This window comes from Gossypium raimondii, chromosome 4 (assembly GCF_025698545.1).
Source record: "Gossypium raimondii isolate GPD5lz chromosome 4, ASM2569854v1, whole genome shotgun sequence".
Classification (NCBI taxonomy): domain Eukaryota; kingdom Viridiplantae; phylum Streptophyta; class Magnoliopsida; order Malvales; family Malvaceae; genus Gossypium; species Gossypium raimondii.
The window spans coordinates 15,460,601-15,532,689 of NC_068568.1; the positions used below are offsets into that span (position 1 = coordinate 15,460,601).

Genomic DNA, 72,089 nt, shown 5'->3' on the forward strand with positions numbered 1-72,089 from the left:
ATCATAGGGTTGGCTTGAAAAGGCTCAAACGATCCAAAGAAATAGTGCTTATATCATTTAAGATTTTTATGTCCCCTAGGATTTCGCTTCAAGAAAGTTACTAAGTCAATTCTAAAGATATAAACCTTTATGCATGTTTATTCTCAAAAGAACTAAGTTTTCATGGCAAACATTACTAAGGCTAAGATCATACAAGCATTTCATTCTTCATAACAACATACTTTCACTTAGATAAAATCATCATTCATACTTGCATGCAAACTATCTCAGTAATAAGAATATCTCTAAACATTCATTTATTAAAACATACTTATGAAAAAAATGATTAAAACATACTTGAAAATTTAAAAGTTTGAGCAATTTATTTGCCTTACCCCCTCTAAAAAGAAGCAATGTTCTCATTGCAAGAACAAAGTAATAAATGAAAACTTAACACCAGGTAGGGTTGTAAACAATGAGAGGTGAGTCATTAAGACTGCTTAAGTACCAAGTCTTTCCTAATAACCCAATCCTAGACATGTTCATTCCCATTACCACATCACTTAGTCTTATTCTTTCTAAAGAAGTGCTAAGTTTTTTCATGCTTGCTATGTTTTATTCTGCAGAAATTAAATCCTAATTATGAAAGAAATAAATTCCTAAAGACCTAAAAATAATTAAATAAATAACAGGACAAGAATCCCCCTTTTAGTTTTTTGACTTATTCCCCTTGTCTTCTTTAGCTCCATCTCTGCTTGCATCCTCAGTATCTTTCGTCCATGTCTCAAAGATACCATCTGGGAACTCAGGAACAAAAGTATTAGAGATATTCTTAAAAGTATTTTGAATTGAGTCATCTCTAATTTTTGCATATTTCCAGTAAGTTTGTTGTTGATTGTGCATGAACTTGCACATATCCATCAAAATTGAAAACTCCAATTTCCTTGAAGTACTTGGAGAAGTCAGCATGACAGTTGTATATTCAGGTTCAACACTTAGCTTGACTGGTTCTTCTTTTGGCTTAACCCTTGGTTTAGGAATGTTTGATTCCTTATCAGATTCTTCCTCTTTAGTGTTTGTGATTGAATTAGCTTTAGTTTCAGTTCCATTTGTTGACTCCTCTGTATTCGGCTCTTCTTGGTCGCCTTGATTCAATTCATGCATCCTCTCTACTAATCTTTCAAGATCATAATTTGTAATGCATCCTTGAACATATCGCCCTTTCAAATTTGCTTGTGTTTTAACACAGGCCTCTAAGCAAAGTGAAGTCATTAATGATGGGAAATAAACACTTCCTGTCTTCCTTTTAGCACAATCGTGAATCTCCTTGAGGATGATTTTCCAACATTAATGGAATTTTCTGTCAAAATTGCATATAACAAAAGCATTCGTTCCATCGCGATGGTGGAACTATGTGAGATAGTCATAAAACTGTAGCGAATGAAATAAAACATACCTTTGCTACTGGTTTTAAGTATTCTCTTTGACAAGAATGGCTCCCATACTTTTTTATAATCCATATGGATCCCGGATTTGTCACAACATCAAGCACTTGTTGAAGAAAATCCCCATTGATATTGTCCATCATAGTGTAGTACTCATCTTCTTCAACATCAGGTAAATTAAACAAATCATTGATGGACTTAGAAGTAAGAGGTACCTTTTTCTTTCGAACGATGACTTCAGTAGTATCTTGCGTAGTCAAACTAGCATAGAATTCTCGAACTAGTTCATCATCGAAAAGTGAACGAGCATCACAAAATCGTTCCCACTTGAGAGCATTGAATTTCTTTCTAATCGTTATAGGGACAACCATCAAATCATTACTCTTCAAGTCAAAACCTTTTTCCGCCATCATAGGTTGATGCTTGAAGATTGAATCAAATCTCTTTTTCACTCCTTCATCGATCAAAATTAGGTTTTCAAGAGTAGTCTTTGAAGATCTGGTTCTTTTACAACACATGGTATCTTTTCTCGAAAATTCAGCAAAGTTTTTGTACAAAAGAGAAAAGAGAAATCGTCAAAGTGGGTAGAACTTGCTACAGCAAAAATCTTGCGACAGCAAGGCTAGTGCGACGGGGATGACAATGTGCGACAGTAACAGCAGTGCTTCGGCAATCTCTTTATGGTGGCAATAGGGAATTTCGGCAAAAAGGGAAGAGAACTAGGGTTTCTTTTGAGATTTGAGGTTGACGACACAAAAGAGAGATTTAGGGATTTTTTTAGAGTGTAAGCAAATTGCTTTGAGGCTTATGAAAATTAGTAGAATGGAAAGGGGTTTATATAGGGGCAAATTAGGGCAACATGTAGCAAAAATTTACATATTAGGGTTACTTGGGCGGCAAGCAATAGGTGTGACGGTAAGGCATGAATTTTTTCCCTCCTTTTTGCTATATTGGGCCTCAAACTCAGACAGTATCTTACTAAAAAAAATTGATTAGTACTTGGGCAAATTTGACCCTCTTTATTAACATAAATATTTAAATAGAACAAATGAAATTAAAAAAATTTAAATATTTAAATAGAACAAATGAAATTAAAAAAATTTAAGTCTTAATTAGAAAATTTCTTCTTCAAAAATTACATTAAATTAATTCCCAGGAAAGGTTGGAGGGGTCACAGCGGTCCCGCTTAAGTTCCAATCTCCTTAGACATTATTAATTAAATATAAAAAGTTAAGAAAATATGCTCTAATTATTTATTTATTTACAAAATGAGTTCATGAAAAATTAAGGGTTTGCTAATTTGAGCAAGGATTCAATTCGCTCAACTTCACCATCCCAGTAGTGTTTGAGACGTTGACCATTAACTTTAAACGTACCTCTGTAATTGTCGTATAATTTAATAGGTCCATAAGGATAAACTCAGTAGATGGTATAAGGTCCTTTCCATCGGGATTTAAGCTTCCCAGGAAATATCTTCAACCTTGAATTAAACAACAAAACCTTCTGACCTTCTTTAAACTCGCAAGGTTGTATATGACTATCATGCCATCTCTTTGATCTTTCTTTACACATTTTGGCATTCTCATAGGAAAACAACCTCACCTCTTCCAACTCATCAAGTTGTAACATCCTTCTCTCACCGGCTTGCTTAAGATCAAAGTTCAACTACTTCAAAGCCTAGTGAGCTTTATTCTCCAACTCTAATGGCAAATGACATGCATTTCCAAAGACTAACCGATAAGAAGTCATTCCTAACGGAGTCTTAAATGTTGTTTGATAGGCCCGTAATGCATCATCGAGCCTTTGAGACCAATCTTTTCTGTTAGGGCGTACTACCTTTTTAATGATACTTTGATTTCGCGATTCACTCTTTCAACTTGCCCATTAGACTAGGGGTGATAGGCAGTAGCAATCTTCTGCTTCACATCATATTTATCAAGAAACCACTTAAGCCATTAGTTCACAAAATGAGAACCTTCATCACTAATAATAGATCTTGGTGTCCCAAATCGTGTAAACACATGCTTATGTAGAAATCGTATGACTACCTTAGCATCATTTGTAGGGTATGCTTCAACTTCAACCCACTTGGATACATAGTCCACAGCAACTAAGATGTATTTGTTACCATACGAAGAAGGAAATGAGCCAAATAAATCAATGCCCCATACGTCGAAAAATTCAATCTCCAAAATGTTTGTCAAGGGAATCTCATTTCTCCTTGATAAGGGCATCTCATTCCTCATTGGTATATTTCCAGTCCTTTGGCATTTATCACAGTTCTTCACATAAGCATAAGTATATTTAAATAGTGTAGGCCAAAAGAAACCTGCTTGCAAAATTTTTGCTACAATACGTGAACCACCAAAGTGTCGCCCACTTGGATATGAATGGCAATGATACAAATCTCAGCAATCTCACTTTCAGCTACACACTTTCAGATTATATTATCTGCACATTGTTTAAACAAAAACGGATCCTCCCAAAGATAATACCGACTATCATGAAGGAATTTTTTCTTTTGTTGGTATGTCATTTCTCGAGGAATTATTCCACATGCAAGATAATTGTCAAAATCAACAAACCAGGGTATTTCATGAATTTGATTTACCTCAAATAAGTGTTCATCTGGGAGATTCTCGCTGATAGACACACATGACTGAGTTACCTCATTTTGCTCCAACCTCGACAGATGATCAACTATTTAATTTTCGACACCTTTTCTGTCTTGGATCTCAAGGTCAAATTCTTGGAGAAAAAGTATCCAATGAATTAGCCTTGGTTTTGCATTTTTCTTCGTGAGTAAGTATTTAATGGACGCATGGTCAGTAAATACTGTAACTTTGGTACCTATAAGATATGAGCTGAATTTTTCAAAAGCAAAAACTATAGCTAAGAGTTCTTTTTCGATTACCATATAATTGCATTGGGCTCCCGTCAAAGTTCTATTTGCATAGTAGATAAGGTGAAACACTTTATTTCTTCTTTGACCCATCACAGCTCCAACGGCATAGTCACTTGCATCGCACATCAACTTAAAAGGTGTGTTCCAATCAGGTCTAACAATTATTGGGGTTGAGATTAACCGCTTCTTTAGCTCTTCAAAAGCTTCTAAACATGATTTGTTGAAATCAAACACTGTATCTTTCTCTATCAACAAACACAACGGTTTAGAAATTTTTGAGAAATCTTTGATAAACCTTCGATAAAAACCAGCATGGCCTAAGAAACTTCTGTCTCCTTTCACATTCATTGGGGGTAGTAATCTTTCAATTACGTCCACCTTTACTTTATCGACTTCAATTCCATTTTTTGAGATCTTATGACCTAAGACAATCCATTTCTTGACCATAAAATGGCATTTTTCCTAATTAAGGACAAGATTCATCTTTTCGCATCTCTTCAGTACCTTAGCTAAATTACTCAAACAGATATCATAACTGTTACCAAAAATAGAAAAATCATCCATGAAAAGCTCAACAAAATTTCCAAACATATAAATAAATATTGCCAACATGCATCGTTGAAAAGTTGCAGGTGCATTCCATAAACCAAAAGGCATTCGCCTAAAAGCAAACGTACTGTATAGACAAGTAAATGTTGTTTTATGTTGGTCCTCCGGGGCTACAAGTATTTGTTTATATCCCAAATAGACATCTAAAAAACTATAGAATTCATTACTAGCCAGTCGATCTAACATCTGATCATAAAAGGCAATGGAAAATGGTTCTTCCGAGTGGCTTTGTTCAACTTTCTTAATCAATACAGATTCTCCAACCGGTAACAGTTCTCGTTGGAATTAAGTCGTTACGCTCATTTTTAACATTCGTGATTCCACCTTTCTTCGGCACACACTACATCGGATTTACCCACGAACTATCTGAAATAAGATAGATGATTCCTGCATCTAACCATTTGATCACTTCCTTTCTCACAACTTCTTTCATAATAGGATTGACCCTCCTTTTCCCATCAATTCGAGCTTTTTCACCTTCTTCTAAAATGATTTTATGCATGCAAAAAGAAGGGCTTATACCTCGAATATCAGCTATGGTCCAACCAATTGCTTTCTTAAATTTCTTTAAAACAGCAATTAGTTGCTCCTCTTGATCTTTCATCAGTTCTGCTGAAATATTCACAAGCAAAGTAGAACAATCACCTAAATAAACGTATTTCAAATGGGAAAGAAGTACCTTTAGTTTGAGTTTAGGTGGTTCTTCAATTGACAAATTGGGTTGCACAAATTCTCTAACTTCCAACTCCAACGGTTCAAACTGTGTGGATTGAATAAAATTTCCCAGATTGGATTCCATGAAAGCCATGTTTTCTTCACCTTCTTCATCCTCCAAAGGGTCAAGATCTAAGGCTTTCTCCAATAGACCTTCTTCAAAATTGCTTTCCATAGAAACCAAGGTTTCTATCTCTTCCATAACTGAACAATTCTCCGCTGGATCAGGAAATTTCATCGCTTTAAGAATGTTAAAGGTTACTTGATCATTTTGAACTCGCATGGTGAGTTCTCCTTTCTACACATCAATTAACGTTCTTCCCGTGGCTAAGAAAGGTCTCCCAAGGATGATCAGCACTTCCTTGTCCACTTTAAAATCTAAGACAATGAAATCAGTAGGAAAAATAAATTTATCGACTCTTACCAAAACATCCTCGATCTTTCCTTTGGGATATGCTAAAGATCAATCCGCTAGCTGAAGCGTCACAGTTGTAGGTCTTACTTCACCTATCCCTAACATCTTGAAAATAGACTTAGGCATCAAGTTGATACTCACTCCTAAGTCACACAAAGCTTTACCATAGTAGGAGTCACCAATGTTACAGGGTATAGTAAAACTTCCTGGGTCTTTCAATTTCGGTGGCAGTTTGTTCTTGAGGAACGCACTGCACTACTTTGTCAAGGCAAAAGTCTCATACTCACTCAGTCATTTCTTCTTGGACAGTATATCCTTCATAAACTTTACATAATTCGACATTTATTCTAAATCCTCCACCAATGAAATATTGATGTGTAACTACTTCAGAACATCCAAAAATTCCTTGAATTGCACCTCATATTTCTGCTTGTTTTGCTACAATCTTTGTGGATATGGAGGTGATGGAACTTTCGGTTGAACCAGACAACTTTTTTGAGTAGGTAAATCTTCATCCAAAGAAGATGTTAAAATATTTGAATTCACTAAGTCAGGGTTTACCTTATTAGACTTTGCAGTTTTTGATTCCTTTGGTGTAGGAACTTCAACAGCTGGTTGATTCTTCTCAACGGACTTCTCTTCGACATCAATCAATCAGGGTTCTAGAATTTTACCACTTCGTAATGCCACTTCCTTGATATGTTCTTTACCCAAATTTCTTGGATTCTCAGTATTGCTCGGCAAGGTTCCTTACTGTCTATTACATAGATCCATAGCTAACTGTCCCATTTGGTTTTCCAAATTTTTCAGTGTTGCTGCTTGGCTTTAGATCAAAGTGTCATTCTTTGGCATGTAGACTTTCAACAAGTTCTCCAAACTGTTTGATGCCTCAGCTTGAGGTGGTTTTGAAGCTTGCTAATTAAACCTTTGAGATTGGTTGGGTCTTTGCTGCAATAAGTTGTTGTTCAGTCCATTTCCTTGGTTGCTCCAAGAAAAGTTAGGATGATTACGCCATGAAGGATTGTAGAAGTTGGACTCGGGATCTTGTCCACTCCTATTTTGATAATGGTTCCCTACATAGTACACTGACTTGGGATTTGATGGACAATTCTCAAAAGAATGACCTTCCCCACAGTACACAAAGGAAATTGTTTCAAACGTACTTGGTGACTGAGCTACAAAATTATTAGTACTATTAGCGGTTAACTGTTTTAACATAGAGGAAATAGACGATACCTGAGCTGATAACGAAGTGAAAGAGTCAATTTCATGAACTCCGGCTATGCGTCTTTCTGAAGCTATTCGATTTGTTGGCCATTGATTGTTATTACTCGCGATCCTCTCGATGATCTCATAAGCCTCATTATAAGACTTAGACAAAATTGCACCATTCGCGGAAGCATCTACCATCAATCTTTTATGTGCATTGAGACCATTATAGAATGTCTCAACTGGATACAGTGAGGAATCCCATGATGAGGACACTTACCAAGTAACTCCTTGAACCGCACTCAAGCCTCATACAAAGACTCATCATCCAATTGTTGGAAAGTTGTGATCTCGTTCCTCAACTTAGCGTTTTTGCTAGGTGGGAAATACTTAACAAAAAATCTCTCTGCTAATTCTTGTCATGTAGATATGGAACTTGGTGGCAATGAATTGAACCATGCTTGTGTTCGATCTCGCAACGAGTACATAAACAACTTCAACCTTAGTGCTTCTTCAGTCACACCGGCTATCTTGAATAAATCACTCACCTCCTTAAACAATCGAAGGTGGAGATGTGGATCTTTCGTGGGCATACCACTAAATAGGCCCACCGTTTGTAGCATTTGAAACATCACTAGTTTCAATTCAAACTGGGTTGCCTCAATATCTGGCCTTCTAATTCCTAGGTTTAACTCACTAAAAAGTGGCACAGTATATTGTTTGATGCATCGATCCCTATCATCAGCAATGAAGATAGGATTTCGTACATAAACGATTTCATTACCTTGGTCTTGATTCTGATTTCCAAGGTCCATCTCAACTTGTCTTTGAGTTGTTCGTTCACGTCTTCTTTGTCTGAAAGTTCGCTCAAATTCAAGATATATAGGGAGTAAATCGATAATTCAATCTATGCTCATAAACACCTGAAAAGAAAATCACAAGAATTAAAAAGAATAAGTTAATAATGTTAGAAATAAATCAATTTGAAATTAAATAATTTCACGAAAAAAATGACTATGGCAACAGTTGACATTCCCTGGCAATAGCGCCAAAAACTTGTAACGCTTAGGTTTGTGCAGGTGTACACAGTCGTTATCAAGTAATAAGTAAGTACCAAGTTATCGTCTCCATAGGGATTGTATTTATGCTAAGTCACTTAATTTGTAAAATTATATTAACAATTTGGTAAATAAAAACACAATATAGTTGAAAAGTGGTGATTAAAATATATTAAACTAAATGCAATGATCCCTAATGCAAATTAGCTGAAGTATGCAACTATATGAATGAAATAGATTTTAGTAAAATTAAACACATTTGCAACAATTATAACATAAATAAACTAGGACAATTACTTTAATTAAACTCAATTTATTATCAACATGCTTAATAACATTTGGAAAAGCATTCCATGGCAACTCGATCTTTCATGAGTTTGGCAACCACATTAGGTCCTTTCGGAATCCTTTACTTAGTAAGTACACATTTTACTGATCCTTATTTACTAAGGGTTTCTTAGCATTCGTGTGAGGTAACAGGGACGTGTTAGGTTTGAAACAATTTAATCACACAAATCTAAAAACTATGTAGATAATAGAGCTTGGTTAGAGTTATTACGCAACCTACAATTTAATCGTGTTAGGATCTAAATTGAGCATGCACATTTCAATTATGCGTCCATTAGCCGTCGTCTGGTTTGGATCGCTCAACTAATTTAGGTGCATTTCAATCATGTATTAACAACATACAGACTTGATTTTAATTGAAAACATGATCGATTGAGGCACAAACATTATAAGCATGAATCAAATAAATATTATTTAACCAAAGCAATCATCCTAGCTTAAATAAAATTAAGCACATTGTTGTAAACAAGAACAAATAACACATAGCAAACATTTTTATATTAAGTTAAAGAAAAGAAAGATTAAACCCAATTCAGAGTGGCTATCACCCAAGACTCTGACTGACGAGACTCCTTCATTCCTTTGCTTTGCTCCTTTGCTGATGGTTCTCCAAGGTGGTCGACTAAGGGTTCTTTAAGAGGCTTAATTGCTAAAATCTCTATGAAGAGATGATGCTAGGCGTGGGAATGGAAAAGGCTAAGACAAAAAGAGAGAATATGCTTGAGGGATGATGAATGAAGGAATGAGAGGGTCTTATTTATAGGTAAGGAGAGAGGGATAGTTTACTAAAAATAGGAGTTTTCATCTTTTGAAGAATCTTCCATGGGTGGCTGGCCATAATTTTAGTAAGTTGAGCTAATTTTTCCTTGATTTATGGTCAATTTGAGTGGCACAACAACTTAGAACTGAGACTCGATCAAGTGCAAATCTTCCGGTAAATCTCTAATTTCTTCAACTCTTTAAGGACCTTGTGCAATTAAACCAAAACTGGTTTATGGACAGCCACGTCCAGCCGAATTTGGGGTTGACTTGGTCTCCAATTTGGACGGTTTTGTAATCCAGCAAAGCTATCAGACCTGTCCAAAATAAATCAACAAGTTAGAGGACCAAAGAATTAAATTTATCCAATTTAATTAATTAATTAAAACCCAAATTATTAATGAAATATTTTAAAATGAATTATTAAATATAATTTTATATTTTATTATTTAATTTAATCATGCATGGCCCACTTTATGTCTTAAAAAATATATTATATTCAAATTAATATAAAAATAAGCCATTTATTGCATGAAAACTATATAATAAAGCATAAAATCACATTTTAATAATTTCTATGTCCTAATTTCATATTTTTCACATATTTCATTAATTTATTAAACAATTGCTTAATTTTAACAACGGATTTAAATAAAAAGGTGATAAGTTACATAGGAAAAATCTTATATATTTTTCCGTTTACACACGCACTGGACCGGACTTACCCATGAACTATCTGAGATGGGGTAAATTATACTCTCATCTAACCCCTTGATGATTTCTTTCTTGACTACGTCCTTCATGATAGGGTTCAATCTTTGTTGTCCATCAATCGTCCCTTTTTCGCCATCTTTTAAGATAATCTTGTGCATGCATACAAATGGACTAATTCCGTGAATATCGACTATGGTCCATCCGATAGCCTTCTTGAATTGTTTCAACACCAGGATGAGTTTCTCTTCTTGCTCAGTAGTTAATTCTGTTGAAACAATCACAGGCAGAGTAGAAGAGTTACCTAAATAAACATATTTCAAATGTGAATGAAGTACCTTCAGTTCTAATTTAGGTGGCTCCTCGATTGACGCTTTTGGTTGGGCATAATCCCTTTTCTCTAACTCCAAAGATTCAAAGCAGGATTGCAGATTAAATCCCCTTTGATTAGCTTCTAAAAGCTAAGTATTCATCCTACTCTTCATCATTAGAAGGATCTAATGTCAAAATTTGTTCGAATAGATCCTCAACATAATTGAGTTCCTTATCCACGATTAAATCCTCTAAATCGAACTCTGCAGAACAATCATCAATTCTATCAGGAAATCGCATGGACTTAAAAATGTTAAATGTTACCTAATCATCCTGAACACGCATAGTAAGCTTGCCCTTCTGCACATCAATAAAGGTCCTTCCGGTTGCTAAGAATGGTCTTCTTAAGATGATTGGCACCTCTTTGTTTGCTTCAAAGTCTAGAATCACAAAGTCAGTAGGAAAGATAAACTTGTCTACACGTACCAATACATCCTCAATTTTTCCTTCTGGCTGTGCTAAGGATCGATCTGCTAATTGAAGTGTAACCGTAGTAGGTCTAATTTCACCTATCCCCAACTTCCTAAATATTGACATGGGCATCAAGTTGATACTCGCACCCAAGTCACATAGTACCTTACCACAATATGTTGCTCCAATATTGTAAGGTATGGTAAAAAATCCAGGATCTTTTAATTTTGGGGGTAGTTTATCTTGAATATATGCATTGCATTCCTTTGTTAGGGCTACCGTCTCAAATTCTCCAAGCCTTCGTTTTTTAGACAGGATATCTTTCTTGAGTTTGACTTAGTTCGGCATTTGTTCAAGTGCTTCAACCAACGGGATGTTGATATGAAGTTGCTTGAGTACGTCTAGGAACTTCTTGAATTGAATTTTCTGCTTCTGCTATTGAAGTCTTTGAGGGTAGGGTGGTGGAGGTTTCTTTACTGGAACTGGTTGATTCATTTTCTATGGCAATTCTGCATCTAACGGAGTTATTAGTTGATCAGAATTAGCTGGTTCAAAAGTTACCTTGTCAAATTTTGCAGATTCAATTTCCAGTGAAACTGGAATTTCAACACTCGGTTGAACTTCCTTTGAGTCTTGAGCGTCAACTAGCTCCTTCTCAACTTCGACGGAATTGGGCTCTAAAGTCTTTCCACTCCTCAATGTTAACGCTTTACAATGCTCCTTCCCTGGATTCCTCAGATTCTCCGTATCACTAGGTAAAGCACATTGTGGTCAGTTTCTGAGTTTAGTTGCAAGTTGGCCCACTTGATTCTCCAAATTCTTTAAAGAGGCATCTTTTTTTTCCCATGTATACCTTCAATAGATTCTCTACGCTATTGGATGGTTCATCTTGGGCTAGTTTCTAAGCTTGTTGGGAAAAACTAGGTGGCTGGGTCGATCTAGGTTGGACATAATTGTTACTGGTTCCTGCCCCTTGGTTACTCTAGGAAAAATTTGGGTGGTTTTGCCATGATGGGTTATAGAAATTGGATTGCAGCCCTTACCTTCCTCGATTTTTGTTCTGGTTACCCATGTAATACACAAATTCTGGGTTCAATGGACATTCTTCGAACAAATGTCCTTCCCCACAATAACCATAGGCTACATTTTCAAATTGATTCAGTGGTTGTGCTGTAAAATTATTACACCATTAATAGTAAGATTTTTTAACGTTAAGGATATTGATGATACTTGAGATGCGAGTGAAGTAAGAGCGTCTACTTCATGTATTCTAGTGACTCGTCTTCCTGACGCTGCTCGATTGGTTGGCCATTGATAATTTTTGCTGGCAATTCTCTTAATGATTTTATAAGCCTCATTATAAGACTTAGAAAGGAGAGCACCATTAGCAGAAGCGTCCATTACCATCCTCGTGTGAGCATTGAGACCATTATAAAATGTCTCAAGTTGTATCCAATATGGGATTCCATGATGAAGGTACTTCCATAATAATTCTTTGTACCTTTCCCATGCCTCATACAATGACTCATCATCCCACTACAGCAAAACAGGTTTTTAGTGGCATTTTTAGCGATGTTTGGATAAAAAATGTTGCTATAGATCGAACATTAACGGCGCTTTCTGAAAAACGCCGCTATAGATTGAGCATTAGCAGCTCTTTTCGAAAAACGTCGCTATAGATCGAGCATTAGCTGCGCTTTTTGAAAAGCGCCGCTATAGGTCAACAATTAGTTGGCTTTTTGAAAAACGTCGCAAAAAATTAAGTACAATGTCGTCATTATATGTTGAGCTTTAGTGGCATTAGCGATGCTTTTTGAAAAACACCGCTATAAATCAAGCATTAGCTGCGCTTTTTGAAAAACGTCGCTATAGGTCGACCATTAACAGCGCTTTTTGAAAAATTCCACAAAAACTTAAGCACAATGCCTCGTTTTATGTTGAGCACTAGTGGCATTAGCGGTGCTTTTTGAAAAACGCCGTTATAGGTTGAGCATTAGTGGCGCTACTTGAAAAATGCCGCTATAGATCGAGAATTAGCGGCGCTCTTTGTAAAATGCCTCTATAGATCGAGCTTTAACGGCGTTTTATCAAAAATACCGCAAAAAAAATTTTATCTATCTATTTATTATTTAACTGGTTTATTTATATTAATTAAAATACAATTTATTTTTAATTGAATATTTAAATTCTTCAAAAAATATAATGATCGTCAAAAAAATTTGAAAGTAAAAACATAGAAAATATTTGTTAAAATTAAAAAATTAAAATACTATTATTTAACATAATTTTAAAGTTTTTGGGTACATGATTGATTGTTTTTAATTGATATATTAAATAATTTCTTATATAATCGTAAAAGAGATAATATTAATTTTAAAGTATTGAATTAATTATCATTATAGTTTAGGGTTTATGGTTTAGGGTATATAGTTTAGGGTTTAAGGTTTAAGGTTTAGGAGTTACTATTTTAAAGTTTATGGATTATGGGTTTAGGGATTATGGTTTATGGTTTATGGTTTATGGTTTATGGTTTAAGCGTTGGGGTTTAAAGTTTAAGGGTTAGAGATTTAGGGTTTATGGTTTATGGTTTATGGTTTATGGTTTATGTTTTATGATTCAGTGTTTAAAGGATAGGGTTTAAGGGTTTAGGTTTTAGATTAATTAGTATTTTTAATTTATATATTAAATAATTTCTTATATAATTGTAAAGAGATGATATTAATTTTAATATATTAAAATTATGATTATAGTTTACATTATTTAAGACATAATAGAGAAACTTTATATATATTAAATGGTTTAGGATTTATGGTTTACTTGAGATTTGTTAAATGATGAAATTTTATACAATCAATTAATGCTTTTATATTTAAAAATATTTAATTTAAACCATTTGATATATTTAAGTATTAGATTTTTAAAAATATTGATAAATAAATAAATAAAAAGTAAGAGATTGATATGGATAGGTAACTATCTATTTTGGATAGGACCAAATTACAACAAATAAAAATGAAGTACAAAATCTAAAATCATTCCACATCGAACATCTAGCAAAATAGTTATATTTTAGTTAGGAAGAAATATCTCTAATAAAATGGAGATTAGATCAGAAAAGAATAATATAAAATCATGATTAACGTCTCAATCTTAAATGTTAAAAATAAAAAAAATTAAAATACTATTATTTAAAATAATTTTAAAGTGTTTTGGGTATATGACTGATTAAGTTTTTAGCGGCGTTTGGACAAAAAACGCCGCAAAGGTTAATTAGGTTGAGCAATAGTGGCATTTTTGGCTCCAAACGCCGCAAAAAGTTGAACAATAGTGGCGTTTTTGGTCCAAACACCGCAAATATGTATTAAAAGATTACAAAACGTTGTCGTTTTTTATCTGCGTTTTTAGTGGCGTTTTTACTAAAACGCTACAAAAGGATATGCGTTAGTGGTGTTTTCACGAAAAACACCGCGAATATGTTTTAAGAGTTTGCAAAACATTGTCGTTTTTAGCTGCGTTAGTGGCGCTTTTGATAAGCGCCGCAAATTTTAATTAAACTAACTTAAACGACGTCGTTTATTTAGCCCTGAATTTCCTTAGTTTTCCCCAAGTCAGATTTCCCCGATTTCATTTACCCAATTTCCCAACTTCTTTTCCCCCAATTTCCCTCAAGTTATTGTTCCCCAAATTATTTTCCCCAATTTCCCCCAAGTTATCCTATTCCCAAATAAGTTTCTTATTTCCTAATAAAAAAAATCACTTTCTATTCCCAAATCAGTACCACCTCCACCTATCCAACGTCGTTGCCATCTCCACTTTGGCGGCCGCTCTGTTGCCCGCTTCCTCTATCGCCGGCGCCTATCACCATTGTGTCGTCTTGCTCGTTCTTCCATCAAGACACTGTGGAGTGTTGTCATTCCAGTCAAATGTCATTTTCACTGACTCCATTTTTTTTAGAGTCTAATTTCTATTCACGGACTCCATTTTCAGGATTTGAAGGTCAGTTTTGGTCATCTCTCGATTAATTTAGTAAAGTTTGTCTCTTTTTTTCTTCGATATTTATCTTTTTTAGTTTGCTATGTATAAATTTTTTATTGAAATTATCTGTTTCTTGAAATGGGTTTATTTTGAAGTTTTAGTCTTATTATTATTGTTGTTATTTTGGGGAGTATGTCAATGTTTCTGGAATGAATAAGCTGTGGCTAGTTCATTTTGTGAGAACTGAACTTGTTAAGTTAATTTCTTTTAGTAATCCAATAATTAGGGTTCTCTCCCTTAGTGAGTTCAAATTTTGGAATCATTTTTTTTAGAAATTATTAATTTTTAAGCATTACTTAGTTGCATTTGCAGTATCTTTTGTGGCATAATATTAAGTACTGAACTGTTATCAATTTTGATTATTTGTTCATAAAGTGTTTGATGTTTTGAGCGTACCAAATAATCAAAAACAAAAATCTGTTGTTCATAAACTGGTAAAAATTTGGTTAACTTGTGAACTGGTACAAAAACTAGTTCATAAATATTTGAACTCTTGTAATAAAAAAACTCTTTAGAAATTTTCCTTGAGCTATTAAATGTTTAGAATATTTAATATTTTTTATTTTTATTAGATTTTTAGAGTTAAACCAATTGTGCATTTAGCTGGTTTTTTATCACTATTGTAGTTATATTTTTACTTTTTTTACAATATTAATGATAGCAATAAGGGTCACACTTGTTTAAACTCATATCAAATAAGTAATTGACACAAGTTCTAACCAATACTCCGTACAAATCAAGATAACATAAAATTTTAACAATGAAAATGATTAGTGTCACTTCAATTGCCCATACTAGCTTAGACTCAAATTGTCCCATTTATTTCTTCTTATCTTAATAGTTTATTATAGAAAGTAGTTAACACTGTTTTTTTCTCTATAGGGGTTAAATTATTTAATTTATTTCAAGATAGATCAAATTATTGAGTACCACAGATCTCTTGAGTTTTGTGGAAGTTTACCTTTCGATCATTAATCACAAATATTATGATTTATCACATTATATGTACCAAATTATGGTACTTTAAAGATAACATAACATGATTTATCGTATAAGTTATATGATTTAAAGATAACATAATAACCATAATTTGGTTTAGGCATTAAATAAGCCTGATTACGATCGTCTATTCTCTAACGAGTGCCTAGTTTAGGGCAATACAAGCTGTTGAGAAGATATTTCATGTAGAAAAGAAATTTGCTGGTGGTGTGTGGAGCTCACCTTTTTTTCCCATCAATGAATTGGAACTCAATCTATAAGCCTAGGTAAAACTTGAAAAGGAATAAAATAAGCGATACTTCCAATCCTTTCTAACACTTCAAGTTTTGATAGTAACAAATTCTAAGTAGAGGCCAGGAGGAGAGTTAGATTCTTCGACAGTTCTATTATTTAGCCACTAGTTGCTGGTTTGCCAAACGAATTCCACTAATTTACTTGAGATAACCTTGAGCTTTGTCAAATTACATGACATCTTTTCTTGTTATTGCGATCAAAGCTAAAATGACCAGACATAGGTGGTCTATTCTTTGGGCCAATTATAGTTTCTTTATTATGTCACTTTAATTAGTTCATTTCAATTTTCAAATGAAAAACATCTAAAAGATACATAAACTATGGACCACTAATGGAAATTCAAACATTTTTTAGGGTTGAAATCTAAATTTTCATTTTTGTAACAACCCAAACCTGGTCTAAACGTTATGACCGAATCTGATGATGTCATATTGTAACACCCCTTTCTCGTATTCGACGCCGGAATAGGGTACGAGGCATTACTAGAAGACATACATTTGCATACGTATTAAACCGAGTTACAAAATTTCATCCGAATTAAAACTTTTAAATTATTAACGTGCTTTTATAATTTTTTTACAACATATCCTCGAAATATTATATTCATAACACATAGGGCCTACGAGACCCGATATTTACTCATGTAATTCAAAGCTTCATTTCCATTTCATTCAATTCACAATTTCTCATGTTCACAATTCAAATCAATTTCTCAATCCAATATATATATTTCAATCATCTAAGAATATAATTCAAGTTACGAACTTACGAGTTAAATTATAGAAATACCAAAATTAGGGATATTTTGGTAATTTTCTATTTTCTCAATTTTCACCCAATCTTGATATAAATTAATATTTCATTCAATTTATTAATTTAAATAATAAAACAATTCATTTCATCCCATTTGGTCACTTTTTGACATCTTTACCAATTTACCCTTAAAATATTATTTTTATTCAATTTAGTCCTTGAACCTAAAACATGCAAATTGGTCATTTTAATGAGAAATGATGCTAGTTTAAATCATTTATTTTCCTCCTCCTCCTCTCCATTCCACATCCTTAATGTATAATATGCTTATATGTAACATTATCTATAATTCCACCATTTATTTATATATTAATTCAAAGTTGTCCACTTGAGTCATAGTCACTAAATTATTTATATCTTTAGCTACGGAACTCCAAATTAAGATCTGCTAAATTCCTATGAAATTTAACTCACATATCTTCTTACCATAATATTTTCAGAATTTTAGTTTAGCCAATAAGTACAGTTTATTCTTTAAAGTTTCCCTATTTTCTTGTTTGACAGTTCCGACCCTCTTCACTAAAAATTAATTATCTCTTGGTAAAAATTTGAATGATGTTTCCATTTGTTTATATTGAAAATAGACTCATTAAGGATTTTAAAATATAAATTTAAGTCTCTAATTATTTTTATTAAATTTTTCATGATTTTCCAAATTCAAAATAGGGGAACCCGAATTCATTCTGCCCTTATCTAACAAAAGTTATTATATCTCATGATTTACAATTCCATTACTTACACCGTTTCTTCTATGAGAAACTACACTTAATAAGATTTAATTCCATCTTTTATTCATACTCTAATACGATTTTCACAATTTATGGTGATTTTTCAAAGTTAACCTACTGCTGCTGTCCAAAACTATTTTAGTGCAAAATGTTGATTACTAGGTGCATAACTCCCTTATTCCCTTTCTTTATAATATTTCCCATCACTTTCACTTATTTCTCTTCACTAATATATCAAGAAATTAAGACCGTATATAATAAAACTCTACTATAACATTATTTCCATGCTTTTTCAATAATATCAAACTTAAAAATATATTGAAATCTTGATGTTCTTACCTTTTGCTATTGATTTCAATCTTTAACTTGATTTTCTCTCTCCTCCAGCTTCTATTTCTTGAATCTAACTTGATATTCTAGCTCCCCATTGTCTCCTTATCAATTTTCTCTCTTGGTGGCTATGGAAATTTCTTTGATTTCTAAGTGAAAATGGTGAATTTTTGGTGGGAGGACCAAATTGTAAAGAAAGGAAAACTTCTTTCTTTTCCTTTCTTCTCACGTTGGTTGCATGGAAAAGATGATAATTTTCTCATCATATTTCCTCCCTTTTATATTAATCATTTAATAATAAAATAATACTAAAAATCTTAATAAAATATTAATTAAATAACATTTATCTATTTAATTAATTAAAAATATCACAAACATCATCATTACCTTCTAGAATTCTCTCTCTATTTGACCATTTTGCCCTTTATAATCTTTTAAAATTTCATCCTTGAGTCATCACATAATTGGGTAAAATTGCAATTTAGTCCCTCAAAATTCTTCACCTTTTCAGTTTGGCCCTTATTCATCCATTTTCCTTACTTTCTAGATTATTCCACTTTTAAAATATTTACAATATTGGTCCTTCAAATTTTTCGTATTTACACTTTAACCCCTCAAATTTTGAGTATTTACTCTTGGGCAACAAAACGTTTCTCACTTTTGCAATTTAATCATTTCTTAAATTAATATGTTATAATATACTTCCCAATGTTGACATAACTCAATATTACCCTTTTATCACTTTATTTCCTTATTTTACAATATCAAGGATATTATCTTACTTTCTTATTGTAGTAATTTTCGGTATTACATTTCTCTCCCTTAAAATAAATTTCGTCCTCGAAATTTCCTTGTTTTATTTTGATCATGAACTTCATCATTTCTATATTCTTTCGATTATCCTTTTCTATCCATTCTTATCACTAACATTTCTAGTTTTATATCACTTTGTACTTCCTTTTCAATAATATTATTCTTTTTACTTAATGGAGTTCTTATTTTTCTCTTTCTTCATAACCGTAAGTCCTTTCTTCATTTAGTTTTCTTAAAGTCATCTCTATCATTCTATAGTTCCCTTCGTACATATTTACTAGCTTAGTATTTGTATTCATTCTCTATCCTTTCATTTCACAATTTATTTTTAATTCAATATTTCAAACATGAATCGAGGTAAATATTTACCTTGTAACGAAAATTATTTATCTTTTTTAGCAGAGGCCCAGTAGATTAAACAGAATACTTAGGATATACAGAATTGATACAGAGGTGCATTATTATGCACTATTAAACAGAAAGCACTAAAGTATTATACAAAGAACATAAATATGCTAATAATCAGATAGCACTGATGTGCTAATAATCAGAGAGCACGCTAAACTCCCTTAATATCCTAATAGTTCTAATCTCATCTACTTGGGCAAGTTATTTCATGCATGCATATCACTTTTACACTTTTCTCATAATGCTTTTACATGAATTACAATATTCATCCGTAATTTACTAATAATCCATATCATGTACTTCACATATCACGTTTACATGTTTTGCAATTTAGTCATCAGCACAATATTTCTTGTAGCAAAACAATACACTTTCTAAATATGCATGCAAAATAGAACAATAACCGGTCATAAACCGACTAGACCAATAGGGCTTTCGTCTAACATTATAATTAGCTAACATTCTCACAACATAAGAACTCTATCAGAACCGAACAATTACACATACATATCTCTGAGAATAAAAGAATATATATAATATCCAGAAAAGATCATCATGTTCATTTCGACTGTAACCTTCACACACAGACATCTTTACCACTTAATTATCATTTCTCTGACTAATTATGTTATCACGAACCTCACTTTATTCAATTCACTAAAAAAAACTTCCAATTAATACATACATTCTTTTAGGTATCATACCTGAATATTTTGTCTCATCAAATTTAACTTCTTCTTTATTTACTTTCTTACTTGTTTACTTACTTGCTTGCTTAAACAACTCATGATTATAACTTACTCCTTCCTTATTGAAATTCTTTTCTCAACTGATAACTGAAATATTCTTAATCTTTGTACTCACCTGAATCTGAATCTATTTATCATACTTTTACTTGAACTTTCATGTAACATAATTTCTTTACTAGCCCGTTGAATTACTTGGAATACTAAGGATACTCAAGTCTCTTATCTGAATATAACATGCCAAAGCTATGTCCCAGACAGTCTTACATGGGATGTTTCCTGTACTGCTAATGCCATATCTCAGATATGGTCTTACATGGGAGTTCTCACATCGGTGCCCATGCCATGTCCCAGACATGGTCTTACGGGGGACCTCTCATCTCGGTGCCAACGCCATGTCCCAGACATGGTCTTACATGAGACCTCTCATAATTTCAATAATGCCAATGCCATGTCCCAGACATGGTCTTACACTAGCTCACACTTCGGTGTCGATGCCATGTCCCAGACATGGTCTTATACAAGATCGCACGCCGATGCCATATCCCAGATATGGTCTTACACGGAAATCACATATCACATGTTGCCACGGTCCAACCATGGTCTTTTCCGTCAATTCATCACATATCACTGAATGAAAGTACTCATTCCTGTGTTCTACTCAATTTGATCTTTCAATTTAATTTTCATACTATTATAATATTCATGGTTCAATAGCAAAGACATCAAACAAACATCATATTATTTCTAATTTAACAATTAAACATAAGATTCTATCATGTAAACATATTGATTACACTTATTCAAGCAAGTGTACATAAACATACATTCTATCTATTTGCGTATATTTACTTACCATATTTACTTAATTAAATATGTTGAGCACATAACATCATAGGCGCGCCAAGCAAACGCGGACGAGCATATCACCATATAAACTTTTATTTTATTCTACGTTTCTGCATTTCTCAACTCATGGTTGTCTTACTTCATACGTTAACACATACTTATCATGAATTTTTTATTCATACCCTTCTAAATTTCGTTTCATCATAAAAACATTTCAATCACCTCAACGTAAATTCTTTTTTAGCATTATTGGAAACAACTCGGTTAGAAGTCATTTCTGTCTTACAAAACAATTTCATTGGAGTCGGAAGATATTACATTATCACGAGTAATAAAATGGCATGTATAGCTAAACTCACATACACTATGTTAGTCCGAGAACCGACTAAATCATAGCATAGATATCACTAAATGTAACAACCCAAACCCGGTCTAAACGTTATGACCGAATCTGGCGATGTCATATTGTAACACCCCTTTCTCGTATTCGACGCCGGAATAGGGTACGAGGCATTACTAGAAGACATACATTTGCATACGTATTAAACCGAGTTACAAAATTTCATCCGAATTAAAACTTTTAGATTATTAACGTGCTTTTATAAGTTTTTTACAACATATCCTCGAAATATTATATTCATAACACATAGGGCCTACGAGACCCGATATTTACTCATGTAATTCAAAGCTTCATTTCCATTTCATTTAATTCACAATTTCTCATGTTCACAATTCAAATCAATTTCTCAATCCAATATATATATTTCAACCATCTAAGAATATAATTCAAGTTACACGAACTTACGAGTTAAATTATAGAAATACCAAAATTTAGGGATATTTTGGTAATTTTCTATTTTCCTCAATTTTCACCCAATCTTGATATAAATTAATATTTCATTCAATTTATTAATTTAAATAATAAAACAATTCATTTCATCCCATTTGGTCACTTTTTGACATCTTTACCAATTTACCCTTAAAATATTATTTTTATTCAATTTAGTCCTTGAACCTAAAACATGCAAATTGGTCATTTTAATGAGAAATGATGCTAGTTTAAATCATTTATTTTCCTCCTCCTCCTCTCCATTCCACATCCTTAATGTATAATATGCTTATATGTAACATTATCTATAATTCCACCATTTATTTATATATTAATTCAAAGTTGTCCACTTGAGTCATAGTCACTAAATTATTTATATCTTTAGCTACGGAACTCCAAATTAAGATCTGCTAAATTCCTATGAAATTGAACTCACATACCTTCTTACCATAATATTTTCAGAATTTTTGGTTTAGCCAATAAGTACAGTTTATTCTTTAAAGTTTCCCCTATTTCACTGTTTGACAGTTCCGACCCCTCTTCACTAAAAATTAATTATCTCTTGGTAAAAATTTGAATGATGTTTCCATTTGTTTATATTGAAAATAGACTCATTAAGGATTTTAAAAATATAAATTTAAGTCTCTAATTATTTTATTAAATTTTTCATGATTTTCCAAATTCAAAATAGGGGAACCCGAATTCATTCTGCCCTTATCTAACAAAAGTTATTATATCTCATGATTTACAATTCCATTACTTACACCGTTTCTTCTATGAGAAACTACACTTAATAAGATTTAATTCCATCTTTTATTCATACTCTAATTCGATTTCCACAATTTATGGTGATTTTTCAAAGTTAACCTACTGCTGCTGTCCAAAACTGTTTTAGTGCAAAATGTTGATTACTAGGTGTATAACTCCCTTATTCCCTTTCTCTATAACATTTCACATCACTTTCACTTATTTCTCTTCACTAATATATCAAGAAATTAAGACTGTATATAATAAAACTCTACTATAACATTATTTCCATGCTTTTTCAATAATATCAAACTTAAAAATATATTGAAATCTTGATGTTCTTACCTTGTGCTATTGATTTCAATCTTTAACCTGATTTTCTCTCTACTTCAGCTTCTATTTCATGAATCTACCTTGCTATTCTAGCTCCCCAATGTCTCCTTATCAATTTTCTCTCTTGGTGGCTATGGAAATTTCTTTGATTTCTAAGTGAAAATGGTGAATTTTTGGTGGGAGGACCAAATTGTAAAGAAAGGAAAACTTCTTTCTTTTCCTTTCTTCTCACATTGGTTGCATGGAAAAGATGATAATTTTCTCATCATATTTCCTCCCTTTTATATTAATCATTTAATAATAAAATAATACTAAAAATCTTAATAAAATATTAATTAAATAACATTTATCTATTTAATTAATTAAAAATATCACAAACATCATCATTACCTTCTAGAATTCTCTCTCTCTATTTGACCATTTTGCCCTTTATAATCTTTTAAAATTTCATCCTTGTGTCATCACTTAATTTGGTAAAATTGCAATTTGTTCCCTCAAAATTCTTCACCTTTTCAATTTGGTCCTAATTCATCCATTTTTCTTACTTTCTAGAGTATTCCACTCTTAAAATATTTACACTATTGGTCCTTCAACTTTTTTGTATTTATACTTTAACCCCTCAAATTTTGAGTATTTACTCTTGGGCAACAAAACGTTTCTCACTTTTACAATTTAATCATTTCTTAAATTAATATGTCATAATATACTTCCCAATGTTGACATAACTCAATATTACCCTTTTTATCACTTTATTTCATTATTTTACTATATCAAGGATATTATCTTACTTTCTTACTGTAGTAATTTTCGGGGTATTACAATTTTCCTCACCAAGGGCGGGAAAACTGGAAATAGGCATGACAACACGCAAAAATAAAAAGAGGGAAAAATCGATAAGATAAATAGACATAGTCCTCAAAACCTGCAATTTGAAAAAGAAAAGACTAGCGATGGAGAACTCAAGTTCGAGGAGCGAGTTGCAGAAGCTCATATAAGCCATAAAAATTTCAGAGGTAAGCTTTTATTATTATTGTTGTTGAAAATTTACTTTCCATTTCATTACATTTCCATATTTTTTGGATATTCTTTAGCGATTCAAGAAGTTATCTATGGTAATAGTTTAGGGTTTGAAGTTATGGAAATGGTAATGGTTTTTTTGGTTCCTGAGAAATTTGAAATGGAAAAGAAAATTATTGTACATTGCAGGTGGTAGAAGGCCGGACAGAACTGATTGCCAAATTAGTAGATTTACATTTATCTGAACAATCTGATGTGAAATCTCTTGCTGAATCCCTACTTGTATCCACTTTATTGCTATTTTCTTATAATGTTTTTTTCAATTTTTTGGGTGCATAATTTTTTTTCTATTTCTCAAGTATGTAAAATTTTCCATAAATATTTACTCTAAAGATAAGAAATTCTGGGAAGGATTGAAAGATTAGGTCGGTTTATGTGGAGTTCTCTTTTGAATTAGATTTGGTTTTCTCCTTCTTTTGTCATGTTATAGTTATTTCCTTAACAAGAGAATGGACATTCTGGGAAGATTATACTTGCTTGGATGTGTCGCAGTGTCTATTGAACAAGACTGTTTTGCATGTGGCTGCAAAATATCTTGATTTAGATATTTTCGAATGTTTATTACAGTTTCTTTTACTTGGATCAAAGGTATGTGTATTTCAATTTACTTTAAGATAGAATTCTCCCCGTGCTTGCTTGAATGCAACTCAAATTCAATGGCAGTTTCTTAAGTAATTTAACGTATGAGCCCTCTAGGCAAGCATATGGTGTGGAAAGTATCTTAAAATGACTGTTATGTCAACTGAGGAATCTCTAAAACAAGAACAGTGCAGCCTCGTTTACCAGGTACATGATTGTTGATAGTTTCAAGCATCAATCGCTTGTGAGGAGAACTTGTTAGTTGTTTGGAAAACTTTCCTTTATTAAAAAAAAAATAAGGGTTTGTCTTTGAAAAATTTGCTACTATGAATGCTGTCATTTGTTTTCCTTTCCTTTATTTGGATAAATAATTATATATTTTCAAATTTTGTTAGTCTTGAAATGATTCTTGTATGGCAGTGTCTTAGATTCTTATGATTGTTCTTGACTTCGAACTCATATCCATCATGCTATATTTTCTCATTTCATGTTGAAGGCGGGCTTTGTAATTTATGATTTGAGGTAAACACTTGCAAAGATGAAGTTAGTCATAGGTTCTACTTTGTAATTATAAAATGAAGTTAGGCATTTAATTAGCTAGTTATCAAATGCCTGAATTTAATGGCCTAATAGTTTCAAGCCCCAATCAAGGTGACTCTTCTATTTGTTTCCTTGATAAAAAGCTAGAGTCTTAATATCACAATGATGCATTGGAAAGTGCATTGAGGCACCTAGGGTTACTCCTATTTGACAACATTTCATGCTAAGCTACTTGACTTACACTTCTTGAGTCTATTTATCTGATGCATGAGAGTTAACTAATTCTTTCCATTACAAATATCATTCACTTTTAGTGGAAAAATGTAAGAGTTTTGCCTTCAGTGTTGAATGTTGAGAAAATTTAGTTGGTCTTCTAATATGAAATGCTTATATTTTATTCAATTCTGAAACTGTTCTAATATCTCTTATTATCTTAAAAGTTTTGTTTATCTTGTTAAACTTAATTTTGCAGCTGTTACTAGATTTTTTGAGCTTCTCTACTACTAGCTTTTCATCTATGGCCAAATACTCAGTTGTGACTGATAAGGAATCAATGGAGGTAATTGAAGAATTCATTCTAATATAGTTAAAGAATTCATTAGAACAGTTGAATCTGACAAAAGGCATAATATCTGAAATTAAGGTACCTAGTTCTTTTTTTTCCTTCTTAGCCATTAATCATTATTGAGTGTTAACATGGGGGATCTATGCTACTATATCTATGTTACTCTAACTCATCATTTTTTCTAAAGTGCTCATGTGTGACACTTGTGTTTGATGCATATTTGGACATGGATACATGAGCATGATCCTCAAAATATATGAAAATCCTTAAAAAAGTTGAGCATACCTGTATGGGATATATACCTTATCTGAAAATAAAGGCCATGCCTTCTTAAAAACCTGTTTAATGCATTATATAAATGTCTTCTTAAAATTTTGTTAGGGCTGAAGCATACATTAGTCTACTAAAATTTGCCGCATAAATGGAAATTAGCTAGGTGTCCACTGCACAACCTTCAATTAGACTTTAGATAAAAAAATTTCATTATTGAAGGCAAACTGCCTAGCTTGCTGCAAATGATGAGTTACAAACTGCCTTCATTTCTCCCATAAAGATCTGCCGAAATATGTTTCATCTAACAAGATTTTGGTTGTATTTTTGACATCATATTGATTTGTGAGTTACAATACTGAATGGAATTACTATTTCATGTAGCCAGGTGACCATATCTGACATGGAGATGAAGACTTGAGGTTCCTAGTTACTATTATTTGTGGTTATCGGAATTTTGTGGACAAATTAATATGATGATGATGTTTCAGCAGTCGCAAAATCCACAATCTTATACATTTTTTTTCTTGTTGTAAGAATATTTTTAACATTATAACTTTTAACATTATTATAAGAATATTTTGAATTATACTTCAATTATCAATTTATATCATATATCTTTCGTTAAATTTGAAGTATCATTTAGATTTGTCATTTTTGGTTAGATTTCATGCTTCAGGAAGGGTTGTATATGGATGAAAATTGAATGTTACAACTTTTCCAAAGTTAGTGGCCTTTTTTCATAAACGCCACTAAAGAACGGCACTTTTAGCGGCGTCTGTGATAAAAGCGTCGCTAAAGATCATGTTCTTTAGCAGCGTTTGTGAAAAAAAAGCCGCTAAAAGTCATTCTCTATAGCGGCGTTTGTGATAAAAGCGCCGCTAAAGGTCATGTTCTTTAACGGCGTTTGTGAAAAAGCGCCGCTAAAGGTCATGTTCTCTAGAGGCATTTTTGATAAAAGCGCCGCTAAAGGTCATGTTCTTTAGCGGCATTTTTTCATATAAACGCCGCAAAATTTAGTGGCGTTGTCTTTAGTAAGCGCCGCAAATAGTTTTAGCAGTGCTTATAGGCCTAAAAAACGCCGCTAAAAGCCTGTTTTGCTGCAGTGTCCATTAGTTGGAAAGCAGTGATCTCGTCTCTCAACTTAGCATTCTTGCTAGGCGGGAAATACTTCATAAGGAATTTTTCTGCTAACTCTTGCCATGTTGAAATTGGGTTTGGTGGTAATGAGTTCAACCAAGCTCGAGCTCTGGCCCTTAGTGAATATGGGAACAGCTTCAATCGTAATGCATCTTCGAGTACTCCGGCTAACTTGAAAGAATCACGCACCTCCTTAAACAGTCTTAAGTGTAGGTGAGGATCTTTGGTAGGCATTCCACTGAATCTTCCCACTGTCTGAAGCATCTGGAACATGACTGGCTTCAACTTGAACTATTGTGCCTCAATTTCAGGTCTTCTAATACCTGGATTAAGATCATGAAATACTGGCATGACATACTATCTTAAAGCTCTATCCCTATCATCAGCAATAAGGATAGGATTTTGAGCAAGGTTTGCTTCGTTTCCTTGATTCGAATTTTCAAAGTTCATCTATTCAGTCCTTCTCTGACTTACTTGTCTTCTTCGTTGTCGAAAAGTTCATTCAATTTCAAGGTCTACAGGGAGTAAATTGATGATTCGGTCAATACTTATAAACACTGAAATAATCACAGAAAAATTAACTAAGTTAAAATTTGAACAAAAAAATAAACCAAAATGCAAAACTAACAACTTCACAAATAATGAATTTTTTAAAACATAGTCCCCAGCAATGACGCCAAAAACTTGGAACGACAGAAATGTATTCTCAGAGCAAGTTCTACTATAGACTCCGCTACCATCATGGCATTGGTAAGTTCCTGAACTCCTCGACGTTGCAATTCTTGCACCGCCCATGGTTTCAACCCATCCGTAAAGGAGAAAAATGCTTCCTTCTAACTCAAATCAGAGATCTGGAGCATGAGTTCACTGAACTCCTGCACATACTCCCTAACAGTGCCTCATTGTATAAGCCACCGTAACTTTGCTCGAGCTTAATTCTCGGCATACTCGGGATAAAACTGCGCTTTAAATTCCTTTTGGAACTCCTCCCAAGTCCCAATCTCAGTCCCACCATGCCTCACATCAATGGACTTATGTGCAAGTGTACACAATCGCAACAAGTAATAAAGTGACAAGTAAATGTCGAGTTATCGTACCCACAGGGACTGTGAAAAGAATTATTTATGAATTCTATTTAAAACACTTTGGTGAAGAAAAATATTTTGTTTGAAGAGGGTGATTAAAAACTAAGATTTTAAACTAAGTAAACTAAATAAATAAATCTCAAATGCACGATTTCAAAATACGATTTTAATTGAGATGACATAATTGTGTTAGATTAATTACATTTCTTAACTTAGAATTATTAAACTCATGTTTATATTGTTACGAATAAGTTCATGGAAACTTGTTAATTTGCTAACTTATGAACATACTCACCTACCAAAATCCATTTATCTCTTGACTATATCCCTATGTCAATTCAACAAATTAAACAAATCTTAATAGGCAAATATGTTATTGCACATACATACTTATTAAATCAAAATAATCTCTTGTACATATTCCTATGTCAATTCAAACAGTTAACTCGATTTAATAAGCACATAAAAGACTATGTGAGGTAACAAATTATCCTTACCTTGAAACAGTTTAATCACTATAATCTTGCAAGTTATACAAGGCAAATGTATCATCAGATACCGTTGCTAATCTAACCCTCAGGGACCTTAGATGATTAAATATTCACTGGTTAAGTACTGTGCCCATTAATTACAATTTCAATCCGTTTAAATAAATAATTCATTAGTTACCTAACAATTGTAATGCAAGAATAACTTAGTCATGATTTTACTTAATCAAGCATCTTATTGAGGCCTATAACAACATAAACACAATTTCAATAATTTTAACAAACGAAATGCAATCAACCTAACACGAATTAAATTCAAGCTAAATTGATTAAATTAACCATTCCAACAACATAAATATTCATAGATATGTTCAGCATAACAACAACAAAAATTAAAGAGATAGGGAACAAGAATCAAATCCGGTATTTTTCCGTGGCTTGACTAGTTGCTCCGTTCTTCCTTCTCCGTTGTCCTCGCCGACCAAGGCTGCTATGAACACTTAATTGCTACTCCAAATAGCTTATGAATGCCCCTTTCCCAAGAGGAGAAATCGGTAAGAGAGCAAGGGAATTTTGGAACGGAAAAGAAGAGAGAAAGTTGAGAGAAGAGAGGAAAGATGTGAATGCCTGAGGTGTGTTTTTCAAATGACCAGCCTAAAGGGGGTTTTATAGCTGAGGAGGGCTGCTAAAAATAGCTAAAATTATCAGCCAAAGAGCCCTCCCTTGGCCGACCACACATGTGGCAAGGTTGATAGTTTCAACTTTGCTAATTTAGGCTTGGGGCAAATCTATAAAGCCACCAATTGTGGAGGGGTTTGAATGTAACTTGAACAAGTCTTCAAGGGCCTCTTTGCAAGCTTAAATAATCAGCTAATAAGTTGATTTGGGCCAACTCTTGGGACGGTTTTTGGGCCGTCCATTTCTTGGTCGGTTCAGTTCACTCGGTTTAGTTCAATTGGACCACTTTTTTATAATTAATTAATAATAGTTTATTAACCCAAATTAAATTGGATATAAATTAAAATTAATTATATTATGAATTAGTACATATAATTTTGGATTGTCTTAGGCTGAAATTTAGTTCGCCTCGATACTTCAAATTGCTTCTCGATTTTGTGCTTCTAGTAGTGTCTGCCGAGCCATTTTTCGCCCTTTGTGCAAATCTGTCGAAAATAACCGAAATTCATCAAAATTAATTATTAAATTAACTAAAATTCATCCTGTTCATATTTTTAGTGCACTTTTATTATTTTGTAAAAATTAATTATTTTTTTGACAAGAATTTTACCGAAACTATATGATTTTAAGTTAAAAAGGGGATGTAAAAATGTGTAAATTTTTGTGTTTCCACCAAGCCCAAATATCAGGATGCCACGCCACTGTCTCATGTCATAACCAACAGGTGAAAGTTCATTCTAACCAAACATCTATCAGTTTATTATTCGCATAGGTCTTAAGTCATTCATACTAGTCAGTTATCATTATCACGTGCTAAACTTACATTGATTAGTATTATAAACATATTAAGACATGCATAAGATCTGTTCAGCAAAATCCTAAAACACCGTAGGTATCGATACTAACACTAAGGTATCGATATTTTCTTTAAGTGGTATCGATACCACCTAGAAAAATAATACCAAACTTGCATTTTGTTTCTCGTTTAAAAACCAAAGTCTCGAAAATTACCGGTACTTGTCATGTAGTATCAATAAATTTACCCTGAGTATCAATACTCGAGCAACGGTTCGATACTCAAGCAAAGGTATCAATACCAAATCTCTATTGTGACTTCCTGCATGTTTCAAAATCCAAAGGTATCGATTTGAAAACCTGATTATCGATACCTCTACTCCAGACCTCAAAAATGTAGCATACATATGCAATTAATCTATTCCAGTTTAGTTCCTAAACATCGTACATTAATTACTTCGATAAATAATCATTCAATGACCTAATTAATAGTTCAATATCGCAAATTCGTGTTTGAGCAAGTAACGTCAATCTATCCTCATGTTCATGAACCCAAGCATAACAATAACATGTAATCTTTATAAATCGAATTCAAAAACCAGCAAAATGTCTAGAAGTTAACATGGTTATAAACAAGTCTACCACATTGCCTCATTCCCTAAAACATAAATAAATAAAGAACACATACGAAATAACAAATAGGCTTACTTGGATCACCTCTTGGAAACCACCGCTCACACTAGTACTTCACCACTCTGCAAGGGTTTTAAGAAATGAGTGGGTGAGCTTAACAAGCTCAGAGAATTCCTAGAATAACTACCATGCAAACAATCCATCAAGCATCAATGAAACAACCATATAGCACAACCTCAGCCGTTCCAACACTAGTGTCATAATATACTTGTGTATTATTTTCTAGTTCTTTTACATGGTAAACATAATCACTTTTAAGCATATATCATGTTATACATATAATCACCTAACATCCAAGCATATATCACAATACTTATGTAATCACATAACATTTAAGTATATATTACAATACTCATATAATCACATAATACTCAAGCATATATCACAATATACATATAATCTCATAACATTTAAGCATATATCACAATACTTAAAACATGTCTATTGATAATTTGCATACTAGTCACATATCATATAAACACATAACATACTACATACACATTCATTATTTAAGATAATTTGGTACTTGAGCTATGAAATATAAAAGTGAGCTCTATCATCACTCATCGAATACACAAATCTCCAACACACCACATAGACTCATAGAGTCAAACATGTCCCAAGAGTGAAACATAAAGCTAACACTCTCCTTATTTCCTCTTACATGTCCCATTGAATGGAGCTTAACTCACATTCCATTATCCCTCCAACATGTCCCAAGGCCTCAATGCCCAAAATCACTGTACATATAGATGAGTACTCACAATCCTATGGCATGCCAACTATATCTAATGATTTCAAGGTCACAAGGCCAAAATATCTAAAATCAAACACATATCACTCGCCGATTATTCATGTACTATCACTGCATGTTTGCATCTTTAGCAAAACATTGTTACTAACATTTATCATATACATAACATGTACACATTTTTACTTTCACAACAGTTATCATAATCACATATCACATGTTAAAGCATCTCATCTCAATCCACATATTCACAAACACATAAGCACATTGTTCACAAGATAACATAGGTATGACAAAGATTACAGTTGGAATTTAGAGTAGGGGTTTAGACTACTACTAAATTCCCAAATAACATATTGAATCATGTCCACAAGAAATTATTCCAAACACTCACCAATTATGCTTTTGCCAAAAAGCCGAAAGCTCAAACTGGCTTTTCCTTGCTTTTATCTCTACTTGTAGAAGGTTCTACCGAATTTGGAACTTCAACACAAAAAATTCATACAATAATACATCTAAAAATTAGCCAAGGACTCATTAGAAGCATACAAAACATAAGCCTAAACTAGGTTCTCATGTAACCGAAACCTTTAACATAACCAACTTGAAATCCAAATATCTTGATCTACACTTAATCTTTTTAGCTAAAACGAGTTTCATTCATCTAATTATTCATCTACGACTAATTCTCAACCCTTAAACTATGCTAAACTACTCAATTCATGTTATCAATTTTTTTGACATGTTTTTTTACTATTTTAATGAAAATTCAATAAAATTTAAGAAATCTTTAACGAAACTTCGAAGTAAGTTTAGAAACCTTCTAATTGCGTTAAAACTAAATGAAAAACACTTTAAAACATCATTTTTTATGTAAAATTCTAAATTTCTTAACTTCTATGGAGGTTTATGACTAGGAGGATGATAGAAATCAAAGGAATAGAATTTAGGAATCAAAATTGAGGGATTGTGGTGTATAGGAGCAAGGGACGGCAAAGCATAAAGGGTGAGAGGAACTATCATGGGTTTTATAAAGGTGGAAGGGAAAATAGGTTGATTTTTGAAGTTTGGTTTATTTTCTTCTTAAAAACTCTAAGTTTCGTCTCTTTTACAAATCAATTGTATTTTAAAAATTAAAGGTATTTAAAACTCTTTTTCACAAATTGATTTTATTTTATAAAAACCATAGTAAAAAATATTATCGATAAAACATATCACAAAATTTCGAACACTAAGGCTAAAATTCCTAAAATACCCCTAAAACTCTTAAGCCCTATTTTTGGGTGTTACACCATATATATATAAATATACCCCATATCTTATACTGACAGACTACTAAGATAGATACTTTATTTAAGATTACAACTACATATTCTCATTCAGAATATACCCCTTAAAGCTTATCAAACTTTCTTAAAAGATTAAACAAACCAAGCTATCTTTGAACTCATTAGATTCTTATCATAAAACTAGTTATTGAAGAAGTCTTAGAACAAATCCAGATCTTACTACATAGGCAGTTAACCAAGTTCTGCTACATCGACAATACGGGATTTCTACAAAGACAAATATAGAATACGCCACTAAGGCATAACAGATCAAGCCACACAAATTTTACAGACTACGCCACAAGGGAAATACTGAATACGCCACAAATGCCAAACAAAATATGTCATACATGCAACATACAAAATCACGTATTCACTGTCTCGACAAACTTTCATAAAAGGTGCCATGGGTTTCTCCCTCATGGACTTATACATAACTTCATGTCGTGATATGCCAGTCTGATTTACATACTATCGAATACATTACCATGAGTATTTGTTTTATCACATCATGCCATGGGTTTTAGCCACATGGACTTACACATTCTCATGTCGTGATCTGCCAGTCCAGTCTTCTTGTCACTAAAGGCAACACCATGAGTGTTTTCATTATCATATAATGTCATAGGTCTCAGCCACATGGTCTTACACATACCTTCCTATTGTGATCTGCAAATTTAGTTATTAATATGTCTTCCTTACTAGAAGCATAAAAAAGATAGGTTTTCAGAAGATACTTACCCAGATCTTGTTCACTTACTTAACTAATTATTACCTTCTTCTATCATATTTCACTTGCTTATTTACCATTTAACTTTTTATTCTAACAATAACTCACGCATAACATCATTACACATGCACAATATATTCATTACTTGGCATGTATACTTACCCATTGTCCGATAAGTTATCATCTTATATATCTCTACTTGTATTGTTCACATGTAAAAGCCAAGATAGAAACTCACTTGATACTCACCTAAATTGTAGCTCAAAGCTTCAAACTCGTACATCCTTCTCGATCAAGCAACGAGAACTGCTTAAGGAACATAGAATCACCATTAAAACCTATTTAAATAAAAATTGCTAAAATCTCAATTATAGACAACCCCCATGCAAGGCCTTGTAAACCTGAGGTCTTTAGTTCGATTTAGCTAACCTAAGGACTAATTTGTAAAATTGTCAAATATTTTAGATTATGCCATTGATGAGTTATGAACATGCTTGGAATTTTATGATAGATCACTAAGTTTGGTTGTTAAATAAGACTATTTTGTAAAGTAATTTTTAATAATTTTAAGGTTAAAGGACTAAAATGTTAAAGTGATTAAATTATAAGAAGTTGATGTGAAATAACAGCAATTATGTGCTGAAATGGGGTAGCATATTTTTCAGTTGAACTTAAATTTGATTAAAATTAGTTAAATTACAAGTTTTGAGCTTAGGGACTAAATTGCATAAAAGAGAAATATCAGGGGAAATTTTGTAAAAATGTCAAAAAAGACTTAACTGCATAAAATAGTTAATTATGTTGTTGGAAATTGATAGTGGAATGAAATCATTCTTTAGATCAAGGACGAGCTAATAATCGAGGAAAAGAGAAAATTATTGAAAAGTCCCCAAACTTTTATTATTGCTGCAGTTAGTGTGGTAAGTTTGTTCGGTTTAATTTTAGTACATTTTTAAAGATATTATATGAACCTAATTACATAATGTTGGATTATATTGATGTGTGTAAATGAAAATGGAAATAATGAATTGATACAACATTGATCACTAATTGAGATACTCTAAACCATTCTTCGCAAATCAGTCCTATAAGTTCGTATAATAAAGTAATTGATTTAGTTGTTGTTCTTTGAATTATTGAATAATTTAAGTATATTGTATTTAAATTTGCTTTTATAGTAAATATTAAATTTTCGAATTTAATCGAATTGAAATGAAATTATAATTGAGGCCATGATTGGAAGTGAGGAAAGAATATAATCAATTCATGTAACAAAGAAATGCTTAAATGGTTATATGAAATGATAGTAATTATTTATTTTATGAATGAATTAAATTGATTGATATATGGAAATTAGTAAATTGAACTAAATTGCATTATTAGTTAATTCGGTGTTATGTATGATAAATAAGAACTATATGGATGTGTGCTCGTAATGGTATAATGTAAAGAAAGTTAATTGAAATTGACATGGTATATGATCCGTATGAACCTCGTAAATACTTGGAACACAAAAGACAGGTCATTAGGGGTTATACGGTTTAGGGTGTTGATCTTGGATGTCCAACCGATGGATAGTCCCTGTACTTGAGCTGTTACTGCAAATTGGTTCTGTAAGTTCCATGTTCGTATTATATATATATGGTTATATTTTATTCTTTATTCTTGGATTTACCCTTTTAGCTTCAAAATTATAAAGTTGAATGTTGATTGCCAGGAATATATAATAGAATTGAGTTGTTATGGCGTGTATTGTATCAGGCCTTGAGCCTAACAGGTTTTGACTAGCAAGCTTTAAGACTAGCAAGCTTCGTGCTAGTGACTTATCAGGTTTTGACCCTAGCATGCTTCGTGCCAGTCTTTATTAGGCTTGATGCCTAGCAAGCTTCGTGTCAGTGTAATGATTCGGATTGGATATTGTTGACTTGAGATATTATTAAATGACGACTTGGAATATGAATTAAACTAATGAACTGTACAATACTTGCTTGTTGTGAGCTGTGATTGACATGAACTTAGTTATTTAATCGTCTAATTTGATCTGTTATGTTTAAATTTAGTAAGATTATCGTTTGATTTAATGAACTTACTAAGCTTTAAGTAAACTTACTCCTATTTTGTGTTTGTTTTGTATATTGCATTTTGTAGTTGGGAGATCGGATCAATTCGAAGAATCACATTATCCTGAGAACTCTTTTTGGTAGATTTTGTAAACATCTTGGCTTATATGGCATGTAATGGTAAATGGATATGTGAAATGTTTCTAGATATGTGTTGGATTGGTGTGACTTGGTCTGGGTTCCTATGCAATTGAAAAAAATTAGATAGCATGATTTGGTCATTTTTTGGTACACACGGCCTGGGACGCGGGCTGTCACATAGGCGTGTGTCTAATACGGGCAACCCATACAGGCGTGTGCCTTGAACTTGCTAGGTGTAGTTTTCACACGAGCTGGCACACGGCTTACGACACAGCCGTGTGCCCCAACATCAAATTGAACACGACCTAGCACACGGCCTGTGACACGGTTGTGTGAAGGTATTTCGAATGCTACACAGGCTAGCACATGATCTGCGACACGACTGTGTGAAATTATTTCGAAGGGTACATGATCCGTCATACGGTTGGCCACACGGCCATGTGACCCCTATTTTGAAAATTTTCAATTTTTTTTCCTGAACTTTCTGATTTGTTTTGAATTGGTCTCTAATTGTTCCTATACTAATTTTAAGGCCTCGTAGGCTTGTTTTAAAGCCCATACATGTACGTATTACTCCGATTCAAATTATTATGAAATTTTGTTAATTAAATAGGCAACTTGATGCTATCTGTTATTGATTGTTCTTGATTGTACGGTTATACTCTATAACCCTAATCTGGCGATGGGTACGGGTTATGGGTGTTACACACTGGTAGGGCATGTTAGTTACTAACCAATTGGCATGAGTGTTAGGTTTGGTAGGGCATGTTTGTTGCTAAACAACCTAACGATATGGGTGCTACCTATGGTAGGACATGTTAGTTGTTAACCATTAGTTGTTAACCATGGAAAAAGCCTTAAACTCATGGGAACACGTAGGTGTTCAAAATTATAAGATATGTATGATCTATTCTGATATGTGGGATTCAAGGTTCAACCCAAGAAAGGTTGTGAAAAAAGTAAGTTAATATGATAATATTTGTGTTATATGATATGTTATGTATCGAAATGAATAAGCTAAAATGATTTTATATGTGTTGTTTGATACGTCTATCCGTTGATTAAAAATAAAGGTTAATAGTTATCAATTAGTGTTCTGATCCCTGTTGTTGTGTTGAAAACATGGTGTTCTTTCAAGAAATGATTATTGGTATATTGAATCCGCCCTAGTGAGTTTTGAAGGTGTGTTTGAAGTCACTTGAGGAGATGTTTGTGGTACAATGGTAAGTATGGGAAAAGATTGTGTTTGGTAAAGAAGCATAAGCTCTATTAAGGTTATAGTTCTTTCTGGAGGAAAAGACATAAGTATACTCCCAATTTTATGAAAGAAGGTATGCACTCGATATGTAAAATTCGCCTTAAAGTTTATCCACCACGGTTAAGTGTTCGCCAATAATATGAGACTATTCACTCGTGTGTCTCGGCGTGTAGAGCTCAATGTATTAGTTTGTGTTTGTGAACTTAAAGTAAAGTTTTATTCTTAAGTGTTGATATTTCTTTTCTGGAACTCACTAAGTTCTTATGAACTTGTCCTCTTTTGTTTTTTTTCCCCCTTCAAGGTTGTCTATTGTCGTAGGCTTGTTGAAGGGACTTAGCCAAAAGGAGCAACCTCTACTGTGAGCTTTGTCTATGTTAGTTTTGTAATATGCATATGTTTTGAGGGTGATGTGTAACTCTGTTCTAAAATTGAATCTATAATAAAATATGTTTCTTATTTAGTTACAGTTTTATAAGAATGTAACCGCTTGAGGGAAATTGTTAAAGTTGTCGAGACATGATTTGTGAAGTGATTTCAACTTGTATACACTAAATTGTTTTATAAATTACTGCTAGTATTATATTTCGAATAAGAGTTTTCAACCAAAAGATTTAAATTCATTTACTTTTATCCTAGATTTAAATTCATTTACTTTTATCCTATGGCGTATACTTTTTAATAACTTGTGTTTTGAAGACATTTTTCGAGTCCCCACCTAGTTTAGATTGTTATGTATTTCAATTCAATTCAATTTGAGCTAAGCATAAGTCTGTTTTCTATTTGTGTAACGCCTTAGTCGACCCTTGGGGAATGGGGTGTTACATGTAATGAGCCTAAAATACCCCTGATATAAATAGGGTTAATCGATAAAAGAAACTCTAAGTTGTTGTCAAAACGTGACTACATTTATTTAGGATATCGTCTTGTCTCATCGACGTGAAGGCTCTCTTCATTGCAACGTTAAGTCTATTTCAGCACTGATATCTTTAATGTTCAGTTCGTGACATTGCATGCTTATATCGTGATACTGAAGTCATCCTTTTTATTTTTTGGCCTAAAATGACACCCCTGCACACTCAGGTAACCCATTAGTCATTCACGAGGCATGAGTTGGCCTAACAGGTTGTCGAAGCACTATAAAAAGGCTTTAAAAGGATGAAATAAGCTTATTTGCTAATAATTAAATCTAAGCTAACAAAACTAAAAATGCATAATGTAAAATGGCTTCAAAGCAAGCTCGTTAAGTGTCGAAAAGTACCTAATTTTCCACTACATATTGTGATAGGTCACTAAACTCCAAAGATACCATATAAGGATAAAAACACATTGATAGAAAGTATCATAAGGCAGACAGTAGTGTTTGACAAAATAACGGATGTAGTCAAAGATCGAATATGATGACAAACCTAGGGATTTGTTTTACCAAAACTCTGCTAGCTAGATAGTTCTTTGGGAAACATATGGAGGGCATAGGAATGCAAAACATGACTTATCTAGTTTACTAAGGCAAGTGGGAGACTATTGAATCTAGTGCCCAAAGTGTAGTACTTTTATAACAACCCGTTTTTTAGTGGTGTTAGAAATAGTGGTTTCAGAACCACAAATCCGACAAGAGAGATCATAAATAATATTATTTAATATTTACAAGTCAAATATGGTATTAAAATAAATGTTGAATTGATAATTTATGATATTTTAGAGAATAATTAAGTTCAAGTGGTATGACCTTAAAGTCAAGTAGTTTTAGAAAAAGAGGTATCAGGACCTCATTTCTATAAACCGAGCCGTAAGTATTTTATTAAATATTTATGGAGTGTTATTAAGGTTGTATTAAAGTTTTGTTAAGAAATTTTGACGTTTAATTGGTTAATTAATTAAAAGGACTAAATTGTAAATGGTGCAAAAGTTAATCGCTATAAGTTTATTTGTATTAAATAGTTATAAAAGTATGAAGTGAAGGTTTTAAAGTGCAAATATACCTTAATTATTATGATGTACGGTTAGTGGGTGGAAAAATAAGAAATAGCATGTATTTAAAATGTTTTAATTAAAATATTTTATATGTTAAAGTAATAATAAAATAACAATAAAAAGAAAGCCAATGTCATCTTTTTCATTTTTCATGCTTTTCAACCGAAACCTCCATGGTTGAAGCTTAAGAACATTCGGTTGAGCTTTTATCTATGCATGTAAGCGTATTTTTATCTCGTTTCTTGTAATTTTTTCGTTTCTTGTAATTTTTATGTTTTTGAGATCATTACAACTAGGTCTAGCTAATCCGTATCTCCGTTTTCAAAACTGTTAAAGATTTTGAATGTTTTCATTGATTAACATTTGTGATTTTAGATGTTAAATAATGAATTTAATGTATTAGTTGTTATTTATAAGTATTTTGTTAAGTGATTTTTAATAATTTAATTATTAAGGATTAAATTATGAATATAGTAAAATTTAAGGTAAAAATTGTGAAATGATGATAAAATGGGCTGATATGAATCCTATGAAAATCGACTAGCATGATTTATGGTTAAAATGGTGAAATTGCAAGTTTCGAATTTAAGGATTAAATTATATAAATGTTAAAATCTTAGGGGTAATTTTGTAAAATTCCTAATAATATGAGTTATAAGTTAAATTATTTATTTTAAGTTATTGAATGGTTTAATTAAGTGAAACATTACTATTTAGATCCAGAAACGAATCAAACGGATCTAAACAGAGGAAAAGCTAATGTGTCGGATTAGTCGTTGACCTCGTTTTACAACTATAATTGTCGAGGTAAGTTCATAGGTATAGAATTGTACATATATATATATATATATATATGCATAATGTTACTACTGATTTATGAATGTATATATATGATGTTTAATATGTGAATTGAAAATCGAAGTATTATATCTGAATATAATGTGAGAAAGGATATATTTGAAAATTATTGAATAATTATGAAATATGATATATGTGATTTTGGAACGATTAAGAGTTTTTACAGCATGTATCTTGAGAAATATGAAAGTGCCTCTAATTCATGAAAGTTATAATTTTATTAAAGTGGCCATTTGGACGTAGTAAACGATTAGGATACGATTGACATGCCAATAAGGATAGAACGAGCGCTTGTACAAGACTTGCACTTTGATGCCCCTATTTGCACTTTGGTGCCCCTGTATACACTTTGGTGTCCCTGTTCGCACTACGGTGCCCCTGTTATACATCTATGATGCCTTTGGTGTGATGTAGTTACCCAAGTATTCGAGTTAAGTTACTAGTTCATCGGGCTAAATGTGAATGGAATTTACAAAATTATTTTAATGTTAAAGGCTAATGTATAGTCAAGATATTAGTAAATTTTAAATGTTAAATGTTCAATGAATTACTTGATCATATGTGAGTATCGTTATATTGATGATCATTTGGTTAAAGATATATGTCTATATACATATATTTATGGTTTGGATTGAATTATTATATAAAGGAAGCATTCGATTAACTATTTTCAATATTAATCCTATAAGTGCTTCGTAAATGTATAACAAGTATGATTAATTTATTCATTTAACTTTCACCTTGTTTAGTGGAAGTAAGTGATTCGAAATGATAAGTTTATAGGAAAGTTTGAAATGAATGATGAATTACGTAATGATTATATGTTAAATGTGAAAGTGTTATGGTAATAAAAAATGTTTAAGTAAAGTGGTTATATGAATGCTTATGAGGAAAAATATATATACATGTATATGCAAGGCTACACCAGTTGTTCATTAGAGGTGTAGTAAATAGAAAATGAAAGTTAGCTTAAAGTATAATAAAAATTATGCTTAGTTGTTTATTCTAATATGTCAACAGTTAAATTGCCTTTTTTACGAACCTACTAAGCATTATTGCTTACGTTAGTTGTTTTCTTTTCCTGTAGATCATTGGAAGGTTCGATTTGATTGAAAGCTCGTCGAAGATCTATCACACTATCCAACAGTTAATTTGGTAGTTTTTGAGCATTTTTTGTTATGGTTTATAATGGCATGTATAGAGTGATTTGTAATGGTATTATGATATATGTTTGATGAATTGTTTTGGAATGTATGAGTTGTGAAAGTTATCTTGGTTGGTACCATTTGATATTTTGATAGTTGGTGTCATTGAACTATTATAAGTTGTATGTTTTGAATGGCTCAAATGGCATGTTTTGTGATGGAATAGTAATGATCAAGTTTAGACATGTTTGGTAAGATTTGGAACTAGTACTTGATTATTGAAATGTGATAAAATATGCATGTTTAGATAAGTGTTGTTGTATGTATTTGAGGTGCCTTATATGGCATATTGGTTGAATGATCTTAGACTAACGAATTGGTCATTTTATAAATATTTTTGGTCATGTTTTGAGGTATTGATGATATGCATGAAATGGTTTTAGGTACATACTTAATTTCGATGATAGAAATGGTTTGTTTTGGGCAAATTCATGTCCACACGGCCTGAGACACGGGTGTGTGAGTCAGCTATGTGTGACACACGGCCAGGCGACATGGCTGTATGTCCCCTGTAGGTTTTAATACATGCAAGTCAGGTTGTTACACGGCCTAGCACATGGCTTAGCACACGGGCGTGTGTGGTTATTTCGAGAGTTACACGGCCTGGCACACGGGTGTGTGGCTTGGCCTTGTGACCCAACTCTGAGAGTTACACGGGTGAGGACACGGGCTGGGACACAGCCATGTGTCCTTATTTTGATTGTTACACAGTCTGAGACATGGTCGTGTGTCTCAGCCGTGTGATCCCTTTAGTCAAAATTTTACAACTTTTTCCTAAAATTTTCAAATGTCTCTAATTTAGTCCCGAATTGTTTCTAATGTATTTCTAGGGCCTTGAGGGCTCGAGTTAGGGACTATATGTATGTGAATGGTTAATTCATGTTATGATTATGATTATGTATGAAAGATATATTTAAGTGTTTCGTTTGTTTGGTAATGCTTTGTAACCCTAATTCAGCGATGGATACGGGTTAGGGGTGTTACAATTTTCATCTATGCACACTTGTAATTTTTTCGAACAGATTGGTTAATAAAATTATTCATGAATTAAATTAATATCCTTTGTATATTTTCTTCATGTGGTTTTTGCATGTAAAGCAAAATAGAAACAAATATTAGCTTACTGGTTGTCTAATGTTTAGCTAATACTAAGTGGTATTATGTGGTCGAATCGTAATACGAAAAGACAACTTATATTAGTAGATGAACCTAATCATGTCCTTAGTCTAATCAGAAATGAGAAAGTCGATTGAATGACTAATATGACGTCTATCAAGTCCAATTGGGGAGTTGTTTTGTCTTGGGCATCAGAGCGGATGACTCTTAAAAGATAGAAACATAGATGTGACTAACTAGACTGATAGTACATCAGACTGGATTCAAGAAGAGTAGATCCTAAATTCATTTATGGATTTATTCACTTGTGATGTTCAAAGTGTGACATGCCTTAGTCCTGAGTGGATGACGAACTATGTATGCATGACTCGTATACTTTGATGTAAGTAAAAGCTTGAGTTCAAATAAATAAGGAACAGAAAGTTAGTGAATTGGGTATATGACTTCTACAATATGTAATGTCATTCATAATAGTTGAATTCATAACCCGAGATATGATAAAATGATATCTTCTCATTGGTATTACTAGTAGCTAAAAAGTAAATGTGGCCACATGTGGTTCATCTTTGTGATGAATGGCTCGATTACTATTTGATAGCAATTGACTTTTCATGAAGAAATATATAATAGTTACCATGAGATAAAATAGGATCATATAAATGAAATGACCTAAATAATTAATTTATGGTTTTTAATTATTATTTAATTAATCAATTAAATAATTGAAGTTCAAATTGAAATAAATTAATTAGTCATAGTGAATCCGTTGAATGTCGAAATATTAAATAGATTCTTTTACAGTAAAATCGTAATGATTTTAACGGAATTAGAATTGGGTTCAGAAAATTATTTAATTGGGAATTTAATTTATTTAAATTAATTAAGATGTTTATTTTGGGAAATAGAAAAACAAATATAAGGTTGAATTGAATTATAAAGTACTGTGTTAAAAGTTCAGGAAGTACTTATAATTAGACTCGATATGGGAGAGACCCAAAAGCCCCTCATGTTTAATTCTAGGGACGACAAACCCTAGTTTGTTTAACTAAGGTTGTTGCTCTACCTAATTCTAGTTAGACTAGGAGTTCGTTTTTTTATTGAAATAGAGTTTTACAATTCAACGAGAGTTTCACCTCTTCTTTCTATGAATAGATGACACCAGTAGGGCTAAATATACAATTTTGAGATATTATTATTCTACCCAAAAATAGTGAGAATTTATTTTCTAAGTATAAGTTATATTTTTTGAAATAATAATTCTACCAGTTTCTAATTAGAGAAAATTTTGCTTTCCTACTGAAAGTAAAGAAAACAATTTAAGGTCCTGTGTATGATTCGGATTAGTTCGACCCATACTCGAAGTAGTTTGTGGTACGAAAATAGTGGATAATTCGGATTAGTTCGACCCATACTCGAAGTAGTTTGTGGTACGAAAATAGTGGAGAAAACCATTCAATTGAAAGCCATGAACGACAAGGATCCGCCTAGCTTAAAACATAGGTGCGATTTTGATAAAAGGTTTATTACTATAAATATCACAAACCAGTTTGATTTTCAAAATTTTAATTTTTCGCTATGCAAGAAAACCATTTTCAAACCAGATTTTTTCCAACAGTAATACCACTTAGTATTAGTTTAAACATTAGACAATCAGTGAGCCAATATTTTCTTCTATTTTTCTTTTCATGCAAAAACCACGCAAGGACAATATACAAAAGGTATTAATGTAATTAATGAATATTTTTATTAACTAATCTATTCGAAAAAATTACAAATGTACATAGACGAAAGTACTACACTTAGGGCACCAGATCCAACAATTGAGACCCGTCATTGAAACTTTGGACCCATTGGTATCACTCTATGAATCATTCCTCTAAATCATGATTCATTTCACCATTCATTTCAGCTTGAAGCCTCTCCAGCCTCTGTCAGAAATGATGTTGTTCTAGCTCGTGCCCTATGTATGTATTCCGATAAGACATGTTATCTTTCATTTTAGTTTCTAAATGTATTCAAAAGATTAAAATATATATATGAAAATGAGAATTACCCATGTTCACGACTTGTTACACCAATATGTATTCTTGAAGTCCCTATGAATGTTAATCGGAATGTGGCAGATGCAATATATGGATCTCCACAGAACATCGAAATGCCTAATCATGACAATTAGCTCCTTCAATCTATAAAAATTGATGCAAATGTTGTCTTGTCTAACAACATGACTCCACAAGTTTGTCAAGAAAAATTGTCACAATTCTATGTTCTCGGACTATACAATGGCAAATGATATTGGTAATACGTTTCATTTACAGTATTGCGCAAATCGCAATAAGGAGGACTTTTTTATTTTTCCCATATAGCTAGGTCCCATCAACCTGCACAAGTAGCTTGTAGTGGGGAAATACCCTAACACATGGATCGAATGTCTAGAACAAGTAGTGAAAAATTATTTTCCTCGGTTGTAGTTGGTCATCTGCGCGATAAAAAGGCAGCGTCTGTAAGTCAACCACCCCTAGCACATACTCCTACATCGCCACTAACCACACCTGAAGTTCATTGTACGATGCATCCCAATCTTTATACAACTACTCCATCGCCATCTGTTTAGCCCACCATGGTTTCCTGCATGGCACTTTGAATTGAAACTGGGCTTGTATGTTGGCAATCAGGACCGATATAGGAATGGTGGGCATATCTTTCACCAGTGGCATAATGTAGTTACAAATTATTTTCGCATCAAGTTTCTGAAGGTCTTGAATTATCTGTGCAATAGTGCATGTATGAGGCCCAACAAATTTCCAAATCTTCCACAGTTACGACATCTAGATCAATGCAACTCGTACATACCAGTTGCAACCTTTTGCAAACCTCCAACACTCCTTAATATATAATGTCAGTTTAGATACAGTGGCTTTGTAGTCCACCGACACTTTCATGGTATACTACTTGATGGAAAATACATATTCCTACTTATTTACGAATTGTTAACCTACGACCAACTCTTCTGATTCAAAATTTGTCGTCAACTAGTGAGAAGGCATTATATCTAAATACTCAGGAAACTCGGATGCATATGCCACATCAGGATCTGTGCTTAACATGTGAGCCTCAAGGTCATTGCGTATGACAATGCCACAAGTATAGTTCTCAAGAAAAAGGGTGTATACATTATCATCATCTTCCACGCCTTCGTCGTTGATATCATTCGAGACCTCATCGAGATCAGCTTCATTAAAATCTTCACCCTTGTAACCAGAACAACCATCATTATCAGGTCCTTTTTCACCATCTAAACTGGTACCAATCATCAACGGGTGTATCTGTAAAAATAAACCTAGATTAGGGTTGTTATACACAATCGGAGCATTGTGTGGATTATTGGCCCATGTTGATTTCTCTCCATAATCGCATAGTTCTGCCCACCCAACATCCAGATCAAAGTCAAACTCATGTAGAAACAATCTCCTATCGATAGACGCTCTCGAAACCTCCGTATACGGGTCCTGAACTCTATATTATTGATTTAATGGAGTGTCATTTTGAACGGGCTCAGCATTCGTTAACTCAGCATTGTACAACTCAACTGATTCAACATTCACATTCCTAGTCAAGCAATAAAGTGCGATCATAGTCTCTACGTCTTTATCATCTACAAGTTCCATCTCTATATATTTGCACGGATTTTATGAAACTAAAAATTTGTAGAATAGTCTGGACATCCTCCTCCCACAACGTCGAATGATTTCTGCACTAATCTTTTGTTTCATATCATCGACTTTACATTCTTATTAAACCTAATTCCTATTTACCAACGAGATTCAAATATACAATCAATTGATGTTTGTAAAATTACCCCCTCAAAATGAAAGTATATGAAGAATTAATTATTCATCTTAGATAGTTAATCTGTAAAATAAATTAAAAATAAATGAATATTAGCTTCTATTAAAAAAATAGCCCCTATTAACAAAATTAACAACAAAAGTACTTTTTATAAAAAAATATAACTTGCATCTCATATTACTAATTATCAATATAAAATATAATCAAATACAAATAATTACAAACTAGCTTTATAAATTGAACTTTACTTTTGAAGTCTAAAATGAAAAGTAAATATGTTGATCTTCATATGTTGATTTCTAAAGAGCTTTTTTAGTTCTTTTGTGGTTTGTTAAACCAATTTTTTTTTCTCCCATACTGCTAAACAATTTTTTAGCCTTTTGTTTTTTCTCCTCTTTTACTAAACACAATTATTTTTCTTTTTTCTTTTTTCTTTTTTCTCTTCAACAGAAACAAAATTTTGGCCGTGGGATGGGGGGTTTATATACTGGGCGATGTCGCCAAACAGTGTCGCGTAACCCAAATTTTCAAACCGGTGCCGTCGACGTGTCAGGAGACACCAATAAAAATAATTTTTTTGGTTTCGCTGCTTTTTCTCATGGACAACATAATTTTTTAAAATAAATTAGTGCTGCTTCACAGACCGACGACACTAATTAATATATATTTTTCATTTCAACTTTCTCTTCCTGATAAGCGTGCTTTTTTTAAATATAACCAGTGCCACCTAACACACCATCGACACCATTAAAAAATATTTTTTATCACCATGTATACTATATTTTCACAGCTATTTTCAGATATACATATGGGTGCCACTTGACATAATAAAGACACCAAAAAATTATTTTTTTTAAAAGTCTAATGATTGTCGGATGATTGGTCGAAAAGTGGGATGGTGTCGTCAATATATCAGGCAATACCGACGATCACGGTAATAAACACCCTTTTTTCAATAATAATTTTTGAAATTTTTATAAATAAATAAATAATTTTTATATTATTTTATAAAGAAACCAAAGTTCGGTGTTATCATTTGAATTTAAGTTATTAAACAATACAATAGTGACTAAATTCGTGAATTAAAAATAGAGAGATTTACTCAAAAAAATGGAGAGATTAATTTTAAAATGTAAAAAATAGGAGGACTGATAGCAAATTTAGACCAAAACAAAAATTCTGAAATAGAAAAAGAAAGGAAGAGAAACAATGGCCTTGCCCCTCATTCACGCCCCAGAAATCAGAACCCGAAAGAGACAAGACAACCGCCATGACCGATCACCATCACTACCACCACCACCACCACCACCACCACCACCACCACCACCACCACCACCACCACCGGTTCGGCCAGCTACGGTCCACATCGCAGATCCTCAAAAAGACTGCCGTGCATTTTACCGCCCACCCTTTCACGTTCATCTTCCTTTCTTTCCTTCTCCTCTCTTTCCGTTCTTTAGTTGAATCCGGTTCCTTTCTCCTCAATTCCTTTATTGACCGTGATCCTTCTTTCAAATCCCTCCTTTCTCGCCTCGACCTCCACCCTTCCCATCCGCACGCGCGTTTCCAATCAACCCGTCGCCACACACGCCGTCCTTTCCTCCACCTCACGCGCGTCGGCGCTCTTGATAACGACTTATTCTCTTCTGACGATGACCTCCGCCACCGCTCCCCGTTCGCTTCTTTCTCTAACCGCCCCCTCAATGGCACGCCGTTGATTCTTTCAAACTTCGATACCAAATTAGGGTTTTCGCATTTCGTTGCGGATAACGGTATTCTGCTGCCGGAAATTGTTCGTTACGGAGTCAAATTCAAGACAATCTCATTTGACTACGAAAATAATGAAAGGGACCAGCAAGAAGAAAAGATTGTGGATTTTCAGTTTGTTTATAAAGGATTTGAATTGGGGCGCCGTGACGCAGCGGTGCTTTTCTTTATCGTCAGCTTTCTATCCGCGGCGTATGGATGGGTAATTCTAGGATTTACGGCGATTTACTCTTTGATTTTTGGTGTTCTTTTTGTCACAATTGTTAATGACTTGATTGGAAGATTTGTTTCGTTTTTTGGGGCTTTTTGGGATGGGTCTAAAATGGGTTTGAAAAGACTCACTGGGTTCGTTCTAATAAAATGGGCGGTAAGAGACGCGGTGACCCAGCTTCTTGGATTGTGGTATTTCGGAGAAATTGAGGATCACTACTCGTTTTTTAAGCTTTTTGTCAGGTTAAAGTTGATGCCTTTTTCGGTTATGTCACCATGGATTAGGGGTTATGAGAAGGAGATTTCAGGGTTTTTGTTTACGTGGTTTCTGGTGGATACTTTGGTTTCCTTTGCATTCTCATTAGCTGCTTGGGTTGCCGTTGTAGATTCAAGGAGAACCGGGAGAGAAATTATTAAAGAAGGTTGTTATCTGATGTCAACACTTTTGAACCAAGGGATACAGATTCAGTGTTATGAAGCTATCTTAGGTGGGTCGTTAGCAAGATTGATTTTGACTCGTATAGGGGGAGAATTTTTTGCCACGGTTATTCAGGCAGCTCTGGAGTTGTATTTCATGGTAGCTTGGTTGATATTTTACTTTGTGGTGAAGTCTAGGGAAGCTAATACAGAAGGTAGGAGGTATGGGAGGAGAGAATTGGAGGCTTTGATTGATGGACTTGGATGAAAATTCAATCGGAAAAAATGGGGGAAATTTACATTTGCTGCTATAATTTTCGATTCTGACACTGAAGATGCCTGAAGATATCGGCAACGTTTTCAATGCTTCGAGTCTTCCTGTTTTTGCAGAGCTAGTGATGCAATACTGCCATAGTTTTGGTCTAAGAACCTGCCAATGCATTGCATGTACTTTTTTATGAGGGAACACAATATATACTTGTGTATATTTTCTACTACAAAGCTTCTGTGTGTATATTCTGTTGCAATCAGTTGTTTCTTACTGCCTTGCAGTACTTGTTCCTTGCTGGTATATGAGAACGGTAATAATTTCTCATGCTTCAAATACCGCTAGTGCTGTTGTCCTTAGACTGTTTATATGTGATGTTATGATTTTCTGTTTTTGCACTGTAGGAGCCTTTTCTTGTTTTTGCCTCGCTTGTAATTGTTGGTAATTTGCGGAGTGTAGTCTAAGTTCAACAAGTTGTGATGGTGAATTGGGATTTGAGGGTGTCTATGTTAGTTTATAAGAGACTTTAAGGATGGTTGCCCTCTTATATCTTTACAAGGTTCAAATCATCAAAATGGTGTTATATAGAATTAAATTGTCAACATTATCCTCAAACTGGATTTTGTTATTCCAATGTTGTTATTGGGTAGCTTCAGGAATGAAGCGGCCGTTTTGCCCATGTAGTTGGACAGGTTCAACGAAGCTGGTTTTTTGTTTTAAAAGAAACTTTTGGGCTGTGGCTTTGAAATGCATTTACTCCATGTTGGTGGAAATTGTGGATGACTGTATCTTGTTTTTCGTATGGAACAATATCTTATAATAAGCATTTTCTATAAAGGTCCTGCAAAGTTTTCTGACTGAGTTTTGTTGTTGTTATCATCATCATCAAATTATTTGATAGTTTTTTTTCAGATTCAATGCATTATAGTCTGTAATATTTTGTCATATTCTGTAGATTCTTGCAGTATGCTCTGCTGTTATTTGTAACCAAGTTTCCTTTGGTCCTTGTTTCTGTCTAGATTTGTTGGCAAGTATTATTGTTATGCGAAGAATGAGTTTATATATCTATTCTCATTGTTGTAGACAGTTTAGACTTACGATGCTAATGTGCAAAGAATATGATATGATACAAGATTCTACTGTATGTCGATTGGTGTATTATTCATAGCTCAATATACTAGAGGTTCTATCTGTTCGCAACTTCTCTGGTTTTACTTTGGAGGTCCCAAGCTGAAGAAATTCTTTGACGTTGAACCTGCATACAGCGATTCTCAGTGCTAAGGAACCGTAGCTTTCCCACCTTTTGACTTGTAACCTTTCTATCATCATGCATTTGAGAACATCCCATGCTAACACAGTGCAAATGTTTGGGATTCGATTCTTTTCCGTGTTTCAAGGTCACTGCTTGCTAATCTAGTGTCATAATTTGATTCAGACACTTGACGTCTAAAGTTCTGTTCATTCTTCTTGCAGCATTTGTTCCTGAATTTCTAGATGAATCTTGAAGAACACAGTTCGATAATCTTAGCGAAACCTAGAATGTCTGATTCTTCCTCGTTAGTTACCCGCTTCTTTCGTGCATCTGCTAGTTGATCCATGCTTTACTGTTACAGGTAAGTATCATGGACACTGCTCTTGAGACGGGCTCGATGAGATTAAGGAGCCTGCTTCCCCGGTCTCTGGGGCAATTTTCATTGATAGTAATAAAATTCTAATCTTATAGCTTTATACTATATTTTTCTTTATTTTGTATGAAATATTGACATCCATGTTCAGCAGACATTTGGATATGGGTATGGAGAAAGAGACTTGAAAAAAAATTAAACATATTCGTGTTAAACGTATACCCGCATCTACACATACGTTTTGTACCTCAATTAGCTGTTCTTTCAAGTTCCAACGTAAGGTGGATTCCGGAGCTGCTAGGGGTTCGGTGTTGATATGGCATCGTACTGTGTGTTTAATTGGGTTCCATTTAGGCACACGAGCTTTCACATGCCTCGAGAGGTTGAGGCCCATAGAATCAGAACTTACAATAGACAAACAGGAAGTCAAATACTTTTTCAATGGTGTTACATTTATATGCTACAAAAAATATGTTACAACGATCTACTCAGTATACTATATATTAGCGTTCTTATTAGACTGAAACTTCGTGAATCAATCAAGTTTCTAGCATAAAATCCTTTAGACACCGGGAGAGTGTTCAATCTTGAGGAGAGCTAGCGCATCGAACAACTTCGAGGAAAAGGCTTTCATCACAAGGAATGCAGAGTTTGGAGTCTGTGGTAAAATCATATTCATCCTGAGCTTGATCTAGCAATGCCTTGAACAGTGGGTGCCTGAGCAAGGTGAGTTTAATTACAAACCTCTTATAGTTTTCACCAACATATACTACCAAGTGACCCTTTGGCACATCTCTTGGGATTGAACTCTCTTCATTCTTGGTATTAGGCCACTTTGCCCACTCATAACAGTATTCGCAACTGCCACAAGGTATGACTCTACTCCCCATCTTCCTCCATTTGGTAATGCATGCCTTTATAAATTTCCCCTTCATTGTCTAGCAATATGCCAACATAGACAGAGAGTAGATGGGGAAAAGGAACTTGCACATGTAATCTGAAATGGAGATTTGGGTAGTGAAACAGATGGAACTGAAAGGGTTATATAGCAGTAAAGAGAGAGAGAGAGAGAGCTTTTGGAGGGAGCATTAATTGGTTGACATGATACGTAACTAAGGCCTAAGAGGTTATGAGCTTGGGTTGGTCGAAGTCTTGGTAGGCGGTTTAGTGATGTTATTTATTTCTTAAGCTGAAATGTATGGATATTGAGATGGTGTAGCCATTTTTATAGCAGTTGGTGTCTTGATACGAAAGTGTACGAACATGCATGTCATGATATAAAAAAGGGTATAAGAAAATTATTGCTTGTAAGGGACATGAACTCTGAGTGAGAAAGGATGGTGCTTGATCGGTGTGATCTTTCGAAGTTCTCGATGTTAAGACCCCACAAGTTGAGCGTGGGAAAAGATAAGATATGAAAGAGGGATAGGATAAGCTTCTTGGGCAGAGTGTGATTCTCCACTTTCAGTTTGTTGATATACATATTATATATTGTTAATGTTAGTAGTATTAATGGATATTAAATATACACCAGCTTGCCTTTGGCCCAGACCGTCAAAAGAGTGAAAACGGAGAGCTTTATATGGATCATTTTCATTAATTCTTATAGGTGAGATTTAAATCTCAGTAACTGTATAGAGTATAGACCCTTTGTTTTATCATTGAAGGAGATATTATATATATATATACACATCTAATTCATGAACTATTATTCTACTCTCTTCTGGGCTATGTTCTGCAGCTGGATTCGGGATAAGCTTTTGCGTATCTCTGCACCCTTGTCTGTCTGTGCATGCATGTAATGGGCAAAACAAGGAATGGCTGGAGACAAACAACCTAAGTCTTTGCCAGGGATTTAAGGTGAGTTAAAATAATAATTAAAAAAGTAAAGCGAAGAGAATGGAAGTGGTTATATGGAATTGTACAATGATCCTCAACCCCCCAGCCAGCGATTCGTAGTTTCAAACATTCCATACATAAGATTTCTTTGGTTCCATATCTTACCGACCAAATCAATAGTTTAAATACTCTCTTTTAGCTTGAAAATGTCCTTATATTCATTTTTTTAATTCATTGGATGAACTTCAGAAGTTAATGAAATCCAAAATTTCGGCAAGAATAATAAATTAAAAAAACTTAGAAAAAACAAAACAAGGAAAGATAAATACGGATCATTATTTGTTACATTGACAAAGACAAGTGGAAATAACTGTGTTTTCCCTCAAGTTATTCACAGAGATGATTGAAAAGGACAGCAAAGGGTTCATCCCCTGAAGACATTAGATGCTGTACGCGTTTGTCTGAAAGCGAAGGGGAAAATAAATCACTCAATTCTGCACATTATTCGAGTAGAGCTTCCTACAGTTTTGCAGACATGGTGTGAGAAGCTGAATGTAAGTAACAAAGGACTTAATTAAATTGTGGGACTACTGAAATTTGGACTCCATTTTCCCTCAGCCATTTTCCCCCTTTTTTCTCGTTGGAACTGTAGAATGGGTATTTGTAAAAGCATAGAAGTAAAACAATGTCATAAGTATTATTTTCCTATGTCAACAGCTAGTTTGGACTGTGAATGTAATACAATATATGCTAGAACAGTTTATAAGTGTTTAACTTCATATATGGATGAATAAATCATTAAACTAAGATGATATTTCAAGTGAACAGCTTAAACTGCAAGTATGAATGAATAACCCAATGATTTGATTGGACTGCCCCTTTAATCCGCACATTTCAGCCCCTCTTCCCGCTCCAGCATTCTTCTGGTTCTCTTAGCTGGCCTGGCCTGTGTCACCTTGCCTTGTCTTTTGATCTATTATTATTTTATACTATAAGCCATTTGCTTTAATTCCTTCTTCAACTACCTTCCCATGGCTTCTCCCATACTCCCCATTAATTCTTTCCCATGATTCCCAGTGGGAAGCAACAAGATGGAAATATTTTTTCCACTCTTCCTTTGTTTCCTCTACTCTTCTTGTTTTGTATTTTTCTTGATTCACAGAGTTACATAGGAGTATATGTTCAAGTGTCAATGGAATTGTCTATGAGTTAATAAGTCTAATTGTAGTGCTACAAAAGGTTTTCTATTTTGTCAATACAAGTAAATCTCAAGTTTTTCAACAGATATAAACAAGTTCGTATTGCAAAAGAGTTATAAACAAGTCATAAGTAGTGGATCCTTATGCATTAAAGTCATATTTCTAAAGCTATTCTCAGGGTCACTCCTTGAATTGAGGCTTAACAGACGTTGCATATCTGTGAGATTCTATCTCATAAATATGCTAGGCTACAAGTAAAGGAACTAAAATCAAACAAGCTAAACAATTTTTTAAGGAATATCCAATTGTAATTTATAAACATTGATACAATTTGGGAATTCAAAAGTAAGTTTCGAAATAAACAAAGTAAACTAAGAGAATTCAAATCAAAAGTTAAAACTTGAGTAGTAATATCTATTAGTCTTGAAAATCGAAGAAGTATTATCATTTAAAATTTTTACAATGCATTAAATTTAAGAATGCCACTCCCTAGAGATTTCGCGCTCACAACCAAAATTTGAACTTTAAAAATAATAAAGGAAAGAGTATAAACTACTCAGTAAGTAATAGATATTCCACTCGATCAGGTTAAGCAAACATAAAAATATTTAGACCAAAATGTTTGATTGAAAGCATGTATGAAAAAATCTTAGGTAATCCATCATAGTGCAAGTCAAATTTCATATCATAAACATCTATAAAAAAGAAACGAAATTTCTAAGTGTATATTGTCGAAACCACTTTTTAAAAATAAAAATTTTAGTTATCGACTTATTAAAAATGAAAATTTGGGAGTCGCCACCGATGGATCACCTTGAAAATAATTTTAGGCTGCGAATTTTGAGAAAACAGGTTCGGGAGTCGGTTACACACGAGGAAGGGTTAGCACCCTCGTGACGCCCAAAATTGGTACCGAATTGATTGTTTAATGTCTTAATGTCTAGATTTTGAAAAGATTTTAAAATACGATCCTTTTAACTTGAATAAATTGAATAATAAAACACTCTTATTTCAAAGAAATAAAATGTCACACTCAGTGAGTTAGGGCGAAATATTTTTAATCTTCAAAATTAAGTTTATCTCTTGACTTTAAAACCTATGCATTTTGAGAAAGATATCTGATTATTTTGGTCAAATGAAAAATCAAAACCCAGTAAGTTAGGGTTCAGTTTCACAAAATTCCTAAATATCGAATATTGCCTTTTTTTATTTTGAAGAACCCTCGTCTTGATAAAATAACATGTCATACCCAATACGTTAGGACACAACATATCGAATTCCCGAGAATGAGCTTTTTATTTGTGTTTTAATTAAAAAGGATGCTTGGTTATCTAAATTCATCGGAGAAATTGAAGCCTAGTAAGTTAGGGCACAATTCTCTCGAGGATCATGAACACCAAGTATTTGAAAGTTTATGGATAAACAATTTCAATATTTTCCTAAATGGATGTAACGCGATTGAAGGGTAACGTATTACGCAAAAGTGGTAATTTGAAAATAAAACACACGTTATCGAATCATGAATAATAGATAAATACAAACTAGCATGGCGATAATAATTTCAATCATACAATATACCAATATCGATGTCAACATTTGAAATAAAAAACGAGCTAATTAATGCAAACACAAGCCAAGTGTATAAGCTTTGAAATTACCAGAAAAATAAATGGTATGAAAGGAATGGAAATTGTGAATCAATAAAGCGTATATAGAAATATTAACATAAGTACTATGCAAAAAAAATGAAATAGATTAAAATGGAGTTTAAAATAAATACTATACGAAGTAAATTTTTGAATAAATGCTATGTATGAAGAAAATCAAAATATTGATATATATAAAATATTATATGAACAAATAATACATATGAAATACAAAAACTCAAAATAAATAATAGTATATGATAATATGTAAAAGAGCTGAAGTGGATGATTTATAATAAAACAAGCTTTGAAAGGAACTATATACATGAGAATAAATATACTATCATAGAATCGATAATATCATATGTATATGTGTAATATAAACTATGCATAAATAATATTAAATTTATATAAAATTATAAAATAACAAATTTGGATAATAATACATGAAAACTTTAAATAATGATGTGATAAATTTTAAAACAATAATATGTTATAAATGAAAATAATATTGATGATAGGCTAAAAAAAATATTAAGTTAACATAAAATAATGTCAAATTTTAAACTAATATCCAAAAATAACAGAAAAATAAATTTGAAACAGAATAAAAAAACCAAGTATATTAAATTACATAAATATAGACAAAATTATATCAAACTCGAAATAAATAAATAAAAAATAAAGCAGAATTGAGGATCAAAACGGCATGTGCGAATAACACGAGGGATCAAAAGGGGAAATAATCCCAACACCTCGAAACGCTGCGCCATGAGAAGGACTAAAGTGAAACAACAATAAAATATGCGGGGCAAAATTAGAAAACGCAAAACAAGGGACAGGGGGGCGAATCGAAAACGAGCGACAAAGCAGAAGGACTCAAAGCGCAAATAGCCCATTTGGCTTTAAAACGCATGGATCCTTCCCCGGGTCGGGTCACACGCGCGGGTTATATGGCCAATACAGCGCCGTTTTAAGGCCACTGAAGCAGGCCTTAAACGGCGTCGTTTTTCACACCATAAATAAAAACTTTAAAACCCTAAAGTTACCAGGAGCTATCAACCTTAAACAATCTTAAAGAAAAACTAAACATTAGCCTCCCCCAAACTAAAACCTAACCCCCCACATCCTCAGCCGCCTCAAGTCCAGAAACTATCTACTATCAACTCCGATTTGAAACGGAGGAAGCAGAGGTTCCGACGTCGGCGAGGTAAGCTTTTCTTCCTTTTTTCTCCCCCCTTCTATTTTATAAATATATCTATATACGATCAATAGCAAACAGAAAAAAAAAAAGAAAAGCAATCGGAAAGGAACCGAAAAGAGGAAAAAGAATAACCTTTTTTTTGTATTGATTTCATTTTTTTCTTTAGAGTATGCGTGTCTATGTGTTCCCCCCTTTACAAAAGTTTCGGCCTTTTGTTTTATAGGCCGAGAGAAAAGAAAAATGAAAAAAATACAAAATCCCTCCTTTTTTCATTGTCTCAGCTGCTTGTTTGTTGGTGTCTGCTGCAGGTGTACAGGGGCCGTGGACGTGGGCAAATGCGTACGGAGGCTCGTGTGGGTGCAGAGGCCTGGCACGCACGAACAAGAAGAGTTGCTGCGGCGCTGGGGCATGTGGCTAGGGTTCCAAGGCTTCTTTTTTCGCTGAAGTTATTTTGGGCTATCGGGCTGGTTATTTGAACCGGTGTAATGGGTGTAGGTTTGGTTTCATTTCTGGGTATTTTGTGTTTGGGTAAATTAATTGGGGCAAGGTTAGGTTTAGCTATTTTAGTCTGTAATTGGGCAGTGATATTGGGGCTTAGTGGGTCTAATGTATTTTGGGTTTGTAATATAGACTTTTAACATTTTTTGCTTTTATATTGGTTTTTAATATCTGTATCGGGCCCGGGCAAATTGGGCCTATTACATATATAATTATACATGACACTTCTCGTATTATAAGCTATGATCACCTTTACCCCAATGACAAAGGTCTGGAAATCACAATTACTTAATGGCATGGGTCAAGAATTTATCACTATTCTAAATTGATGGTACAACCGAAATTGATTTCTAATCATAGAAAGCATATTAATATGGCCAACGTTTAACCTCTATGACAAGACAGGAATATAGCGTATTAGGTGAAAATTTAAAAAATCCATTAAAGTTGTATGTATATAGATGCTATTTTCACGTGCCAAAACATACTTCAATGATATATATATGGGTGAGTTGTAACACCCCATACGTACTTCGGTTACCAGACACAAGTTATGAGATGCTAAAACAAATTCGATTAAACTTATTTAATTTAACTATTAACTAAACATAATTATACAAATGTTAAGCATTAAGAATGAAAATAAAAATATATCGAGCTTAAAATACTATAAAATTTTATTCGAGTTCAAATAAATGAACTAACTTATAAACCTTTTAAATCTTTGGATCAATATCGATACCAAGTAAATAAGTATCGATATTTTATAACAAGTATCGGTACAAAATATTTATCGATACCATTTTGACATTCTGCTAAAACAAGGTATCAATATTATTTTCATGGTATCAATATAAATTAGAAAAATATCGACATCGAGTAAAATTATCAATACCAAAATTGAATTCGTAACTTTTGAAACTGTTCATTTGATCTCGTATCGATACCTTAGTCCATTTTATCAATAGTTTTGTAAAATGATAAAAAACCATACGTTGAAGAGTTCAATTATTTCCACAACCTAAAACCTTGTTCAAAAAAGCATATAAATAAAAATTCAACATGTAAAATAAGCATCAATTAATACATCCTAAAGGTTTAACCAATACGCCTTCATTGGCACCAAAATTCAAATATAAACTTTAATCATATAAACTAAACATGATTAACTTATCAAGCTTATTCAATCATAATCTAGACTACAATTTCCAAAGAGCAAAATTATCCATTAGAACCAAGTTTTAAAGGCTAGCATAACCCAGCTAAAATCTAATAAGTATCAAACAAAATGACCATATCAAAACAACTTTTCAAGATAGACATCAAATGATAAGCTACCAATTCAAGTCACCAAAAATACCAAATACATGTTTACATCTCAAATGACACAGTTCATCACCAAGATACCCATTAACGTAAACATACAGAAACCCTATTTTCATGCTGCTTATAATTGGACTAAAATAAACAAATAGCCATCGAAAGTGTTGTCGGATAGTGTAATCTCCAACAATTTTCCAATTGACAGCAAGATTCCGACAATCTACAAAGAAGAAAACCAAATAGAGTAAGCTTACATAAAGCTTAGTATGTTCATAAAACATAACTTTACATACCTGCCAATTTAATTTACAAATCATACATAACATATAATTAATATTCCTTTGTCTTGTTTCATCATTCCAACTATACGAAATGATTAAACCTGAATAATTCATAGCAGCCATATATAACATGTTAAGAATCACATACCAAGATATAACCCACCAAATATAATTAATCATCTCATCTCATTTCATTTCCATTTCAATAGTTAACTGTTTTCTCCAGAGAAGAATAGTAAATTGACCTCAGATACATGAGAGGGTAATGCTCAAACAAGTTGACAAAGGGACATTAACTGAAACACAATGATGCTCACACAAGCTTCAGAGAATCCGCAACACATGCAGGATCTCAAGCCATCGGTACGGTATCCATCACCAATACATAGTACCTGAAACTGTAATCACTAGCATAGAGTGCCTGAAACTATAACACGGATGCAAAGCACCTGAAACTGTAATCATCGATAACTAGTGCCCAGAACGCCCTAATGACATATCATTTGTATCCTAACTATTCACTAAGTTCACTCGAGCTTATCTTGTTTTTCTAAGATCATCACATGATCAAACTTTACATTTCAATCCATAATTGTTCTGTTTCATAAATATTCAATAAATCACATAATCATTTATGTTCATATAACCAAACACATAATTAATTAAGATATCATCAAACATAATAAACGTAATACGAACTTATCAAAACACAATAGCTACAAATAGTTCAACGGCGACTACTCGACGACTTTATTTTTTCGTTATTATCAACTGACTAATCCGTTTCTTGATCTAAATATAATAATTTTATTCAATTAACCAATTCAAATATAATAAAGCACTTAAATACAAAAGAAAATTAGCGAGTTTTTTTTTCATTTTAAGAAAATATGCTCCAAAAATATAGGAACAACAACAAATTTCTTACTAATTCAAATGAAAGCAACCACTAAGAAAATAAGGAAATAACTGATTTAACCTATTCCTAAGCAGCAAACATCTAGGTGGTGATCAAGTCACACACCATGCACACGTGGATCGTTTGATAGACATCCTTTTGGACTTTCTTTTCTTATCCATTCCTCCCCTTTGTTTAGAACCTTGTCCATTTGATCAAACTTTCCTCAACAAATTTGGATCCCTTTTTAATCCAACGGGTATCCAGTATGGCTTCAAGTTCCACAAGAATGTCACCATCTTCAACAATAGTTGGTAAGTCATCACAAGATGCAATTTTTTCGCCAACTTACTGCTTGAGGAAAGACAGATGAAAAATTAGATGAATACAAGATTGTTGGGGTTTTGGCAGCAGTAAAAGAAGAGAACAAGATATTGAACAAAGCATGAAGAAACAGAGAACAATTTACTTGCTCACAAACGTACAGCAAGGAAGTAATATGTTTGCTCAAAACTGACCTGCTTACTCATTCAATATGAAAACAATGCATTTATAATCAAAATACATCACCAAATATTCAACTAACCCCACTAATCAGCATTGGGACTATTAAAACATTGTTTGTACACATGGGGATAAGCTGACTTATCAGTTCAATCATCCCCTAAACCCATCAAAACATCAACAACTAAGTTCATTTTCAACCAAACTAAATTACATTGCAACTAAAACAGAAAATATGTTGCTGCAGCATGCACAATTGCTGCAGCATGCATACAAGCTGTATGCACCCAACAAAATTATCATAGTAGTACGCACTTTAACAAAAACATATCAGCAGCATGGCTGGCCTTTTTTCAACAAAGATCCTTGAGGAAGCTTGAGTTTGTAAGCAACTTGTCCAATTTTTTCTTCGATCTGATATGGCCCATAGAATTTTCTAGCAGGCTGTTAACAAGCTCATTTAATGATAGATTGTTAACAGTAAGGATGAAGCTTGAGATATGCCCAATCTACTACCTTATATTCAATAAATCGTCTTTTGGCATCTGCTTGTGTCAGTCTATTGATTGCCATATATAAGAAGTCTTTAAGTTGCTAGAGCAAGGAATTTTGGGTAGCTAGATTGTAGTCTACTTCATGCACTAAACACAATCTATAACGACTTGATTTTCGTCAGTGTAAAAAAAATCGATTTAATAGGCCAAATTTTATTGAATTGATATATTCTGAGTATTAAATCAAAAAATTCATAAGTTAATAATGAAAATTAGTGATGACATTTATATAATGATTTATAAAATTGATTAAAGAAAATGGTACAGGAATTAAATTGAAGTGGTCTAAACTAGTAAAATTAGATTAAAGATTTAATCAAGCCCTTAGGATTTAATTTTACCAAGGACCTAAGGGAAATTTACCCATAATTAAATGTGGTTAATGGCTTTACTTAATCAAGGTCATCAATTTACCATGTTGAGATTTATGAAATAATAGCCATTGATAATAATTATTATATTTAAAAATAAATTGGACATATAAATATGTAAGATAGTGGGAGAGAATGACAACATTCTCGTCATCTTTCTCCTATAGCGGAATGTAGAGAAGGAAAAAAAAATGGGGCTAAATTAATCTCCCGTTCCCGACCAAAACTTCAAGGTAAGTTAATTTTTTTAACAAATTCTTATAGATTTTAATAGTAGAAAACTTAGTGTAGCCAACCCATTTGATAAATTTTGAAAATTTGAGAATTAGTGTGAATTGCCATAAAAGGTTACATAGTGATGGGAAGCTAGAAACCATGAGATGAAGGGTGACTAAGCTTAGTTTTATGTAAGATCATGTTGATAGTGAAGTGGGTTAACTCGGGTAATTTGAATTGAATTAGAATTTTATGGTCATTATTGAATTGTTAGGGACCTAATTGTAAGGGATGAAGATTTTGGGATGTATTATTAAATAATAATTTGAGGCTCTTGGAGTTTAATTACGAAGTAAGATTTAGATTCGATCAAGTAGATGGTAAAATATGAAAATTTCAGATAATAAGGTTATAAGGGAATAAATTGAAAAGAATGTAAAATAGGTTTAAATTGAATACTATATGTTTATAAATAGGAATTTAAATATTTTATATACACGGTTTATTGAATGAGGTTGAAAACGAGGTCAGAAGGTCAAGGGACAAAGGAAAGACGAAAACGGACAACGAACATTGAATATAGTTTGTGTTAGTATAATTTGCCCTCAGTTACGCATATTCATTGAGTAAATTACTATATGTCAAGTAATTGTCATTGAGTTATTAATTGAGCAATTAAATGGTAAATAGTAAGTGTGTGTTTATACGAATATTGTGGTGAGAATTATAAATGAGTTATGATTGTATGATTGATAAATAGATACAAAGTGTATAATTATGCTTGTGATATTAATGACATTGTCAAAAACAATATATGTAAAAGTGTATGCTTGTAATATGAAATGGAAATAGGAGGGTAATTCATTGAGTAGTTTCATTAGAGCATTGGATGTCCATGGGAAAAATGTGTTACTAGCTCCAGACCATTGGACGTTCATGAGCGTATATTAATAAGTTTTTCAGAGCACTGGGTACCGATGAGAACGAATTACTAGCTTCAAAGCATTGAGTGCCTATGAATGCATACCAACGTATTCGATAGCTCCATAAAGCACTAGGTTTTCGTGAGAACATATCATTAGCTCTAGAGCACTGGGTGTCTATGAGGTGCATCGATGAATTAGATAGTGTCCCTAGAGCATTGGGCATCTGTGGGAACTAACGCTAGCTCCAGAGGCATAGGAGTCCCGTGAGCATATTGAGATAATGATCCGCGTATTCGCTCATGAGTCTGAAATCAATTAATAAAGGTGACCGCTCCTCAGTGTGCATGCACCAAGGCATATAAATTTTGCTAATATAAAAAGGAATGTCATGTACTAAAAGTATACAGTTCAAATTGTAATATAGTTTTTGTTACAATGAAATACGAAAGTATTTTGAGGATCGTACCCAATGGAGGCATGAAACAAAATTGAACTAAACAAAGGGAAAAACATGCAATAAGAAGTCTAAATAACTATTTATCTATTTTGTAACACCCTCAACCCAATTCGATTTGCCGAATCCAAATCTCGGGTATTACCACACTAATACAGACAAAGCTTATTCTACTTATACAAATTACAATTAATTGACAAGTTAACTTGATACAGATTCAAACTAAATTACAAATATATATGTACAATAGGTAGACAAAAATGTGGCACATGATAATTTAATTACAAGGATATCTAATTCGAAATCCTAATCTATTACAGTTATTCCAATATATGGTTTTCTAAGTGACCTTTTAGACTTTGAACATGCCACTAAACTTGCTCTATATGCATAATTACCCGATACGCCACTTCTTTTGGCGTAGTCCTGGCATCATCCCTCTTGGCGCATACTCACACTCAACTTGAAACATAAAGTGTAATTCATGTAAGTTCATAAGAACCCAGTGAGAAATAATATCTTATAACTTAGTAATCATTTTCGTAAAGTGCCAGGTAGTTCATCACCGCCAGTTTCTCTTATTTCATCATCCACTATCTATCACCTTAGTAATCATTTTCGTAAAGTGCCAGGTAGTTCATCACCGCCAGTTTCTCTTATTTCATCATCCACTATCTATCACAGTGAGTGTCACACAAATTGCAAAACATTTTCATTCCTTCTATCTGTTATATCCTAGTCTAAATCCATTATCATCATATATCAATAACTTCATTCTCTCAGGAATCTCATTCAACTCATATTGGTCATGGATTCTTACCTATATTCTTTGTAAACCATTGCACAAATTTGCTTTTCATACCTAACCTTAACTTTTACCACTCTTATCTATTATTGTTTACAGGCAGATTCCCTTCTTCGAATTATCAGACGCAACCTTTATTCAGATTTGTTCTTTCAATGAAAGCTCATTCATTTCGTTATCTCTTCAAACTATCATCTTGAATCGTTTCTTGAATTTACTGGGTCTTTACCTCAATCAAACACTCTAGCTTATTTTAGTCTTTCTAATCGTGATTAAAGGTCATACGGGATATGCCATATTGCTTCATACAGAGTTCACCACAAAAGCTAATCTTCCATAGTTTGCCAACAAAGCTTATTCTTTCATAGTTCACCACAAAGGCTTATTCTTTCGTAGTTCACCACAAAGGCTTATTCTTTCGTAGTTTGCCACAAAGGCTTATTCTTTCGTAGTTCACCACAAAGGCTTATTCTTTCGTAGTTTGCCACAAAGGCTTATTATTTCATACTTCACCACAAAGACTTATTCTTTCATAGTTCGCCACAAAGACTTATTCTTTCACAGTTCGTCACAGAGGCTCATTCTTTCTCGACGTGTTTACGACATAGATTTGTCTAAATTCACAATTCGTGAGGTTTGACCATCATCATCCTGGGACACGCAGAGAACCCCATTGGGTAATCACCATCTTTTAATTCCTTTCAGAAGGTGCCATGACCATGGACTTTTCTTTCAAAGTTTCATTTCAGAGTTCGTGTTTAAAGTCTCGATAGACCTCTTTTAGACAACTTCACAGAGAACAGACATAGACTCACTTTACAGACTCTTTATGCATCGAAGCAAACTAATCACAATCATCTAAATCTACCATTATACAAGCAACATAACACACATCTCACATCATGCATTCCAGACATTCATGTGCAACCATATTTCACTCTACATTACTCATACATCATCCATCTCAGACTACATCTTTCATGATCTTGGCATCACCATTCAATTAGTTTTCCACAGTTATCATGGTATGAACAGTACCCATGCAAGAGTCAATATAGAGACTCACTTGACCACCATGGTTAGTAGCTTAACCTCTAGATTCAACTTCCAACAAGTAACTGCAGCCACCAATGCATATAAAACATAGGAACACCATTAAAAATCATGAAAATACTATATATCATCATCTTAAGAACGGATGACCCCCATGCAAACACTTATTTCTTCGTTTTACTATTCAATCACATAAAACATGCTTACTCTTTTAGATGTTAACATGCAATACTATAATGCTTACCCAGGATATGAAACAAACCTTCTAAATGAACTCAAATCCTTAGTTTCAACTTAACAAGAGAGAACTATACTCATTTCTAAGGAAATCACAATAATATATTTATTTATTTTTAAATGGAAGAAAGAAGAGAGAAACTCCCCTTTTTCTCAAGTCCATATCATAAGATATATATTTGACCCATGACTCATAGTTGAACTTAACATGCGTCACATCCTTATTGAATTGTTACATCCTTTCTAAATTATCTTTTCTAAAGGTCTACAACTTCTTAGAAACCTAATTGAGTACCTTGATTTACAACCAATTGGTTCCTGACCAGCTTACCTTGCAACTTAACTTGCATAGTGCTACAAATAAAAGGGCGCGCTACCCCCTCATTCATGAACTCATTCCACATACATTTTTACTTGATTGGCATCCTACACCAACAAACAGGGAAATATGATATTAAACCACCATTATCTTACACATACATAATGGAATACACCTGCTCTATGTGCCAAAAGATGTACTTGGGCGAATATCACACCGCCAAAAAATCTATTTTAGGACTACACGCTAAACCTTGTACCTGTTAGAACTGGGATGTTACATATTCATTATAGTACGATGGTGTTGGATCTGGTGCCCTGAGTGTATTATATTTGTTTGTAAACTTGTAATTTTTTTCGAACAGATTAGTTAATAAAACAAATTTAGGGATTTCATTAATATATTTTGTATAATTTTCCCTATATGGTTTTTGCACGTAAAGCAAAATAAAAGAAAATATTGGCTCACTGGTTATTTAATGTTTAAACTAATACTAAACAGTGTTACGTGGCCAGATCGTAATATAGAAAGACAACATGTATTAGTAGACGAACCTAAATATGTCCTTAGTCTAATAAAAAATGTGCAAACCCATTGAAAGACTAGTATGACGCCTATCAAGTCCAGTTGGGGAGATGTCTTGTCTTGGGCGTCGAAGCAGATGACTCCTAGAAAATTGAAACTAGATGTAATCGATTGGATTGAAAGAACATCGGACTAGACCCAAGAAAAATAGATTTTGAATTTGTTTATGGATTTATTCACTTGTGACCTTCATGGTGAGGCATACCTAAATCTCGAGTGGATGACAAACTATGTATGTGTGACTCGTATACTTTGATGTAAGTAAAAGCCTGAGTCCAAATAGATAAGGAATCGAAAGCTTCTGCATTGCATATATGACTTCTACAATATGTAGCGTCATTCAAAATAGTGGAATTCATAGCTCGAGACATGGGTAAATGATATCCTATCATTGGCATTACATGGTTGATGAAAAGTAAATGTGGCCACGGGTCATTCATCTTTGTGATGAATGACTTGATTACTATTTGATAGTAATTGAATTTTCATGAAGATAGATGTAATGGTTACCATGAGATAAAATAGAATCATATTGGGAGAATGGATAATATCCCAAATAGATTAAGCATATCATATAAGGGTAACATGCTTATAGCAAGGTAATCAGACAAACACTGATCGGGTTACTTTCATAATGGTATACCGTTGGGGAGAGCTTAGTCATGATACTATAATGGAATGAATTCGTGACTAAATGAGTTTATAATTAATAGGAAAAAAGATGGAACTTATGTAACACCTTTCGCCCAACCCGATCGTCGGATCCTAGCGACAGGATGTCACATCTTTTGCCAGAACAACTACTAACAAAAATTCACAACAATATCATTATTTCACATCATCATTCATACAATTAATAGCAATACAACACAAAAAATCAACAACATACTTTCCCGGGTTTTAATACAAACATACAAATGTTTTAATTCAACTTGAGATCAAATACGGACCTTTTGTAACATTTTTAAAATTTCAGCTCAAATACACCTTAAATAAATCATTCAAATATTCAATCATATCCTAAAAATCTACATATAATAATACACAGATAAATCCAAGCCTTAATCGATCTTAAAGAAGTTATTTTGAAGACCTAAGCATGAAATGGGACCAAATTGTAAAATTTTCAAAATCTCCAGATCATGTATCAATACCCTCACCTGGTACCGATACAAAATTTAGCTTTAATGTTTTCAAAAAATTAACATTAAAATCAAAGTATCGATACCATTTTGAGATTCTGTTGTTTTTAAAATTAAGAAAATTTGTTAAAGCACCAATACCCTTATCAAAGGAATCAGTACTTTTTTTTAAGTTTGCAAAAGTCTTCCTTTTGGTACCTATTTCATGCCAACTACAACAATTTATATAAGTAATACATAATGCATGCTTATAAATGCACCAAACCACTCCAAAAACATACCTAAACATTTCATTATAACTAATTTACATCATTCAAATCAATTAGCCATAAATTTATACTAGGACAAATAAAATTCACTTACCATTTCAATCCATGTTCAAATATGCCATTCAAATCAACATTTAGTTATGGCATACCATAAATCTAGCATGTTACTTGAATACCAACCATACAACACATGATTTGCCAATTCACATACTCAAAACATAGCATCATCCAACATCTAACCAATATGCCTCAATTGGCATTAATTAACTTTTAATTAACTTTTAATCTACTTATACCATTTCTAGTTAAATAATGATACAAGCCAATGAGGTGACACTTAAGGGGTTGTTTTTCCTAGTGGTCCAATCACTCGAAGCAAGGCACAACAATTAAAATCAAAGATGAATGCTTTTGTCCAAGACTTTGTTGCTACAAATTTAATTCATCATGTTCGTGACATTGAAAAATACGGGAATGCAATTCACTGGACCAATCTTAGAATAGTGAAAGCCCATAAATTGGTGGATTAATCTTTTATGTATCTTATTATTATTATTATTTACTTAATTCTCATTGGTTGGGACACATCATTTATGAATTAAGTAATTTTATTGGTTAGGTTATTATTTATTTATTTTCTTAGATAATTTTAAAGATTTTTATTAGGATTCAATTACTCTTTAAAGAGTTTTTATTAGGATTCAATTACTCTTGTAATTTGCCTATAAATAGGCTTGTTTTCTACACATTGGGGGAGATAAAAAAAAGAGGAGTATTTGTTTTCTTCCAAATTTGTGTGAGGCAAATTTTTGAGAGTAGAGTGATTCTTCTCTTGCTATTAGTTTGGAGTTTGTTACTTTCGAGGGTATTTCAGAGTTACAAATATTCAAATTTCTTTCCCGTTCATCGGCGTTTCTAGAGGTTCTTCTTCTAGGGGTTTCGTAGGGAGCCGCTCAATCATTGGCGTTTTTGGGTACAAGTTAACCAAGGGTTCCATAGGGCAAATCTATCCTTTTTATTATTATTATTATTTAACTAATTTTATTTATTCTCATTTTTTTTTCTAATTTGTGTTTCTCTTGTGTCTAGATCCGGGGTTTCCGCATAAGTTGGTATCTGTTTCAGGCCAGTCGGTGTTATTTTTGAAGCTAAAATCAAATCCGAAACGAGTCAAAATACCAAAAACACTTTACAAACATATTTACAAGTTCTGAATCATTCAGAGAGTTATTCTTTTGAGAGCTAACGAGTGAGGTTATTATTATTTTTTCTTTCTTGTTCCTGTTTGTGTGATTTTTTCACAGATACCATGCCGATCACTAGATCCCAAACTAGTAAAACTGAAGAGGATGAGCAAAAAAGAGAGAACGATCCTTTGGTCGAGTTGTTACTAAAAGATATGAAAAAGTTGCAAACTCAATTCGAACATCGCATGACCCAGATGTTACAAGAGCAAAGGGATTAGTAACCCTCTCCAAACATATTTACAAGTTTTGAATCATTCAGAGAGTTATTCTTTTGAGAGCTAACGAGTGAGGTTATTATTATTTTTTCTTTCTTGTTCTTGTTTGTGTGATTTTTTCACAGATACCATGCCAATCACTAGATCCCAAACTAGTAAAAATGAAGAGGATGAGCAAAAAAGAGAGAATGATCCTTTGGTCGAGTTGTTACAAAAAGAGATGAAAAAGTTGCAAACTCAATTCGAACATCGCATGACCCAGATGTTACAAGAGCAAAGGGAGTATCTTGATACAAAACTTACAACTCAAGAGAGATACATTACCGATAATTACAAGAAGTTGAACGAAGCCTTTATAAGCCGATCAAATTCACGAGATCGAACTTTTAAATGAAGGGAGGACCATGTTTTTGATGATGACTTTGAGTCCGACTATGTACCTAGAGAAAGATTTGAGCGAAACAATGACACCCCCAAACCAAAATTTCCTTCTTTTTCAGGGAAGAATGATCCTGATGCTTACCTTGATTGGGAGGAAAAGATGGAAGCAGTCTTTGCTTGTTACAATTACTCTGATGAGAAAAGGTAACATACTACCGTCATTGAGTTCATTAATTATGCACTAACATGGTGGAATCAATTATGTAAAAGCAGGATTCTTTATAGAGAGCAACCTGTTACAACTTGGGTTGAAATGAAGCGCATCTTGCGAAAACAGTTTGTTCCACCATACTATTATCGAGAACTCCATCAAAGACTCCAACATCTTGTTCAAGGAGATAGATCTGTGGATGACTACTACAAAGAGATGGAGACTATTTAGATTAGAGCTAATCTTGTTGAAGAGGCTGAGGTGACTATGGCTAGATTCCTTGCCGGCCTAAAGCCTAAGATTGCAAATCGAGTTGAGTTACAACACTACACGGATGTTGAAGAGATGCTTCAAACCGCACTCACCATTGAAAAGCAATTACGAAAGAAAGGGACACCAAGGGGTGCTAGTTCGGTTTCTAATCTTGCTTGGAGAGGAAATTGGCAAAAACAAGATGATAGATTGTGGAATAGGAGAGATGCACGGTTCAAGCCAAATGAGCCTAGAACTTACTCCAAAGATAGAGGTATGCCTAATTCATTTAAAGGTTCTACTTCTATTAATCGAGCTCCATCTTCTTCTTCTACTTCTCCTAGTGCCATTAAGCAGCCAAAAGATATTACCTGCTTCAAATGCCAAGGAAGGGGTCACTATGCTCGAGAATGCCCTAATAAAAAGTCATGGGTGATTCGAGAAGATGGCGAGGTTGATTTTGAGTCCAATAACGAAGATGAAATGCCTCCTTTAGAAGATGCTGATGATGTGCATACTCATGATGAGTATGAAGAATACTTGGAGTATAGTGAGAAAGCACTTGTTGCTCGAAGGGCTTTAAATGTCCAGTTTAAAGAGGAAGGGCGTGAACAAAGAGATAACATTTTCCACACGAGATGTTTGATTGGTGGACAACCTAGTTCATTGATCATCTATAGTGGAAGTTGCACCAATGTGGTAAGTTCTTCCCTTGTTGAGAAATTTGGCCTACCTTGTGTGAAGCATCCAAGGCCATACCGCTTGCAATAGCTGAATGATAGTGGGGAGGTAAAAGTATCTAAACAATGCTTAGTTTCATTTTCCATTGGTAGATACTCTGATAAAGTTTTGTGTGATGTTGTTCCAATACAAGCTGGGCACATATTACTTGGACGGCCATGACAGTTTGATCGATGAGTAAATCATGATGGTTTCCTTAACCAATATACCTTTGTGTTCCTTGGAAAGAAGTTTACTTTGGCTCCACTTCCTCCTCAAGAAGTCTACAATGATCAACTTAAACTTGCTAGTGAGATGGGTAAGGGAAGTGAGGTCAAATCATTGAAAAAGGCTGAGAGTAAAGAGACCCTTAGTGTTAAAAGCCAACTTAAAGGTCCAAAATTGGTGAGTGATTACACACACAAGTCACGAGATGAGAGAGTGAGTTTATTCGCTAGGTTTCGAGATATCAAATTTGCTCTTTGTACAAAACAAACATTTGTAATTATTAGGTTTAGGGAAAACTTTGTTTTGACTAACCCTAATACACATTTGCCTAGTTGTTTTGTTGATCTTTTGCAGGATTTTGAGGATGTATTTCCTTCTGAAATGCCTAAGGGATTACCTCCTTTACGAGGGATTGAACATCAAATTGACTTTTTGCCTGGGTCAAGTATTCCGGATAGACCAGTCTATCGAAGCAATCCTGAAGAAACTAAGGAGTTGCAAAGGCAAGTTGAAGATCTCTTAGAGAAAGGGTTGATTCGTGAGAGTCTAAGTCCTTGTGCGGTTCCTGTACTTCTCGTCCCAAAAAAAGATGGTTCTTGGAAAATGTGTGTTGATTGTCGTGCTATCAACAAGATTACGGTAAAGTATCGATATCTAATTCCTCGATTAGATGATATGTTGGATGAGCTTAATGGTGCATGCATTTTCTCTAAAATTGACTTAAAAAGTGGTTACCATCAAATAAGAATGAAATAAGGTGATGAATGGAAAACTGCTTTTAAGACTAAGTATGGCCTGTATGAGTGGTTAGTCATGCCATTTGGCTTAACTAATGCTCCTAGCACATTCATGAGATCAATGAACCACATACTTAGACATTTTTTAGGAAAATTTGTTGTTGTGTATTTTGATGACATACTGATTTATAGCAAAACTTTGAATGATCATGTTGGGCATGTTAAATTAGTACTGGATGTGTTAAGGCATGAACGACTCTTTGCTAATCTTGAAAAATGCACCTTTTGTATGGATAAGCTTGTTTTTTTGGGTTTTGTGATAAGTTCTACAGGAATCCATGTGGACTAGGAGAAGGTAAAGGCAATTAAAGAATGACCTATCCCTAAAACTGTTTCTGAGGTAAGGTCTTTCCTTGGGTTAGCTGGTTTCTACCGCAGGTTTGTTCGTAACTTTTCCACAATTGCTTTGCCTTTGACTGCACTTATTAAAAAGGATGTATCTTTTCATTGGACAGATAAGCAAGAATTAGCATTTAATGAACTTAAAGATAAATTGTGTACTGCTCCTATTCTTGTTTTACCTAATTTTGAAAAGACCTTTGAGATTAAATGTGATGCTTTTGGTGTAGGTATAGATGTCGTCCTCATGCAAGATAATAAACCACTAGCCTACTTTAGTGAGAAACTTGGTGGAGCACATTTGAACTATTTGACCTATGATAAAGAGTTGCATGCCTTGGTAAGGGCATTAGAAGTTTGGCAACATTACCTTTTACCAAAGGAGTTTGTGATTCACACAGACCATGAATCACTTAAGCACTTAAAGGGACAAGGTAAGTTGAACAAGTGACATGCGAGGTGGGTTGAATTCATTGAATCTTTTCCTTATGTTATAAGGTATAAGAAAGGTAAAGATAATATTGTGGCTGATGCTCTATCAAGGAAGTACACTTTACTTAGTACTTTGCATACTAAGTTATTAGGTTTTGAGTATCTCAAAAATTTATATACCACTGATTCTGATTTTGCAAGCATTTATGACGCATGTGAACATGGTGCACTTCACAAATTTTATAAGCATGATGACTATCTTTTTCGAAATAATAGACTATGCTTACCAAAGTGTTCAATGCGAGAATTGTTGGTTCGAGAGGCTCCTAGTGGTGGTCTTATGGGTCATTTTGGAGTCACTAAGACTTATGATGTTTTACATGAGCATTTTTATTGGCCTAACATGCGAAAACTTGTTGAGAAAATTTGCTCTACTTGCATTACTTATAAACAAGCTAAATCCACTGTGATGCCTCATGGTCTATATACTCATCTTCCTGTTCCTAGTTCACCTTGGACTGACATTTCAATGGATTTTGTAATAGGTTTACCAAGGAAAAAGCGTGGACGAGATAGCATCTTTGTGGTTGTGGATCGATTTTCTAAAATGGCTCATTTCAT

The 72,089-nt window shown here is 33.3% G+C and overlaps 2 protein-coding genes, 1 long non-coding RNA gene and 1 other non-coding gene across 4 annotated transcripts; 3 read left to right on the top strand and 1 right to left on the bottom strand.

The window, feature by feature from the left end:
* Positions 1-7,534: 7,534 nt before the first annotated feature.
* On the top strand, positions 7,535-7,641 carry LOC128040671 (small nucleolar RNA R71). Its single transcript, XR_008195477.1, has one exon. It is a non-coding gene; the product is annotated as a small nucleolar RNA R71 (small nucleolar RNA).
* Positions 7,642-47,244: 39,603 nt separating this feature from the next.
* LOC105768041 (uncharacterized) lies at positions 47,245-49,096 on the top strand. The gene has a single exon (XM_052629405.1). It carries the CDS (start codon positions 47,307-47,309, stop codon positions 48,696-48,698), a length of 1,392 nt encoding a protein of 463 aa, XP_052485365.1. The 5' UTR covers positions 47,245-47,306; the 3' UTR covers positions 48,699-49,096.
* A 1,651-nt stretch (positions 49,097-50,747) lies between these two features.
* LOC105768042 (indole-3-acetic acid-induced protein ARG7) lies at positions 50,748-51,891 on the bottom strand. Its single transcript, XM_012587742.2, has one exon. It carries the CDS (start codon positions 51,256-51,258, stop codon positions 50,905-50,907), a length of 354 nt encoding a protein of 117 aa, XP_012443196.1. The 5' UTR covers positions 51,259-51,891; the 3' UTR covers positions 50,748-50,904.
* A 4,128-nt stretch (positions 51,892-56,019) lies between these two features.
* LOC105767852 (uncharacterized) lies at positions 56,020-56,948 on the top strand. The gene is made up of 2 exons (XR_001125639.2): positions 56,020-56,217; positions 56,520-56,948. It is a non-coding gene; the product is annotated as an uncharacterized LOC105767852 (long non-coding RNA).
* Positions 56,949-72,089: the final 15,141 nt, after the last annotated feature.

Bases quoted from the DNA above. Each gene is read 5' to 3' on its own strand.
- LOC105768041 (XM_052629405.1), top strand. From the start codon at position 47,307: ATGACCGATCACCATCACTACCACCACCACCACCACCACCACCACCAC.
- LOC105768042 (XM_012587742.2), bottom strand. From the start codon at position 51,258: ATGAAGGGGAAATTTATAAAGGCATGCATTACCAAATGGAGGAAGATG.